Genomic DNA, 72,089 nt, shown 5'->3' on the forward strand with positions numbered 1-72,089 from the left:
ACAAAGCTACTGTTCGCGGCCAATTTATGTCGAAGGCCTCAGCCATACGTAAGAAAGCAGCACAAGAAATTTCCTCACTGGAATCTCAAATTACTGCGCTTCTAGCCCAGCACAAAATTGCCCCGCACGACTCCCTACTCTCCCAGATAAATAACCTCAGAGGTCAGTTGAACACCCTTTTATCGCAGAGAGCGGCAGCTATACTACAGAAGCTTAGTCAAAAATGTTATGATAAAGCGGATAAAATAGATAGCCTTTTAGCTAATAAGTTACGAAGTAAGCGAGCTATGGGATTGATAGATAAACTACATTCTTCTACGTTAGACGCTCTCACTTATGACCCTAAATTGATGGTGGAGGAATTTCGGAACTATTATAGCTCCTTATATAATCTCCCTACCCCCCCTCTTCCCTCCGATGGTCCGGAGGGAGCATGTTCATATTTGTTGGGTGCCCCCTTGCCGGGTTTGACAGAGCAACAGATTTCTCTTCTTAATGCGGATATATCGCTGGAAGAGACGGTTGCCGCTATCAAATCTATGCGGTCGTCAGCTGCTCCTGGTCCAGATGGCTTTACCGCTCAGTATTACAAGACATTCCATACGGAATTAGCTCCATATCTTACCTCGCTCTTTAATAGTGTTTTAGAAGGAGCATAATTTGCGCCAGCGACTGTACAAGCTGACATTATTGTGATTCCGAAACCAGAAAGGGATTCAACACATTGTTCCAACTATCGCCCGATTTCTTTGCTGAACGTAGATCTTAAGATATATGCTAAAGTCTTAGCCAACCGCTTAGCTCCCCTACTTACACAACTGATACACCCGGACCATGTGGGTTTCATTTCTGGCCGCCAGGCCTCCGATAATACCAGGAGAGCCATAGATTTGATCCACTCTATCCATAAACAGAAATTACCCTCGCTGGTGCTAGCATTAGATGCCGAGAAGGCTTTTGACAGAATTTCTAGGCCCTTTGCTTTCTCAGTGCTCCGGAGGATGGGTTTCTCTGGCAAATTCCTAGAAGTTGTCTCGGCGCTTTACAGATCCCCTACTGCCACGGTTTCTGTTAATCGCCTCACCTCTTCCGCATTCAATATCACTAACGGCACCAGACAAGGATGCCCGCTTTCCCCCTTGCTATTCGCCCTGGTTATGGAACCGCTGGCAGCACGGATCCGAGCTAATATAGATATAGCTGGAGTGCGGGTGGGCCTTACTGAACATAAAATTGCGTTATACGCAGACGATGTTCTAATATCTCTGGGATCCCCATCTCAGTCGTTACAGCCACTCCTCTCTGAGATAGACCTCTATTCTAAACACTCAGGTTATAAACTTAATACGAGTAAGACTGAAGTATTGAACTTTTATATCCCCGGCCCGATTAAACTATCTTTAGAAAACTCCTTTCCATTTCAATGGCACAAGCGAAAGATTAAATACCTAGGTATTTTTCTAACGCATAGCCATCATCAACTTTACCAAGCTAATTTCCCTAGGCTTCTAGATCGAATCAAATCGGACTTGTCTTCTTGGTCTAGCCTCTTTATCTCCTGGATAGGTAGGGTAAACTCGGTGAAGATGAACGTGCTCCCTCGGATACTATACCTATTCCAGACCCTCCCGATATTTATCCCTCCATCTGTTTTTAAATTCTTGCAATTCCATACGTCACCATTCATATGGGCGAATAAGCGTCCCCGTGTCCGACTGAAACTTTTACAACGCCCCACCTTTAGTGGCGGCCTAGGCATCCCAGATTTGAGAAGATATTATCTTGCTACACAGCTCTCACACTGTGTACAATGGTGCAACCCCGAATCTAAAAGGGTCTGGGTGGCTATAGAAACCGCTGAGGTGGGTCTCTCTACTCTCTCTTCTCTTCTCTGGATTTCGAAATCCTGCCGCCCCAGGACTATAGCATCCCATCCCGTGGTCTCCCGCTCACTAACGATTTGGGACTTTGCTAATAGGAAATATGGCTTAGCCCCAACCCCATCCCCTATCATCCCAATATTACACAACCCTACATTCCCTCCTGGCACAAATAAATCATTGTTTGCTCCTTGGCGAGATAGAGGTATTCTATATCTGAATGATATTACCAGGGATACTAGTTTTCCACAGTTTTCTCAGATTCAAGAAACTATTGATATTCCCTCTAGATATTTCTATCAATTTTTACAACTCAGACATTTTCACTCCTCCATGGGCCGCGTCCTCTCTAGTAGACCCCTGACCACGTTTGAGACTATATGTTTCAGACGTCACTCGACCAAGGGCCTAATTTCCCTCTTATATACTACTCTCACTGGGGACGCTCCCTCTCAGCGGGATCCCCATGAGAGAGCATGGGAGACGGACCTAGGCTCGGCTTTGGATGATGAGGAATGGTCTGAGGCCTGGAGCAACGCGGCGTCTAGTTCCATCTGCGTTAGAATTAAAGAGAATGTCTATAAATTATTATATAGATGGTACTATGTACCATCTCGCTTGAGCAAAATGTACCCAGATACGTCGGATAGATGGTGGAGAGGATCTGGCGCAGAGGGCTCTTTCTTACACATCTGGTGTTCATGTCCAAAAATTGTGCATATGTGGAGGGAAGTGATTCACTTTATATCTAGCTTGCTGCAGATCTCTATTCCTTCTGACCCCAAATACATTCTTCTCCCCTTAAACCCACCAACACTAACCAAATTTCAAAATAAATTGTTACGTCATATAGTATCCGCAACAACATGTCAACTAGCTGCAGATTGGAAAAACCCTGTCCCGCCCTCCATGCAATCTATAATTGCCCGTATTTGGTACGTTTATCGCATGGACTATATGACTAGCATCATAAACTGCTCTCCTACGACATTCGAGAAAATTTGGAGCCCATGGCTGGCTACCCAGCATGCCCCTTCACCCTTTACTCTGTGATACCCTGCACCATATTTGATGAGACCCTCCCGGGGATTCTACTCTATTCTTTTCTGTCCATTTTTCTTCTTTTTTCTTTTCTTCCCTGTCTTTTTTCTCTCTGACCTTCTTCTACTCTTACTTCTTAATGTTTGTCAGGTAGCTGCGCTACTGACTGGCCCCCTTTTTCTAATTTACACTACCCGCTCTCTGGGTTAAAAATGGGTCACTGTTCTTTTTTTTTTTTTCAATCATCTGTATAACCACCAAATGTTACGTTATACCTTCAATGTACCTTGTTGAAACCATTACCTGTTGGTATCTGATTGTATTTGTGATCCCATGAATAAAAATTATTAAAAAGAAAAAAAAAAGACTTCCCAGGCAATGTTAGGCAGCACATTGGTGTTATGATTCAATGTGTGCAAAGCACAAAAACTGTTCTCCAGAAACAGATGGAGGAGCACAAAGAGTTTATTACGCAACTCTGACGTGAATCCTATGTAAATACGGAGCCCTGGAATCCCGGAGAGCCCAAAACAAAGTCCACAATGAACAAACAGGCAAATAGTCCTGGAAGAGAACACAGGCTCCCCAACGGGAGTTCACAGCCACTGGGACAATGCAGGAACAATAACAGAATACACACGCTGTGGAGTGGAGCTGAGCAAGTGTTCAGGATAGCACTGGAAGCTGGTAGCTATGGAGCGGTGCTGAGCAAGTGTTCAGGATAGCACTGGAAGCTGGTAGCTGCGGAGCAGTGCTGAGCAAGTGTTCAGGATAGCACTGGAAGCTGGTAGCTGCGGAGCAGTGCTGAGCAAGTGTTCAGGATAGCACTGGAAGCTGGTAGCTGCGGAGCAGTGATGATCAAGTGTTCAGGATAGCACTGGAAGCTGGTAGCTGTAGAGCAATGCTGAGCAAGTGTTCAGGATAGCACTGGAAGCTGGTAGCTGTGGCGCAGTGCTGAGCAAGTGTTCAGGATAGCACTGGAAGCTGGTAGCTGCGGAGCGGTGCTGAGCAAGTGTTCAGGATAGCACTGGAAGCTGGTAGCTGTGGAGCAGTGTTGAGCAAGTGTTCAGTATAGCACTGGAAGCTGGTAGCTGTGGAGCGGTGCTGAGCAAGTGTTCAGGATAGCACTGGAAGCTGGTAGCTGTGGAGCAATGCTGAGCAAGTGTTCAGGATAGCACTGGAAGCTGGTAGCTGTGGAGCGGTGCTGAGCAAGTGTTCAGGATAGCACTGGAAGCTGGTAGCTGTGGAGCAGTGTTGAGCAAGTGTTCAGTATAGCACTGGAAGCTGGTAGCTGTGGAGCGGTGCTGAGCAAGTGTTCAGGATAGCACTGGAAGCTGGTAGCTGTGGAGCAATGCTGAGCAAGTGTTCAGTATAGCACTGGAAGCTGGTAGCTGTGGAGCAGTGCTGAGCAAGTGTTCAGGATTGCACTGAAAGCTGGTAGCTGTAGAGCAAAGCTGAGCAGGTACGCAGGATAGCTCTGGAAGCTGGAACGGAACCATAGGCAGAAACAGACACATGAATAACAATATTTCAATCAATAACAAATTTGAAATGGTCAAATGTCATTTGCTCCCATCCATTACCAGATTCTCGTTCCAACCAGCCAGATTGGAAGATAAATCTTTAGGTATATGGGCACCTTTAAACTGTTTTAACTGCCATCCAGATGTATTCCCCTGAAGAAGTCCTTTGTGATGAAACGCGGTGGGTTTATTTCTCTGATTATACATCTGCATTGTATCATGAGTAAACATCACCTAAGGAATTTGATGTGCTGAATTCAAACTGGATGAAAACATTCTCATTATTTGTGAACTGAAATGACAGATGCTGTGTAATTGTATGAAAATCTTTATCATTGCATGTTTTATTCGTTTTACTGTGAATACATTTTATATATAAGAATGGCTTAAACTGGGAATTTATATATTAGTGCCCTCCCATCTTGTATTATAAATATATATATATTGTAACAGGAGTCTTGCTAGAATGTACTCTGCTACAAAAATTGCACCAGCGGCCGACTCCAGGCTTGTGCAAAAACAACAAATACCTTTTATTCAGGTAGCTCAAATACAAAGATATACATAAAACAAAGATCACTGTCTTCAGTATAAACTACCAGGGAGGTTAGGCCCTGCCTCACTCCCTCTTACTTAATAAGGAACCCTTCAGGCCCCGGCATCCTGACACTAGTACCCCAGTCTTCCGGATCTCACTGTCCCTAGCAGACCTATCACCTGGACACTAACTGCCATCAGGAGCCCTGACTAATGGGAGAGACTCTTTAAACCCAGCAGCTAGGTGCTGGCTGATGAAGCAGCTTCTTGGGCTAAGAAGCCTATAAGACCTGGTCTGGGCCCAATGGATGGGAACCCGGTCCATCCACACTTCCCACCTACCCCCAGGACACTGTGAGTAGCTACCACCAGCCACTCTATCAGTGGCCAAAGCCACTATTAATTCCCTATGGTTGTTTCCAGGTCGCAAAGTACCTCTCCAGCCACAATATATATGCAGAGCCGGCCCTAACCAATATGATGCCCTAGGCAAGATTTTGGCTGGTGCCCCCTAGCACCACCGCTAGTTCTGCAGGAGATGCCTGGCATCAGTCAGCTGGCAGCTCTGCTAACGTCGGGCGCCTTTTGTTTATGAAAATGCATCTTATTTGCATTACTATGTGGCTAGGATGCACAAGCAGCTTCTGCTGATTAAAATTATATGCAGCATGCCTATATTCTGTGTGCGACTGCGGCTGTATCTGCATACGAAATGCTACATTACAGTGATTTCCAGGAATACACTGCAACGTAGCATTTCGTATGCAGATACAGCTGCAATCACAAACAGAATATAGGCATGCCGCATATCATTTTAATCAGCAGAAGCTGCTGGTGCCCCTAAGTATACCAAACGCCCTAGGCATTTGTCTAGTTTGCCTATGCCTAAGGTCGGCTCTGTATATATGTGTATATATGTATATATATATATATACATACACACACACACACACACACACACACACACACACACGTGACTAATCTATTAATGACAGGCTGAGGAGCATGCACTCTGTCACACTTGTACGTCAGTGTCTGGCAGAACACAGGTCCTTTTGTGCCTTAATATGTTTATACAAGAAACCAGAATAACCAGGCTGATATAATGGCAGGCAGAGAACTACAGGACACGGGTACACTGTTTGTGCAGACGATGATGAACCTAGATAAATGTATACACACATGAGACGTGCAGAGATCTGGAGAGAACACCCAGTAACACAGGCACCACATGAGATATTGGGTCTGATTCTACGTATGGGGTCACATTCGTAATGTGGATATTTTGGTAACGGAACGCTAATGCTGCTCTATCTTCACATCTACCTACCGAGCAGCCCCCCTGCTTTCAGCTTGCAGGTGCAGCTGTCTCCTGTCGCCATATATACCTACCCAATGCGGTGTGCAAGAGGTCCACCTGAGATAGGCGTCCCCTAGGCATAAGGACAACTCAGAGGTAGGACCCAACACAGGCTACACACCCACGATACTCCTAATTACACTCCCACTGTGCGTCTGCCGACACCCATAGGCAATTAGGGGTATATTTACCAAGGGTCGGTTTGTGTTTCTAGTGATTTTGAGGTAATTTGTAATTTTGCAGGCGAGTCTTGGTCATGTCACTGAAAGCGGTTGCGTGGGGAGGCGCTCAGTCTCTCTAAAGACGCGCCAGGCGGTATTTCAATGTCTACGGATGCTGACAGGGGGCGTCTTTGCCCTTGCACATTTAGGCGCACAGATGTACCACAGGGAAGAGCTTCGTAGCTGCTGTAGCATAAAGTAGTAAGTGAAAATAACGAAGTAGTAGTAAGTAAATGACAAAGGACATCCACGGCTACGAATGAATCTGGCCCTAAAGGCATTAGTAGTTCCCATAGTGCTAGAATAAAAGCTGAATACGGAGGGACCAAATATGAGGCTGGCAGACATACTATACTAGTCAAGTTAACAAGCGAGTACAGGTCCATTAACAATCCAGGGTCATGTGCAGGAAGCGGGGAAGTGGAAAATCCACGTAACAATCTGAGGTCAGGGCAGGCAGCGGGCAAGTGGAAAATCCACGTAACAATCTGTGGTCAGGGCAGGCAGGTGGAAAATCCACGTAACAATCTGTGGTCAGGGCAGGCAGTGGGCAAGTGGAAAATCCACGTAACAATCTGTGGTCAGGGCAGGCAAGAGTAAGTGGGGAATGCAGGAGTAAAAGACAGGGCAGACTAAATTATCACCAGCACAGGTGAGCCAGGGGTAAATCTCTGTAAAGGCCGGAGTACCAGTAAGAAGAGAGCAGACAACTACATAGCTCCCCAGGAAGGAGATGCAATCTGCAGCAGACTTTGCAGAGAATGGGGAGCGACACCGGCTTGGTCACTAAGCAACAGGCACTAAGAGCCTGGAAAGTAGCAGCACCGCACATATGTATTTCATGTATTGCCTAGACCTGTGTCCAAACACCCCTTTGCTGGTGCTCTCCCCTGCTATAGGGCAGTAGTTCTCACCCTGGCCTTTGGATTTTCCAAGAGAACATGTTGGTGTATACTGAAAACATGGCGTGCTCGGTGCTGGTGAGGTTGGACAACAGCGTCAAGGCCCAGCTCTGCAATAATCTGTGGTCTTCAGTACTGAGTACTGAGCCTGATTGAGGGATGGGCGCAGTGTTGATTTTGTACGCCGTGGAGCGATTTCTGCAGTGTAAAACAGTTGCACCGCACTGTTCACTGGCTCCTAGCGAACGGATAGGTTGCAGCATGTTCTGGAATAATGGCTCTTGCCACAACACGGCTGCCGCCATCAGCCATATATAGTATATACGTATACTCATGCGGCCTTTCCGCATTGCCTCTGAAGCTGACCTCGAGGTGACACAAGAACCCGTATCTGACGCCTGTGGTTATCAATAGTCTCTAACACTCAGCAGCATGTGCTGTATTCTTGCTGCCTTGTTATTATCTGAGCAGCAGATGCTGCAATTCTTGGAAATCTCCTCTGTAATGAGTAATTGACTTCTGAGTGACTGTACTCATCACTTACAGAGAAGTCGCGTTGCGTGTTGCGGTTCTGGGGGCTCGTAGAGTGGGCCGCCCTCCTCGCTGGGGATGTGACAGCGCTAGTTTATGGCTACACTGGCTTATCGTGGGGTAGGGTTTGCTGTACACGGATAATAAGGAAGCAGAAACAGATTGCATGGCACTGTAACCTGTTCGGTGCCGAAATGCCATCTGACACTCCTTAGCAATGTCAGTAACCTTGGAAACAGTGATTGCAGAACATGGTTTGTTTCCATGGTTACAGATGTTGCTAAGGAGTTTTGGATGTTTATGTGTCTGCCAAAAGGCAGCACCAAAAATATCTGAGACTTTAAGTGCTGATTTCAGGGAACGAGTCCTGCTCCTGGTCATATTGACTTTAATTAGGCAAAATCATTTAATTGCATTTTTGTGCGCAGTTCGTACAAGCGTAAAACTCAGCTGAAATTAATGTAGGGCGTGGTCCTAAACAGTCAGGGCCAGTGCGTGGCTTCCTGGCACCGGTAACACACCAGTAAGCTTGTCCAGCGCCCGATAGAATGAGCACTTAGGAGTATATAGAAGTGAAGATGTTGCCCTTAGCAACCAACCAGATTTTACTTATCATTTATCTAGCACCTTTCAGAAGATATTAGCAAGAATCTGATTGGTTGCTATGCAGTGGCATATTTATAATGGGTACAGTATGTGCTGTGCACACGGGGCCCACATAGCACAACCTGCACCCATTTTTTCCAACACTTACCCTTCGGAGTCCCGCGTCGGCTGCAGCAGCGCTGTAGGAATCACCTGGAAAATGAATACGTTTATTATTTTTGCATGCAGGATAAATACTGGCTGCTTGTGCGTGTAGCCCACACATACTGCACAGCGTTATTGTTACACTGCAAGTGGTTAAACTGTTTTGCAACAGATCACGGGGCAGTCACATTGGCCTGTAAATGCAATTAATGAAGATTACTGTAGCAACGAAAGGCGCTCAGTGGCTGCTGGCTATGATTGGCTGGTAGGCTGCACAGCGTCGTGCGAGATCCGGCAGCCATAACCTGGGGCTGTTTTCCCGCAATCTCCTCCAAATGACAAATATGCAAATACGTCAACGTATACACTGAGAAAGATGTACGAATATAAACATCTAAGCCAATGTTCCCTGATGAAGCAGGTGCTCAGTGAAACGCGTCACAGACCAGACAGTGAGAACATTTTTATGTGGATTTTATGTTTTCTATGTTTTTTATTATTTTTTTTAATCATTGACTCACCATCCAGTTTTTTTATTGCCTTTATTGTAATCTGTTGGCTTGGCATTTGTTTTTTAGCCATCACTTGCAATGTTTTTTTTAGAAATCTATATTGTTGTTTCCAATTAATGTCATTGAAGCACTACAAACTCCAGGACGCATTTTTTTTTTTTTTAGCATGTTGTAACACGGAGGATGCACTTCTTATTATCTGATTCTATTTCTTCATTTAAAAAATAAAAATTTAGTAATTTACAAACCGCTGTATGGACATTTTCCTTTTACTGTATACAGTATATAGCTTAGGTTAATATTGGTTTGGATAATTATTTTTACAAAGGTTTCTTAATGTATACTTTGACAGCACTAGTCGTCCTTGTCTTGCATTTAATTTCATGAAACTAGCACCATCTAGTGGTAACTACCTGGAACTGCAAAAAATAGTTTGTTACTGCAAACTAAGGGGGTCATTCCGAGTTGATCGTAGCTGTGCTAAATTTAGCACAGCTATGATCATCTTCCCTGACATGCGGGGGGACGCCCTGCACAGGGCTAGCCCGCCTCGCATGTCAGTGCCGCCCCCCCGCAGAAGTGCAAAGGCATCGCACAGCGGCGATGCCTTTGCACTTCAAATGTAGCTCCCGACCAGCGCAGCTTTAGCGTGCTGGCCGGGAGCTACTCATCGCTCCCCGGCCCGCAGCGGCTGCGTGTGATGTCACGCAGCCGCTGCGGACCGCCTCCCGTTCGGTCCGGCCACGCCTGCGTTGGCTAGACTGCGCCTACGAAACGGCGGCCAAACACCGCCGTTTCACCCCCTCCCGCCCAGCGATTGCCTCTGCCTGTCAATCAGGCAGAGGCGAACGCTGCCCTGCTATGGCCTTCGGCGCCGGCGCAGTAGAGACCCGTTTGCTCGGCTGCGATAAACAGCAGCGAGCTAACGGCTCAGAATGACCCCATAAATTCAGCAAACAAGGGGCCTATTTATCAGTGTTTGAGATAAACGTTAATAAATATTCCTACCCCTCAAGCCCGACGCCTTGGTGTCACTTTGACTCTGACCTTTCCTTTGTTCCCCATGTTCAATCTGTTCCCAAATCCTGCTACATCCAGTGGTGTAGCCAGGATTGAAGTCAGGGGAAGCAGAGAATAAAAAAGGGAACCACACAGGAGGCATGCGTAGCTCCGAACTATCCGACGCATGAAAGTGAGAGCCCTACACAGCGAACATGCGCGCTCACCCAAAAAGGGAGCGTGGCCTCATCAAAAGGGGGTGTCACATGAATGCTGCGATTGCAAGCCATGCCCCGTTATCGTCACTGTGGGGGCATGCCCAGCGCTCTGTGAGCTGCTGGCATGCCCCTGTCTCTCCGTCTCCCCTGAATAGACGCTGTGCGCATGCGCATCTATTCACACTGCTTTGCTAAACAGGGCAGCTAATGACAGGAGGCCTCCCAACTGCCCCCCACCGCGGGACACTGCAGCCCTTTTGCGGGACAACCCCAAGAAAACGGGACTGTCCCGCGAAAATCGAGACAGGAGGTATGTGTCTAACATGCCATGCGGTGTGACTGCATCATAGTGGGCTTACCATGCCGTACAGATCAATGTAACTGGCACCCGCAGCTGACACACCTTTCACTGGACCTGCTTTACCCATAAACCCCTCTGGATACATCACTCACACCACACATTACATTCTCACACATGTAGGGTCCCACTCACAGTATTCTGTCACACATACAGGGTCACGCTCACAGCATTCTGTCACACATACAGGGTCACGCTCACAGCATTCTGTCACACATACAGGGTCACACTCACAGCATTCTGTCACACATGTAGGGTCCCGCTCACAGCATTCTGTCACACCTGTAGGGTCACGCTCACAGCATTCTGTCACACATACAGGGTCACGCTCACAGCATTCTGTCACACATACAGGGTCACGCTCACAGCATTCTGTCACACATACAGGGTCACGCTCACAGCATTCTGTCACACATACAGGGTCACGCTCACAGCATTCTGTCACACATACAGGGTCACGCTCACAGCATTCTGTCACACATACAGGGTCACGCTCACAGCATTCTGTCACACATATAGGGTCACGCTCACAGCATTCTGTCACACATGTAGAGTCACGCTCACAGCACTCTGTCACACATGTAGAGTCACGCTCACAGCATTCTGTCACACATACAGGGTCACATTCACAGCATTCTGTCACACATACAGGGTCATATTCACAGCATTCTGTCACACATACAGGGTCACGCTCACAGCATTCTGTCACACATACAGGGTCACGCTCACAGCATTCTGTCACACATACAGGGTCATATTCACAGCATTCTGTCACACATACAGGGTCACGCTCACAGCATTCTGTCACACATACAGGGTCACGCTCACAGCATTCTGTCTCACATACAGGGTCACACTCCTAGCATTCTGTCACACATACAGGGTCACGCTCACAGCATTCTGTCACACATACAGGGTCACGCTCACAGCATTCTGTCACACATACAGGGTCACGCTCACAGCATTCTGTCACACATACAGGGTCACGCTCACAGCATTCTGTCACACATACAGGGTCACGCTCACAGCATTCTGTCACACATGTAGGGTCACGCTCACAGCACTCTGTCACACATGTAGAGTCACGCTCACAGCATTCTGTCACACATACAGGGTCACACTCCCAGCATTCTGTCACACATACAGGGTCACACTCCCAGCATTCTGTCACACATACAGGGTCATATTCACAGCATTCTGTCACACATGTAGGGTCACACTCACAGCATTCTGTCACACATGTAGGGTCACACTCACAGCATTCTGTCACACATGTAGGGTCACGCTCACAGCATTCTGTCACACATGTACAGCCAGTGAGTGACTGTAGTTACAGCTGTGCGCTCAGTGTCCAGCCAGTGAGTGTGACTGTAGTTACAGCTGTACGCTCAGTGTACAGCCAGTGAGTGTGACTGTAGTTACAGCTGTGCGCTCAGTGTACAGCCAGTGTGACTGTAGTTACAGCTGTGCGCTCAGTGTACAGCCAGTGAGTGACTGTAGTTACAGCTGTGCGCTCAGTGTACAGCCAGTGAGTGACTGTAGTTACAGCTGTGCGCTCAGTGTACAGCCAGTGAGTGTGACTGTAGTTACAGCTGTGCGCTCAGTGTACAGCCAGTGAGTGACTGTAGTTACAGCTGTGCGCTCAGTGTACAGCCAGGGAGTGTGACTGTAGTTACAGCTGTGCGCTCAGTGTACAGCCAGTGAGTGTGACTGTAGTTACAGCTGTGCGCTCAGTGTACAGCGTGAGTGTGACTGTAGTTACAGCTGTGCGCTCAGTGTACAGCCAGTGAGTGACTGTAGTTACAGCTGTGCGCTCAGTGTACAGCCAGTGAGTGACTGTAGTTACAGCTGTGCGCTCAGTGTACAGCCAGTGAGTGTGACTGTAGTTACAGCTGTGCGCTCAGTGTACAGCCAGTGAGTGTGACTGTAGTTACAGCTGTGCGCTCAGTGTACAGCCAGTGAGTGACTGTAGTTACAGCTGTGCGCTCAGTGTACAGCCAGTGAGTGACTGTAGTTACAGCCTTGTGCTCAGTGTACAGCCAGTGAGTGTGACTGTAGTTACAGCTGTGCGCTCAGTGTACAGCCAGTGAGTGTGACTGTAGTTACAGCTGTGCGCTCAGTGTACAGCCAGTGAGTGTGACTGTAGTTACAGCTGTGCGCTCAGTGTACAGCCAGTGAGTGTGACTGTAGTTACAGCTGTGCGCTCAGTGTACAGCGTGAGTGTGACTGTAGTTACAGCTGTGCGCTCAGTGTACAGCCAGTGAGTGACTGTAGTTACAGCTGTGCGCTCAGTGTACAGCCAGTGAGTGTGACTGTAGTTACAGCTGTGCGCTCAGTGTACAGCCAGTGAGTGTGACTGTAGTTACAGCTGTGCGCTCAGTGTACAGCCAGTGAGTGACTGTAGTTACAGCTGTGCGCTCAGTGTACAGCCAGTGAGTGACTGTAGTTACAGCTGTGTGATCAGTGTACAGCCAGTGTGACTGTAGTTACAGCTGTGCGCTCAGTGTACAGCGTGAGTGTGACTGTAGTTACAGCTGTGCGCTCAGTGTACAGCCAGTGAGTGACTGTAGTTACAGCTGTGCGCTCAGTGTACAGCCAGTGAGTGACTGTAGTTACAGCTGTGCGCTCAGTGTACAGCCAGTGAGTGTGACTGTAGTTACAGCTGTGCGCTCAGTGTACAGCCAGTGAGTGTGACTGTAGTTACAGCTGTGCGCTCAGTGTACAGCCAGTGAGTGACTGTAGTTACAGCTGTGCGCTCAGTGTACAGCCAGTGAGTGACTGTAGTTACAGCTGTGTGATCAGTGTACAGCCAGTGTGACTGTAGTTACAGCTGTGCGCTCAGTGTACAGCCAGTGAGTGTGACTGTAGTTACAGCTGTGTGATCAGTGTACAGCCAGTGAGCGTGACTGTACTTACAGCCTTGTGCTCAGTGTACAGCCAGTGAATGTAGTTACGTTGTAGTCATGTTCCTCATAGATTACAGCAGTCAGTGAATGAGAACAGTTACACCTGAAAACTCCTGTCACAGTCAGTGAATTAGGCTGTAGCTCCTGTATGTACCACCAGTGAGTGTGACTATAGTTACATTGTCTGTATATATAAGAGAGGTCTTCTGGATACACAGATGTGGAACCTTACACGGGTTGGCTATTTTTAATTTTTTTATTTCTACTTTAAAATTATTATTGTCAGAATTTATTTCTGAGGAGCAGAAGGGGTCCAAAGCATGGTGCAATATTATTACGCTTTTTAGGGATTAACAGTAATTTAATCTATTAAAATATAATTTATTGGAATAAAGATTCTATATTACCTTTTTTTTTTTTTTTTCTTAAATCTTAATTTCTATATATGCACGGTCTAATGCAGTGGTTCTCAAACTCGGTCCTCAGGACCCCACACAGTGCATGTTTTGCAGGTAACCCAGCAGGTGCACAGGTGTATTAATTACTCACTAACCCATTTTAAAAGGTCCACAGGTGGAGCTAATTATTTCACTTGTGATTCTGTGAGGAGACCTGCAAAACATGCACTGTGTGGGGTCCTGAGGACCGAGTTTGAGAACCTGTGGTCTAATGCATATATGCTGATTTGCCAGTCACCGAAACCTGCGCATCTTTTAAGAGCAAATTTGCATCATTCGGAAAGTGTCTTTTGCACACACCTCCGGCATTCCATTAAGTATTTGTCCCCTATACTCTAGTGACTAACCATAACCCCGCAGCCTATCCCTATCCTCTTTCCCCTCCGCAGCCTAACGTCGACATTTCACCTGTCCACATTCTGAGAAGTCAACACATTGGGCCTAATTCAGACCTGATCGTTAGCAGGCGATTTTTGCACTGCTGCCATCAGATAGTCGCCGCCTACAGGGGGAGTGTATTTCCGCTGTGCAAGCGTGCGAACGCATGTGTAGCAGAGCTGTACGAACAGATCTTGTGTAGTCTCTGCACAGCCCAGGACTTACTCAGCCGCTGCGATCACATCAGCCTGTCCGGGACCAGAATTGATGTCACACACCCGCCCTGCAAACGCTTGGACACGCCTGCGTTTTTCCAAACACTTCCAGAAAACGGTCAGTTGCCACCCACAAACGCCTTCCTCCTGTCAGTCTCCTTGCGATCGGCCGTGCGAATGGATTCTTCGCACAAACCCATGGCAGAGCAACGGCCCACTTTGCACCCGTGCGACACGCCTGCGCATTGCGGTGCATACGCAATCCAGACCTGATCGCAGGCTGTACAAGAACGCAGCCTAGTGATCAGGTCTGAATTAGGCCCATTGCTTGTTGACCTTTTAACAATGACCAAGGACCCCCAGTTTCAATCATTAGGATATGTAACTTCATTTAACCATGTAGCTGCGAAACATCTCAAGAAACCTTTATATAAGGGTTGTATACACAATTGTTTCTACCTGCAGAGGATATACACTTTATGAAGCTCGGAGGTAGGTTAGTTAATGGCCCAAAACTATTGGCAGCTACGATTCAGAATACTCAGACCAGAGGGAACTTTTATCTCTCTCCAAACCCAGATAAGTCGGACTCCGTTGTCCTGTCCGTTTCCTCCATATATAGCTGATCTGCTCTCACTATGGGGAGTCATTCAGACCTGATCGCACGCAGGCATTTTTTTGCAGTGCTGCGATCAGGTAATAACAAAGGCTTGTGCAGAGAGCTGCACAATGTATCTGCACAGCTCAGGACTTACTCAGCCGCTGCGACGATCCTGGCCGGAGCCGACGTCAGGACCCCTCCCTGGAAACGGCCGGACACGCCTGCGTTTTCCTGGACACTCCCAGAAAACGGCCTCTTCCTGTCAATCTTCTTGTGTTTCCCGATGCGAACGCTTTCTTTGTTCAATCCGTCGCTGCCCAGCGACGACCGGCGCGCCTGCGCATTGCGGACCATACGCATGCACTGTTCAGACCCGATCGCACCACTGCTAAAAAAAAGCTAGCGTGCGATCTGGTCTGAACGACCCCCTATATGCGTAGTAGTATTTGTTATTAACTCTGGAACCAGCAACATGTGAAGTGGAATCTTACCGTCTAGGACACTGGTTCCAAACTTCAGTCCTCGGGTATCCAGCGAAATAGACGGATTCAACTGTTCATGATTAAAGAAATCCAGAAAACACGACCTGTTTGGGAGTTCGTGCGGACTAGAATTGGGAACCGCTGGTCTAGAGTGCAGAGTCCTGCCCTGATACGGACCCTGGCTGTACCGCTACGCCTCCTGTACACTGCAGTCTTCCATAGGCATCTGACAATTCAGGGGGTCTTCAAGGTTACATCCTGCTGGGGGTGGAGATATAAATTGGGAAAAAGCCCAAATTGTTTTTTTGCCATTCAAGATAGCAATCACATGACGAGACCCCCCCCCCCCGATAGGAGGTGAATGTAACCTACAGCTTCAGGCACGGCAATAATTTAAAAAAAAAAAAGTTAATAGTTACTAAAACTAATTTATTTTACAAATATTGTCTCATTTGATGAAAGGTAACCCACCTGTTTTATCTCTTTATATTTTACATAAAATATACAGTCATTTTATTGGCACTCTTATCCAGTGGATGTACATACATTATATACACATTGCAATTAAAATACAAATCAAAAGCATTGAGAAGCAGCAGAAAACGGTCACAAATAATAAGATTTTACTCACCGGTAAATCTATTTCTCGTAGTCCGTAGTGGATGCTGGGAACTCCGTAAGGACCATGGGGAATAGACGGGCTCCGCAGGAGACTGGGCACTCTAAAAGAAAGATTAGGTACTATCTGGTGTGCACTGGCTCCTCCCACTATGACCCTCCTCCAGACCTCAGTTAGGATACTGTGCCCGGAAGAGCTGACACAATAAGGAAAGGATTTTGAATCCCGGGTAAGACTCATACCAGCCACACCAATCACACCGTATAACTCGTGATACTATACCCAGTTAACAGTATGAAATATAACTGAGCCTCTCAACAGATGGCTCAACAATAACCCTTAGTTAGGCAATAACTATATACAAGTATTGCAGACAATCCGCACTTGGGATGGGCGCCCAGCATCCACTACGGACTACGAGAAATAGATTTACCGGTGAGTAAAATCTTATTTTCTCTGACGTCCTAGTGGATGCTGGGAACTCCGTAAGGACCATGGGGATTATACCAAAGCTCCCAAACGGGCGGGAGAGTGCGGATGACTCTGCAGCACCGAATGAGAGAACTCAAGGTCCTCCTCAGCCAGGGTATCAAATTTGTAGAATTTAGCAAACGTGTTTGCCCCTGACCAAGTTGCAGCTCGGCAAAGTTGTAAAGCCGAGACCCCTCGGGCAGCCGCCCAAGATGAGCCCACTTTCCTCGTGGAATGGGCTTCTACTGATTTAGGATGCGGCAATCCAGCCGCAGAATGCGCCAGCTGAATTGTGCTACAAATTCAGCGAGCAATAGTCTGCTTAGAAGCAGGAGCACCTATTTTGTTGGGTGCATACAGGATAAAAAGCGAGTCATTTTTCCTGACTCCAGCCGTCCTGGAAATATAATTTTTTAAAGCCCTGACTACGTCCAGTAACTTGGAATCTTCCAAGTCCCTAGTAGCCGCAGGCACTACAATAGGTTGGTTCAAGTGAAAAGCTGATACCACCTTAGGGAGAAGCTGGGGACGAGTCCTCAATTCTGCTCTATCCATATGGAAAATCAGATAAGGGCTTTTACATGACAAAGCCGCCAATTCTGACACACGCCTGGCCGAAGCCAAGGCCAATAACATGACCACTTTCCAAGTGAGATATTTCAAATCCACAGTTAAGTGGCTCAAACCAATGTGATTTTAGGAAACTCAACACCACGTTGAGATCCCAAGGTGCCACAGGAGGCACAAAAGGGGGCTGAATATGTAGCACTCCCTTTACAAATGTCTGAACTTCAGGCAGTGAAGCCAGTTCTTTCTGGAAGAAAATCGACAGAGCCGAAATCTGGACCTTAATGGAACCCAATTTTAGGCCCATAGTCACTCCCGACTGTAGGAAGTGCAGAAAACGACCCAGCTGAAATTCCTCTGTTGGGGCCTTCCTGGCCTCACACCACGCAACATATTTTCGCCAAATAATAAGATTTTACTTACCGATAAATCTATTTCTCGTAGTCCGTAGTGGATGCTGGGGACTCCGTCAGGACCATGGGGAATAGCGGGCTCCGCAGGAGACAGGGCACATCTAAAAAGCCTTTTAGGTCACATGGTGTGTACTGGCTCCTCCCCCTATGACCCTCCTCCAAGCCTCAGTTAGGTACTGTGCCCGGACGAGCGTACACAATAAGGAAGGATCTTGAATCCCGGGTAAGACTCATACCAGCCACACCAATCACACCGTACAACTTGTGATCTGAACCCAGTTAACAGTATGATAACAAAACGAAGTAGCCTCTAAAAAGATGGCTCACAACAATAGTAATAACCCGATTTTTGTAACAATAACTATGTACAAACATTGCAGACAATCCGCACTTGGGATGGGCGCCCAGCATCCACTACGGACTACGAGAAATAAGATTTTACTTACCGATAAATCTATTTTCTCTAACGTCCTAGTGGATGCTGGGGACTCCGTCAGGACCATGGGGATTATACCAAAGCTCCCAAACAGGCGGGAGAGTGCGGATGACTCTGCAGCACCGAATGAGAGAACTCCCGGTCCTCCTTAGCCAGAGTATCAAATTTGTAAAATTTTACAAACGTGTTCTCCCCTGACCACGTAGCTGCTCGGCAAAGTTGTAATGCCGAGACCCCTCGGGCAGCCGCCCAGGATGAGCCCACCTTCCTTGTGGAGTGGGCCTTTACAGATTTAGGCTGTGGCAGGCCTGCCACAGAATGTGCAAGTTGGATTGTGCTACATATCCAACGTGCAATCGTCTGTTTAGACGCAGGAGCACCCATCTTGTTGGGTGCATACAATATAAACAACGAGTCAGATTTTCTGACTCCAGCTGTCCTTGAAATATATATTTTCAATGCTCTGACAACGTCCAGTAACTTGGAGTCCTCCAAGTCGCTAGTCGCCGCAGGCACTACAATAGGCTGGTTCAAGTGAAAAGCCGAAACCACCTTAGGGAGAAAATGAGGACGTGTCCGCAATTCTGTCCTGTCCGAATGGAAAATCAGATATGGGCTTTTGTACGACAAAGCCGCCAATTCTGAAACTCTCCTGGCTGAAGCCAGGGCCAATAGCATGGTTACCTTCCATGTAAGGTATTTTAAATCTACCGATTTTAAAGGCTCAAACCAATGAGATTTGAGAAAATTTAGAACCACGTTCAAATCCCACGGTGCCACTGGAGGCACTATTGGGGGTTGTATATGTAGTACACCTTTTACAAAAGTCTGTACTTCAGGCACTGACGCCAATTCTTTCTGGAAGAAAATTGATAAGGCCGAAATTTGAACTTTAATGGACCCCAATTTTAGGCCCATAGACAATCCTGCTTGCAGGAAATGTAAGAATCGACCCAATTGAAATTCTTCCGTTGGAGCCTTCTTGGCCTCACACCACGCAACATATTTTCTCCAAATACGGTGATAATGTTGTGCGGTCACATCTTTCCTGGCTTTAATTAAAGTCGGAATAACTTCCTCAGGAATGCCCTTTTCTTTTAGAATCCGGCGTTCAACCGCCATGCCGTCAAACGCAGTCGCGGTAAGTCTTGGAACATACAAGGTCCCTGTTGAAGCAGGTCCCTTCTTAGAGGTAGAGGCCACGGATCCTCCGTGAGCATCTCTTGAAGTTCTGGATACCAAGTTCTTCTTGGCCAGTCCGGAGCTACCAGTATTGTTCTTACTCCTCTTTTCCGTATAATTCTCAGTACCTTTGGTATGAGAGGCAGAGGAGGGAACACATATACTGACTGGTACACCCATGGTGTTACCAGAGCGTCCACAGCTATTGCCTGTGGGTCTCTTGACCTGGCGCAATACCTGTCCAACTTTTTGTTGAGGCGAGACGCCATCATGTCCACCTTTGGTTTTTCCCAACGGTTCACCATCATGTTGAAAACTTCTGGATGAAGTCCCCACTCTCCCGGGTGAAGGTCGTGTCTGCTGAGGAAGTCTGCTTCCCAGTTGTCCACTCCCGGGATGAACACTGCTGACAGTGCTACGACATGATTCTCCGCCCAGCGCAGAATCCGTGCAGTTTCCGTCATTGCACTTCTGCTTCTCGTGCCGCCTTGTCGGTTGACGTGGGCGACTGCCGTGATGTTGTCGGACTGGATCAGCACCGGCTGATCCTGAAGCAGAGGTCTTGCTTGGCTTAGGGCATTGTATATCGCTCTTAGCTCCAGTATATTTATGTGAAGAGACTTTTCCAGGTTTGACCACACACCCTGGAAGTTTCTTCCCTTTGTGACTGCTCCCCAACCTCGTAGGCTGGCATCCGTAGTCACCAGGACCCAGTCCTGTATGGAATCTGCCGAAAGGAATCGCTTCGTACGAAGCCACCATTTTTCCCAGGACTCTCGTGCATTGATGTACTGACACAGTTCCTGGTTTTAGGAGGTTCCTGACAAGTTCGGATAGCTCCTTTGCCTTCTCCTCTGGGAGAAATACCTTTTTCTGAACCGTGTCCAGAATCATGCCCAAAAACAACAGATGTGTTGTCGGAGTCAATTGAGATTTTGGAAGATTTAGAATCCACCCATGTTGCCGAAGCACTACTTGTGATAGTGCCACACTGGCTTCCAGCTGTTCTCTGGACTTTGCCCTTATTAGGAGATCGTCCAAGTACGGGATAATTAATACGCCTTTTCTTCGTAGAAGAACCATCATTTCGGTCATTACCTTGGTAAAGACCCGAGGAGCCGTGGACAAACCAAACGGCAGCGTTTGAAACTGATAATGACAGTCTTGTATCACGAACCTGAGATACCCTTGGTGTGAAGGGTAAATTGGGACATGTAGATAAGCATCTTTTATGTCCAAGGACACCATGAAGTCCCCCTCTTCCAGGTTTGCTATCACTGCTCTGAGTGACTCCATCTTGAACTTGAATTTCTGTATATACAGGTTCAAGGATTTCAGATTTAGAATAGGTCTTACCGAACCGTCCGGTTTCGGTACCACAAATAGTGTGGAATAATACCCCTTTCCCTGTTGTAGGAGGGGTACCTTGACTATCACCTGCTGAGAATACAGCTTGTGAATGGCTTCCAAAACCAACGTCCTTTCTGAGGGAGACGTTGGTAAAGCAGACTTTAGGAACCGGCGAGGAGGAGACCTTTCGAACTCCAGCATGTACCCCTGAGATATTATCTGCAGGACCCACGGGTCTACTTGTGAGTGATCCCATTGATTGCTGAAATTTTTGAGCCGACCCCCCACCGTTCCTAAGTCCACTTGTACAGCCCCAGCGTCATGCTGATGGCTTTGTAGAAACCGGGGCGGGCTTCTGTTCCTGGGTAGGGGCTGCTTGCTGCCCTTTCTTACCCTTTCCTCTGCCTCGCGGCAGATAAGACTGTCCTTTTGGTCGCTTTTTATAGGAGCGAAAGGACTGCGGCTGAAAAGACGGTGTCTTTTTCTGTTGGGAAGGAGTCTGAGGTAAAAAAGTGGATTTGCCGGCAGTTGCCGTGGCCACCAAGTCCGAAAGACCGACCCCAAACAATTCCTCTCCCTTGTATGGCAATACTTCCATATGCCTCTTGGAATCCGCATCACCTGACCACTGTCGCGTCCATAAACTTCTTCTGGCAGATATGGACATTGCGCTTACTCTTGATGCTAGAGTACAAACATCTCTCTGAGCATCTCGCATATAAAGAAAAGCATCCTTTAATTGCTCTAGAGTCAATAAAATACTGTCCCTATCCAGGGTATCAATATTTTCAGTCAGAGAATCCAACCACACTACCCCAGCACTGCACATCCAGGCTGAGGCTATTGCCGGTCGCAGTATAACACCAGTATGCGTGTATATACTCTTCAGTGTAGTTTCCAGCCTCCTATCTGCTGGATCCTTGAGGGCGGCCGTATCAGGAGACGGCAACGCCACTTGCTTTGATAAACGTGTGAGCGCCTTATCCACCCTAGGGGGTGTTTCCCAGCGCGCCCTAACCTCTGGTGGGAAAGGGTATAATGCCAATAACTTCTTTGAAATTGGCAATTTTCTATCGGGGGTAACCCACGCTTCATCACACACATCATTCAATTCCTCTGATTCTGGGAAAAATACAGGCAGTTTTTTAACCCCCCACATAATACCCCTTTTTGAGGTACCAGTAGTATCAGAGAGCTGCAAAGCCTCCTTCATTGCCGTGATCATATAACGTGTGGCCCTATTGGAAAATACGTTTACTTCCTCACCGTCGACACTAGATTCATCTGTGTCGGTACCCGTGTCGACTGACTGAGGTAAGGGACGTTTTACAGCCCCTGACGGTGTCTGAGATGCCTGAACCGGTACTAACTGGTTTGCCGGGCGTCTCATTTCGTCAACTGACTTTTGTAATGTGCTGACATTATCACGTAATTCCATAACCAAAGCCATCCATTCCGGTGTCGACTCCCTAGGGGGTGACATTACCATCATCGGCAATTGCTCTGCCTCCACACCAACTTCGTCCTCATACATGTCGACACACACGTACCGACACACACAGCAGCCACACAGTGAATGCTCTATTGAAGACAGGACCCTCCTAGCCCTTTGGGGAGACAGAGGGAGAGTTTGCCAGCACACACCAAAAGCGCTATACTGTATATAACAACCCTAGAAGGTGTTGTTTCTATATATGCGCTCTCAATATATAATTATATCGCCAATTTATGCCCCCCCTCTCTTTGTTACCCTGTTTCTGTAGTGCAGTGCAGGGGAGAGTCGTGGGAGCCTTCCTCACCAGCGGAGCCGTGCAGGAAAATGGCGCCGAGTGCTGAGGAGAATAAGCTCCGCCCCTTTTTCGGCGGCTTTTCTCCCGTTTTTTTTAATAAACTGGCCTGGGTTAAATACATACATATAGCCTTAATGGCTATATGTGATGTATTTATTTGCCTCTAAGGTACTCTATATTGCTGCCCAGGGCGCCCCCAGCAGCGCCCTGCACCCTCCGTGACCGAGATCCGTGAGCCGTGTAGCAACAATGGCGCACAGCTGCAGTGCTGTGCGCTACCTCTATGAAGACTGAAGTCTTCTGCCGCCTGTTTCCGGACCTCCGTTCTGCCGTTCTTCAGCGTCTGTAAGGGGGATCGGCGGCGCGGCTCCGGGACGAACCCCAGGCTGACCTGTGTTCCGACTCCCTCTGGAGCTCAGTGTCCAGTAGCCTAAGACTTCAATCCTCCTGCAGGCAGGTGAGTTGCAAGTCTCTCCCCTAAGTCCCTCGTTGCAGTGCTCCTGTCGCCAGCAGGAGACACTGATTAGAAACCTAAAAAAAAACTTTTCTAACTAGCTCTTTAAGAGAGCCACCTAGATTGCACCCTCTCGGACGGGCACAAAAACCTAACTGAGGCTTGGAGGAGGGTCATAGGGGGAGGAGCCAGTACACACCATGTGACCTAAAAGGCTTTTTAGATGTGCCCTGTCTCCTGCGGAGCCCGCTATTCCCCATGGTCCTGACGGAGTCCCCAGCATCCACTAGGATGTTAGAGAAACGATGATAATGGTTTGCGGTTACTTCTTACCTGGCTTTTATCAGCGTAGGAATGACTTCCTCCGGAATGCCCTTTTCCTTTAGGATCCGGAATTCAACCGCCATGCCGTCCAACGCAGCCGTGGTAAGTCTTGGAACAGACAGGGCCACTGCTGTAGCAGATCCTGTCTGAGCGGTAGAGGCCATGGGTCCTCTGATATCATTTCTTGAAGTTCTGGGTACCAAGCTCTTCTTGGCCAATCCGGAACCACGAGTATCGTTCTTACTCCTCGTTTTCTTATTATTCTCAGTACCTTTGGTATGAGAGGCAGAGGAGGGAATACATAAACCGACTGGTACACCCACGGTGTCACTAGAGCGTCCACAGCTATTGCCTGAGGGTCCCTTGACCTGGCGCAATATCTAGTTTTTTGTTTAGGCGGGACGCCATCATGTCCACCTGTGGCCTTTCCCAACGGTTTACCAACAGTTGGAAGACTTCTGGATGAAGTCCCCACTCTCCCGTGTGTAGGTCGTGTCTGCTGAGGAAGTCTGCTTCCCAGTTGTCCACTCCCGGAATGAACACTGCTGACAGTGCTAAGACGTGATTTTCCGCCCATCGGAGAATCCTTGTGGCTTCTGCCATCGCCATCCTGCTTCTTGTGCCGCCCTGTCGGTTTACATGGGCGACTGCCGTGATGTTGTCTGATTGGATCAGTACCGGCTGGTTTTGAAGCAGAGGCCTTGCCAGACTTAGGGCATTGTAAATGGCCCTCAGTTCCAGAATATTTATGTGTAGGGACGACTCCTGACTTGACCAAAGTCCTTGGAAATTTCTTCCCTGTGTGACTGCCCCCCAGCCTCGAAGGCTGGCATCCGTGGTTACCAGGACCCAGTCCTGTATGCCGAATCTGCGGCCCTCTTGAAAATGAGCACTCTGCAGCCACCACAGTAGAGATACCCTGGTCCTTGGAGACAGGGTTATCAGCCGATGCATCTGAAGATGCGATCCCGACCACTTGTCCAAGAGGTCCCACTGAAAGGTTCTTGCATGGAACCTGCCAAATGGAATTGCTTCGCAAGAAGCTACCATTTTTCCCAGGACTCGTGTGCAGTGATGCACCGATACCTGTTTTGGTTTCAGGAGGTCTCTGACTAGAGATGACAGCTCCTTGGCTTTCTCCTGCGGGAGAAACACTTTTTTCTGTTCTGTGTCCAGAACCCTCCCCAGGAACAGTAGGCGTGTGGTAGGAACCAGCTGTGACTTTGGAATGTTTAGAATCCATCCGTGCTGTTGTAGCACTTCCCGAGATAGTGCTACTCCGACCAACAACTGCTCCTTGGACCTCGCCTTTATAAGGAGATCGTCCAAGTACGGGATAATTAAAACTCCCTTTTTTCGAAGGAGTATCATCATTTCTGCCATTACCTTGGTAAAGACCCTCGGTGCCGTGGACAGTCCAAACGGCAGTGTTTGGAATTGGTAATGGCAATCCTGTACCACAAATCTGAGGTACTCCTGGTGAGGATGGTAAATGGGGACATGTAGGTAAACATCCTTGATGTCCAGGGGTACCATGTAATCCCCCTCCTCCAGGCTTGCAATAACCGCCCTGAGCGATTCCATCTTGAACTTGAATTTTTTTATGTATGTGTTCAAGGATTTCAAATTTAAAATGGGTCTCACCGAACCGTCCGGTTTCGGTACCACAAACAGTGTGGAATAGTAACCCCGTCCTTGTTGAAGTAGGGGCACCTTAACTATCACCTGCTGGGAATACAGCTTGTGAATTGCCTCTAGCACAGCCTCCCTGCCTGAGGGAGTTGTTGGCAAGGCAGATTTGAGGAAACGGCGGGGGGAGACGCCTCGAATTCCAGCTTGTACCCCTGAGATACTACTTGAAGGATCCAGGGATCCACCTGTGAGCGAGCCCACTGATCGCTGAAATTTTTGAGGCGGCCCCCCACCGTACCTGGCTCCGCCTGTGGAGCCCCCGCGTCATGCGGTGGACTCAGAGGAAGCGGGGGAAGAATTTTGATTCTGGGAACTGGCTGACTGGGGCAGCTTTTTCCCTCTTCCCTCGTCTCTGTGCAGAAAGGAAGCGCCTTTGACCCGCTTGCTTTTCTGAAGCCGAAAGGACTGTACCTGATAATACAGTGCTTTCTTAGGCTGTGAGGAATCCTGAGGTAAAAATTTTTCTTCCCAGCTGTTGCTGTGGATACGAGGTCCCAGAGACCATCTCCAAACAATTCCTCACCCTTATAAGGCTCTATGTGCCTTTTAAAGTCAGCATCACCTGTCCAGTGTCGGGTCTCTAATACCCTCCTGACAGAATGGACATTACATTAATTCTGGATGCCAGCCGGCAAAATATCCCTCTGTGCATCCCTCATATATAAGACGACGTCTTTAATATGCTCTTATGTTCGCAAAATAGTATCCCTGTTTGACAGGGTCACCGACCACGCTGCAGCAGCATTATCTGCAGGTCTCAGTCTAGTACCCGAGTGTGTAAATACAGACTTCAGGATAGCCTCCTGCTTTTTATCAGCAGGTACCTTCAAAGTGGCCGTATCCTAAGACGGCAGTGCCACCTTTTTTGACAAACGTGTGAGCGCCTTATCCACCCTAGGGGATATCTCCCAGCGTAACTTATCCTCTGGCGGGAAAGGGTACGCCATCAGTAACTTTTTAGAAATTACCAGTTTCTTATCGGGGGAAACCACGCTTTTTCACACTTCATTCACTCATTTGATGGGGGAACAAAACACTGCCTGCTTTTTCTCCCCAAACATAAAACCCTTTTTAGTGGTACTTGGGTTAATGTCAGAAATGTGTAACACATTTTTTTATTGCCGGGATCATGTAACGGATGTTCCTAGTGGATTGTGTATATGTCTCAACCTCGTCGACACTGGAGTCAGACTCCGTGTCGACATCTGTGTCTGCCATCTGAGGGAGCGGGCGTTTTTGAGCCCCTGATGGCCTTTGAGACTCCTGGGCAGGCGCGGGCTGAGAAGCCGGCTGTCCCACAGCTGTTACGTCATCCAGCCTTTTATGTAAGGAGTTGACACTGTCGGTTTATACCTTCCACCTATCCATCCACTCTGGTGTCGGCCCCACAGGGGGCGACATCACATTTATCGGCATCTGCTCTGCCACCACATAAGCCTCCTCATCAAACGTGTCGACACAGCCGTACCGACACACCGCACACACACAGGGAATGCTCTGACTGAGGACAGGACCCCACAAAGCCCTTTGGGGAGACAGAGAGAGAGTATGCCAGCACACACCAGAGCGCTATATAATGTAGGGATCAACACTATATTGTGAATTTTTCCCAATAGCTGCTTGTATATACAATATTGCGCCTAAATTTAGTGCCCCCCTCTCTTTTTAACCCTTTGAGCCTGAAAACTACAGGGGAGAGCCTGGGGAGCTGTCTTCCAGCTGCACTGTGAAGAGAAAATGGCGCCAGTGTGCTGAGGGAGATAGCTCCGCCCCTTTTTCGCGGACTTTTCTCCCGCTTTTTTATGGATTCTGGCAGGGGTATTTATCACATATATAGCCTCTGGGGCTATATATTGTGATTATTTTGCCAGCCAAGGTGTTTTTATTGCTGCTCAGGGCGCCCCCCCCCCCAGCGCCCTGCACCCATCAGTGACCAGAGTGTGAGGTGTACATGAGGAGCAATGGCGCACAGCTGCAGTGCTGTGCGCTACCTTGGTGAAGACTGAAGTCTTCTGCCGCCGATTTTCCGGACCATCTTCGTGCTTCTGGCTCTGTAAGGGGGACGGCGGCGCGGCTCCGGGAACGAACACCAAGGACGGGTCCTGCGGTCGATCCCTCTGGAGCTAATGGTGTCCAGTAGCCTAAGAAGCCCAAGCTAGCTGCAAGCAGGTAGGTTCGCTTCTTCTCCCCTTAGTCCCTCGATGCAGTGAGCCTGTTGCCAGCAGGTCTCACTGTAAAATAAAAAACCTAAAATAAACTTTCTTTCTAGGAGCTCAGGAGAGCCCCTAGTGTGCATCCAGCTCGGCCGGGCACAGAAATCTAACTGAGGTCTGGAGGAGGGTCATAGTGGGAGGAGCCAGTGCACACCAGATAGTACCTAATCTTTCTTTTAGAGTGCCCAGTCTCCTGCGGAGCCAGTCTATTCCCCATGGTCCTTACGGAGTTCCCAGCATCCACTAGGACGTCAGAGAAAAGGTTTTGTAGAATGTAACGGAAGCAACACAGGCACAGCACAATCAGCACTTCAACCCGACCGTCCTGCACACTGCCGCTTCCCTAGAATGTCAGCCTCTGTATAACTGCAAGTCTGGGGCGTATTGGAATTTCGCTGATGCCAAATCATAATGTCGGGTCCAGACATGACCCATAAAACTAGCCCCAGATCTTCTGGTCCTAACAATAAAGGCTCCGTCTATGGTTTTAAAAAGCGAAAACAAATAAAACTTGCTCGACAATAAAATTACACATTTTTATACAGTCTTCCATTGAATTCCTGTGACTATCAGCGCGTTTCACTGCATTCAATTATTTTTCAATCAGAACTGACAATCGGATTATGAAAGAATATTTTCACTACCGCATGTACGCGCAGTCTAATGATTAATCCCAGGGGAATATAAACACAGCAGACTTTATACCTGAGTTTCAATGTTCCGTTTTTTTCCCCTCGGTGATGTTATCAAGCTGGGGTAATTTACAGGTGGAGCCTCAGTCATCTAGCCTTCTCTGCTGCACCTAGATGCACCAAGGTTTATTAGGATAAGCCTTTCATCTATTGTTCTCAGCTACAATACAATACAGAGAGAACAATACAGCAGGGGATTAAGTCATTACAGCAGGGGATTAAGTCTGACTGCTCTGGCTCAATTAATCCTATTTAAGTGATAAATGAGCAGGGCTCCATCTGTATTTTATGTGATAACCCATCAGTGCTGATGCACTCCGGCCCTATAGGTCAGTACTCCACAGATTACATAGAGCCAAGTGTCTTCTCTCCAGCTGCATCAATTACTGTATCTCTCCTTCACTAAAACATACCTTGCAATTATAGAGGTTACAATGAATCACGTTGGAATTACGTCTGTTATCTCTTACACTGCAGAGTAAATGATGGCGCAGAGACAGGTTAATCTACATCGATAACAGTTCCTGAAATTACATGTCATAAGGTGCTGGGCTGTAAGAGCATTTTAATGTTTCACTTCACTTTGCGTTGGGATCTTATTTGCTCTTTTTATCGTCCTTTGTTTTCAGATTTGTTCTCTCGTCCTCGAGCTTTTTGCATAAATCGTGAGGCCCGTTTCCTTCCAAGGCGGATGGGTTCTTGTAGGACCCTCCTATTTTATCCCAGAGAGTGAAATACTGGCCGTAATTGTAGTCAAAATACAGGTGGTGGTCCGTGTGATGCGCAGCTCCGTTAATGATATTCTCGAGATACTTAGGAACGCGGTAATCGCCATCATGAATGGATACAGTCCAGATATTGACGAAGATGTACAGTCCCAGATAGGTGATCTTGTGCAAGGGGAAAATAAAGGGATAGATGTGATAGGGCAAGCTCTGTACAAAGCCATCTAGGGGGTGAAACGCGTGGCTGGCGAAGGGCGTGGTCACTTTCCAGGTGTGATGAGGCTTGTGGACAGTCTGCAAAACATGGGAGACATATAAACTGCAAGACAGAATATACAATACACTAGATGTAGGCATCTTGTGGCTCTTTAGCTGCTGTAGAACTACAAGTCCCAGCATGACCTACGCAGAAGTCTGCAAGGAAAATCTAGATTTTGATGCTACCATCTTTCCTCTGACGAGTTGAATGGTGACTTCTCTACACCAGCCTCCTGGAGCCTCTCTGCCTCCTTCTACACCACTGGCCACCCTCTCCTCCTCTACCCTTCATTGCATGGTCCTCTGTGGCACAGTTCTCTCCTGGTTAATTCCTACCTCCTCATCTCCTAGGTAGTGTCCCCAGGACTTCATCCTCCACCCTATACTCGTTACTCCAGACTAGTCAACTCCTTTGGTCGTCACGATCTAATAATTTCCTGCCTTGACTACTGCAACCTCCTCCCGTCGGCCCTCCCCCTCCTCTCCCCACAACAATCTATGCTCAAGGCTGATTTTCCTCTTCTGTCCCCTCTTCCTAACCCTAATCTCTAATCTTGCACCCAATTTAATACAGAAACCACTTCTAACGCCTTAGTATGGCCTCCGCCACTTCTTCCCCCCTAAATTTCCAACCTCATCTCACTCCCCGCACCCTACCGCCCTCTCTGCCAATCACAGATCCTCAAGTGATAACCACGCCCCCTGTGCTGTTCCCCACCAATAGAATCTCCTCCAACACACCCAGACTTTCCAACAGCCGTTTAGTTTAAACACTCCTTTAAAAACCGCCAGTCTATGAATCCCAGTCTACCAATCTCCCAGCTAATTCACCACCTCACTGCCCTACCAACATGCTTATATGCCCCCCTAGTCTCCGCCCTGCCCGGCCCATTACATTGGAAGCGCTTTCTGCTCTAGTTGTGTTGCCTGCTCCCACCTCCTGAACCTGTGTCCCTTGCACGTCCTACTCTACACTTGTTTGTTATATATTTGTGTATTATGCTTAACTGTATTGTGTTCCTAGAGATTGGACTTTCTTTTGTAAGCATTTTTAATGGTTTACTATTTACATGGGTGTTGTATATTTTGTTGACATTCATTAATATCAACATGGTCGTACTGTCGACATGCGGCATGTCTGCAATGACCACATCAGCATTCGTCACGTTGACACTGATGAAATGTGGACAGGGCTAGAATGTCAACTAATGGGTCTATGTACTGAGCCTCGGAGAGAGAGGATAAAGTACCAGCCAATCAGCTCCTGTCATTTTTCACACACAGCCTGTAGTGTGACAGTTAGTAGTTGATTGGCGGGTACTTTATCTCTCTCCAAGGCTTAGTACATAGACCCCTAAATGACCCTGGTGGTTCACTTACCTGGTCCGGCGGTGATGTTATGATGACTTCTGGTGGATCCTGCGGCGCTTTCGGCGGTATGCAGCGCTAAACTCTTACCCTCCCCCTAGTGCCTAACCCTAACCTTCCCTCCCGTAACCTAACCCTCCCCCTAATGCCTAACCTCCCGAAACATAACCCTCCCCCTAGTGCCTAATCATAACCTCCCCTCCCGAACCTAACCCTCCCCGTAGTGCCTAACCTTCCCTCCCGTAACTTAACCTGTCCCCTAGTGCCTTACCTCCCCTCCTGTAACCTAACCCTAACCTCCCCTCCTGTAACCTAATACTCCCCCTAGTGCCTAACCTCCCCTCCTGTAATCTAACCCTCCCCCTAGTGTCTAACCTCCCCTCAAGGAACCTAACCCTCCCCCTAGTGTCTAACCTCCCCTCCTGTAATCTAACCCTCCCCCTAATGCCTAACCTCCCCTCCTGTAATCTAACCCTCCCCCTAGTGCCTAACCTCCCCTCAAGGAACCTAACCCTCCCCCAAGTGCCTAACCTCCCCTCAAGGAACCTAACCCTCCCCCAAGTGCCTAACCTCCCCTCAAGGAACCTAACCCTCCCCCTAGTGCCTAACCTCCCCTCAAGGAACCTAACCCTCCCCCTAGTGCCTAACCTCCCCTCAAGGAACCTAACCCTCCCCCTAGTGCCTAACCCTAACCTCCCCTCCTGTAACCCAATACTCCCCCTAGTGCCTAACCCTAACCTCCCTCCTGTAACCTAATACTCCCCCTAGTGCCTAACCTTCCCTCCCATTACCTAACCCTCCCCCTAGTGCCTAACCCTAACCTTCCCTCCCATAACCTAACTCTCCCCCTAGTGCCTAACCCTAACCTTCTCTCCCATAACCTAACCCTCCCCTAGTGCCTAACGCTAAACTTAACCTCCCATAACCTAACTGTAACCCCCCCTTGTGCCTAACCCTAAAGCGCCCTACACACTGGGCGACGGTGGCGGGCGATATGAACGATATAGCTCAGAAATAAACGATATATCGCCCCCGCGGTCGTTCATTGTTGGTTTCCCGTCGTTTTTCAATGCAAAACAATTTGGACAATAACGATCATCATTCAGATCGTTCAAATTGCTGCCTTTGCCCAGTGTGTAGGGCGCTTAACCTCCCCATACGAACCCTAACCCCCCGCAGTTTCTTTCCCCCCATTTCCGTAACCTAACCCTCCCCCTAATACCTAAGCCTAACCGCCCCTCACGAAACCTGACCCCCCCCCCTAGTGCCTAACCTCCCCTCAAGGAACCTAACCCTCCCCCTAGTGCCTAACCTCCCCTCAAGGAACCTAACCCTCCCCTAGTGCCTAACCCTAACCTCCCCTCCTGTAACCTAATACTCCCCCTAGTGCCTAACCTTCCCTCCCATAACCTAACTCTCCCCCTAGTGCCTAACCGTAACCTTCTCTCCCGTAACCTAACCCTCCCCTAGTGCCTAACGCTAAACTTAACCTCCCATAACCTAACTGTAACCCCCCCTTGTGCCTAACCCTAAAGCGCCCTACACACTGGGCGACGGTGGCGGGCGATATGAACGATATAGCTCAGAAATGAACTATATATCGCCCCCGCAGTCGTTCATTGTTGGTTTCCCGTCGTTTTTCAATGCAAAACAATTTGGACAATAACGATCATCATTCAGATCGTTCAAATTGCTGCCTTTGCCCAGTGTGTAGGGCGCTTAACCTCCCCATACGAAACCTAACCCCCCTCAGTTTCTTTCCCCCCATTTCCGTAACCTAACCCTCCCCCTAATACCCAAGCCTAACCTCCCGAAACCTAACCCTTCCCCTAGTACCTTACCTCCCCTCCTGTAACCTAACCCTTCCCCTAGTACCTTACCTCCCCTCCTGTAACCTAACCCTTCCCCTAGTACCATACCTCCCCTCCTGTAACCTAACCCTTCCCCTAGTACCTTACCTCCCCTCCTGTAACCTAACCCTTCCCCTAGTACCATACCTCCCCTCCTGTAACCTAACCCTTCCCCTAGTACCTTACCTCCCCTCCTGTAACCCAACCCTTCCCCTAGTGCCTAATCCTCCCCCTGGTGCTAACACTAGCCCTCCCCCTAGTATCTTACCTCCCCTCCTGTAACCTAACCATAACCCATTACCGATGGAGCAGCTCTGTTTTATTGAGGTCAGTAACTCTATCCTGTAGGAGCGTGAGATGATCACTGTGGGAACGCAAGGTGCAGTCACAATAGGTCTCTGTATTATGAATAGGCTTCTTGCAGAGTGCTGGGTAGTCAGGGACAGCCGGGCTCTGGCTGTACAACACTGCCATTAATATGCACTATAGAAACACAGCACCTACTGTAGGCTTAAGGCTGATGGTTTATGTACAGCGCTGATGTTGGCTGTTAGCGCAGGCAGTGCCCCCTAAGCCACAGCCTGACATACTGCGCCATTTGGGGCAGTGACGAGAAGCCATATTGCGGGAGTGCTGCTCTCCCGATGCAGATGTGCAGTCCTCAGCAGCGTGAATCCCCAGGCCATCCCCGGTTACTCAGCTGTTCACAGAACGCCTCCTGCGGCATTTTAGCACAGCAGCTGCATCCAATGCCTCACTGCCTCCACCCGTCTCAGGCCCTCAGTTATGAATTATACATGGGCAGGGGTAGTGCGGTTTCGTTTGGTATGTTTGTCGCTTAGCGAAATAATGGTTCATTTAAAAGCGATTATTTAAAATATTAACTTAAAAAAGGATTAAGTAGGAGGGAAATGAAAATCTATATGCTGAAGCCTGTAACCACTAAACTGTAATATACACGCTCCATACTGTACCTTGTAAATCAGTTTATGATGCAGGAATCGATGGATCCAGTATATACACATATCCGTGAAGAAGAGGAACGAGAACATACTGAAAACTACCCCCAACCAGCCTACAAAATAACAGACAATTAGTAACTCTCCAGTAATCAGCAGAAATACATGTTTCAAGGGCATAGAGTACAGATTGCAGAGCTTCCGTACATACAGAACATCTCCAGCAAATAATACATGGGGGTGACAGTGTCTTCATAAGCTATACTCAGCAGTGATAAGCATTGTATAGACATAAATGACCTTTAACGGTTTTTGCAAGAAAAAAACGAGATCCGTTGTATAAGAACCAATGATCTGTCGTCGGCATCAACGGAACCCAGAGACGACGATAGTCGTGGGTTCAAGAATTGCCGCGTTAGTGACCCCCCCAGCAGCGCCTGAACTAAGAGCGTCCAGCCAGGGCCACATGATCCCGATTACAACAGTTGGGCAATAAAATATGGCAAATAATACAACAGATCACTCTTTTTTTTTTTTAAATGTTCTAATTCTCCATTCTTTAGAGTTTTACAAAAATGGAATAATAATGCAAAGGAAAAAGCAATCTTGTAGCTATACTGTAACACAGCCCCACAGTTCTTACTGCATTTGGAAAATGCACCATAATAGGTTTCGCAAATGTGGCACAGACCAACTGCAGATATACTGTATACTTCTTCCAACATCACCAATAAGTAAGCGGCCAGACACGCACCACAACACACTATAATTATAACGTATAATGTAACCCTGCATGAGGGAAGGGGGACATCACACATTGTGCCAGAGAGTGTTCTCCGAATGAGACTGACACTACAGTGGCGCTGCACGGCCTACGCTTCAGGAGCCAGTGATGGAAGACGGACCAACAAGAATGTAGGAGAGGGTGAGAGGGGTAAGAGGTGAGAGGTGTGGTGTAATGATGGTACAGCCGGAATGAGTTACCGTAGGGGGAGCTGTCAATGTTGTCATAGAGCCGGCTGTATCCCCGGACTTCGGCAAAGAATAGGGCGACTGTTGGAATGCTTATCCACGGCATGGACTTCACCGAGAAGACAATCTCTCGCCGGACTTGGTTCTAGAAAATAAGAATTTACTTACCGATAATTCTATTTCTTGGAGTCCGTAGTGGATGCTGGGGTTCCTGAAAGGACCATGGGGAATAGCGGCTCCGCAGGAGACAGGGCACAAAAAGTAAAGCTTTAGGATCAGGTGGTGTGCACTGGCTCCTCCCCCTATGACCCTCCTCCAAGCCTCAGTTAGGATACTGTGCCCGGACGAGCGTACACAATAAGGAAGGATTTTGAATCCCGGGTAAGACTCATACCAGCCACACCAATCACACTGTACAACCTGTGATCTGAACCCAGTTAACAGTATGATAACAGCGGAGCCTCTGAAAAGATGGCTCACAACAATAATAACCCGATTTTTGTAACTATGTACAAGTAATGCAGATAATCCGCACTTGGGATGGGCGCCCAGCATCCACTACGGACTCCGAGAAATAGAATTATCGGTAAGTAAATTCTTATTTTCTCTATCGTCCTAGTGGATGCTGGGGTTCCTGAAAGGACCATGGGGATTATACCAAAGCTCCCAAACGGGCGGGAGAGTGCGGATGACTCTGCAGCACCGAATGAGAGAACTCCAGGTCCTCCTTAGCCAGGGTATCAAATTTGTAGGATTTTACAAACGTGTTTGCCCCTGACTAAATAGCCGCTCGGCAAAGTTGTAAAGCCGAGACCCCTCGGGCAGCCGCCCAAGATGAGCCCACCTTCCTTGTGGAATGGGCATTTACATATTTTGGCTGTGGCAGGCCTGCCACAGAATGTGCAAGCTGAATTGTACTACACATCCAACTAGCAATAGTCTGCTTAGAAGCAAGAGCACCCAGTTTGTTGGGTGCATACAGGATAACAGCAAGTCAGTTTTCCTGACTCCAGCCGTCCTGGAACCTATACTTTCAGGGCCCTGACAACATCCAGCAACTTGGAGTCCTCCAAGTCCCTAGTAGGCGCAAGGCACCACAATAAGCTGGTTCAGGTGAAACACTGACACCACCTTAGGGAGAGAACTGGGGACGAGTCCGCAGCTCTGCCCTGTCCGAATGGACAAACAGATATGGGCTTTTTTGAGAAAAAAACCCACCAATTTGACACTCGCCTGGCCCAGGCCAGGGCCAAGAGCATGGTCACTTTTCATGTGAGATGCTTCAAATCCACAGATTTGACTGGTTTTAAACCAATGTGATTTGAGGAATCCCAGAACTACGTTAAGATCCCACAGTGCCACTGGAGGCACAAAAGGGGGTTGTATATGCAATACTCCCTTGACAAACTTCTGGACTTCAGGAACTGAAGCCAATTCTTTCTGGAAGAAAATCGACAGGGCCGAAATTTGAACCTTAATGGGCCCCAATTTGAGGCCCATAGACACTCCTGTTTGCAGGAAATGCAGGAATCGACCGAGTTGAAATTTCTTCGTGGGGCCTTCCTGGCCTCACACCACGCAACATATTTTCGCCACATGTGGTGATAATGTTGTGCGGTCACCTCCTTCCTGGCTTTGACCAGGGTAGGAATGACCTCTTCCGGAATGCCTTTTTCCCTTAGGATCCGGCGTTCCACCGCCATGCCGTCAAACGCAGCTGCGGTAAGTCTTGGAACAGACATGGTACTTGCTGAAGCAAGTCCCTCTGTGAGCATCTCTTGAAGTTCCGGGTACCAAGTCCTTCTTGGCCAATCCGGAGCCATGAGTATAGTTCTTACTCCTCTACGTCTTATAATTCTCAGTACCTTAGGTATGAGAAGCAGAGGAGGGAACACATACACCGACTGGTACACCCACGGTGTTACCAGAACGTCCACAGCTATTGCCTGAGGGTCTCTTGACCTGGCGCAATACCTGTCCCGTTTTTTGTTCAGACGGGACGCCATCATGTCCACCTTTGGTATTTCCCAACGGTTCACAATCGTGTGGAAAAACTTCCCGATGAAGTTTCCACTCTCCCGGGTGGAGGTCGTGCCTGCTGAGGAAGTCTGCTTCCCAGTTTCCACTCCCGGAATGAAACACTGCTGACAGTGCTATCACATGATTTTCCGCCCAGCGAAAAGTCCTTGCAGTTTTTGCCATTGCCCTCCTGCTTCTTGTGCCGCCCTGTCTGTTTACGTGGGCGACTGCCGTGATGTTTTTCCCACTGGATCAATACCGGCTGACCTTGAAGCAGAGGTCTTGCTAAGCTTAGAGCATTATAAATTTACCCTTAGCTCCAGTATATTTATGTGGAGAAAAGTCTCCAGACTTGATCACACTCCCTGGAAATTTTTTCCTTGTGTGACTGCTCCCCAGCCTCTCGGGCTGGCCTCCGTGGTCACCAGCATCCAATCCTGAATGCCGAATCTGCGGCCCTCTAGAAGATGAGCACTCTGTAACCACCACAGGAGAGACACCCTTGTCCTTGGATATAGGGTTATCCGCTGATGCATCTGAAGATGCGATCCGGACCATTTGTCCAGCAGATCCCACTGAAAAGTTCTTGCGTGAAATCTGCCGAATGGAATTGCTTCGTAGGAAGCCACCATTTTTACCAGGACCCTTGTGCAATGATGCACTGACACTTTTCCTGGTTTTAGGAGGTTCTTGACTAGCTCGGATAACTCCCTGGCTTTCTCTTCCGGGAGAAACACCTTTTTCTGGACTGTGTCCAGAATCATCCCTAGGCACAGCAGACGTGTCGTCAGGATCAGCTGCGATTTTGGAATATTTAGAATCCATCCGTGCTGTTGTAGCAGTATCCGAGATAGTGCTACTCCGACCTCCAACTGTTCCCTGGACTTTGCCCTTATCAGGAGATCGTCCAAGTAAGGGGTAATTAAGACGCCTTTTCTTCGAAGAAGAATCATCATTTCGGCCATTACCTTGGTAAAGACCCGGGGTGCCGTGGACAATCCAAACGGCAGCGTCTGAAACTGACAGTGACAGTTCTATACCACGAACCTGAGGTACCCTTAGTGAGAAGAGCAAATTTGGGACATGGAGGTAAGCATCCCTGATGTCCCGGGACACTATATAGTCCCCTTCTTCCTGGTTCGTTATCACTGCTCTGAGTGACTCCATCTTGATTTGAACCTTTGTAAGTGTTCAAATTTTTTTAGATTTAGAATAGGTCTCACCTAGCCTTCTGGCTTCAGTACCACAATATAGTGTGGAATAATACCCCTTTCCTTGTTGTAGGAGGGGTAATTTGATTATCACCTGCTGGGAATACAGCTTGTGAATTTTTTTCCATACTGCCTCCTTGTCGGAGGGATACCTTGGTAAAGCAGACTTCAGGAGCCTGCGAGGGGGAAACGTTTCGACATTCCAATCTGTACCCCTGGGATACTACTTGTAGGATCCAGGGGTCCTGTACGGTCCCAGCGTCATGCTGAGAGCTTGGCAGAAGCGGTGGAAGGCTTCTGTTCCTGGGAATGGGCTGCCTGCTGCAGTCTTCTTCCCTTTCCTCTATCCCTGGGCAAATATGACTCTTATAGGGACGAAAGGACTGAGGCTGAAAAGACGGTGTCTTTTTCTGCAGAGATGTGACTTAGGGTAAAAACGGTGGATTTTCCAGCAGTTGCCGTGGCCACCAGGTCCGATGGACCGACCCCAAATAACTCCTCTTCCTTTATACGGCAATACACCTTTGTGCCGTTTGGAATCTGCATCACCTGACCACTGTCGTGTCCATAAACATCTTCTGGCAGATATGGACATCGCACTTACTCTTGATGCCAGAGTGCAAATATCCCTCTGTGCATCTCGCATATATAGAAATGCATCCTTTAAATGCTCTATAGTCAATAAAATACTGTCCCTGTCAAGGGTATCAATATTTTTAGTCAGGGAATCCGACCAAGCCACCCCAGCTCTGCACATCCAGGCTGAGGCGATCGCTGGTCGCAGTATAACACCAGTATGTGTGTATATACTTTTATATGATATTTTCCAGCCTCCTGTCAGCTGGCTCCTTGAGGACGGCCCTATCTATAGACGGTACCGCCACTTGTTTTGATAAGCGTGTGAGCGCCTTATCCACCCTAAGGGGTGTTTCCCAACGCGCCCTAACTTCTGGCGGGAAAGGGTATACCGCCAATAATTTTCTATCGGGGGGAACCCACGCATCATCACACACTTCATTTAATTTATCTGATTCAGGAAAAACTACAGGTAGTTTTTTCACATCCCACATAATACCCTCTTTTGTGGTACTTGTAGTATCAGAAATATGTAACACCTCCTTCATTGCCCTTAACGTGTGGCCCTAATAAGGAATACGTTTGTTTATTCACCGTCGACACTGGATTCAGTGTCCGTGTCTGTGTCGACCGACTAAGGTAAACGGGCGTTTTAAAACCCCTGACGGTGTTTTTGAGACGTCTGGACCGGTACTAATTGTTTGTCGGCCGTCTCATGTCGTCAACCGACCTTGCAGCGTGTTGACATTATCACGTAATTCCCTAAATAAGCCATCCATTCCGGTGTCGACTCCCTAGAGAGTGACATCACCATTACAGGCAATTGCTCCGCCTCCTCACCAACATCGTCCTCATACATGTCGACACACACGTACCGACACACAGCACACACACAGGGAATGCTCTGATAGAGGACAGGACCCACTAGCCCTTTGGAGAGACAGAGGGAGAGTTTGCCAGCACACACCAAAAAACGCTATAATTATATAGGGACAACCTTATATAAGTGTTTTCCCTTATAGCATCTTCTTATATATTTCTAACGCCAAATTAGTGCCCCCCCCTCTCTGTTTTAACCCTGTTTCTGTAGTGCAGTGCAGGGGAGAGCCTGGGAGCCTTCCCTCCAGCCTTTCTGTGAGGGAAAATGGCGCTGTGTGCTGAGGAGATAGGCCCCGCCCCTTTTTCGGCGGGCTCGTCTCCCGCTCTTCAACGGATTCTGGCAGGGGTTAAATATCTCCATATAGCCCCCGGAGGCTATATGTGAGGTATTTTTTGCCAAAAAATAGGTTTACATTGCCTCCCAGGGCGCCCCCCTCCCAGCGCCCTGCACCCTCAGTGACTGCCGTGTGAAGTGTGCTGAGAGCAATGGCGCACAGCTGCAGTGCTGTGCGCTACCTTAAGAAGACTGAGGAGTCTTCTGCCGCCGATTCTGGACCTTCTTCTCTTTTCAGCATCTGCAAGGGGGCCGGCGGCGAGGCTCCGGTGACCATCCAGGCTGTATCTGTGATCGTCCCTCTGGAGCTAATGTCCAGTAGCCAAAGAAGCCAATCCATCCTGCACGCAGGTGAGTTCACTTCTTCTCCCCTAAGTCCCTCGTTGCAGTGATCCTGTTGCCAGCAGGACTCACTGTAAAATAAAAAACCTAAGCTAAACTTTTCTAAGCAGCTCTTTAGGAGAGCCACCTAGATTGCACCCTTCTCGGCCGGGCACAAAAATCTAACTGAGGCTTGGAGGAGGGTCATAGGGGGAGGAGCCAGTGCACACCACCTGATCCTAAAGCTTTACTTTTTGTGCCCTGTCTCCTGCGGAGCCGCTATTCCCCATGGTCCTTTCAGGAACCCCAGCATCCACTAGGACGATAGAGAAAAAGGAGTTAACAAATGAGTTTATACATGTAACAGTCTCACTGGTGTGCCAAGTGCAAATCATGTCCTAGTGATGTAGACTTTACTGTCAACCCACCGGGGGAGGTCTCCCCACAGCGTCCAGGAATACGGTCCTCACAACTGGTCCCCTCATACTGGCATGGCAGCAGGAGATACCGTTACAGAACTTACAGGCCATATCAACTTTAAATCATAGGTCCCTCACCAGTCTCACCTGCACCCACATACCCCTCTAAGACAGAGGAGGAACCAGAAGAGATTGGACCTCCTCAGAGCACAGACTGGCAGAAAAGGCCACAATGGATTGTGGCGTGAACTTAAGAGATATAAATATACAGAATATATTTTATTAAAGTGATGGGCACTCAGAGGGCTCGTGACATCACACGATTCCCATTATGTCAGACACAACCATCTGCCAGGCTGACCCAGTGAGTTAGGTGCCCAGAACTTCATTTCCTCACCTCCAGGAACTGCGGGTGCTTCATCAAAGAGTGGTCAAACACAAAATAGTAACTGAGACCCCCAAAGAGGAAGTAAATGACGAGAGCCCCCAGATTGGTGATCACGAAGAGGCCGATGAGCTGGCGGAAGGGATCATCCTCACTCCAGGAACTTGAGTAGACGTAGGGGGTGAAAAAGTAATGGTCTGCTGCATTCAGTACCAAATCCATTGTACTACCTGGAAGGGAATAGCATAAATCACACACTGGATAACACCTCTCTGCCTCCGCCCACACCTCATCTCCGCCTATTCCTCCGCCCACACCTCATCTCATCTCCGCCTATTCCTCCTCCCACCCCTCATCTCCGCCTCCGGCCCACAACTCATCTCCGCCAATGGGGGACCCACATAGAGGAACTCTGTGATGGGCAGAGGGCCCCAGCTTAGGAGCAGGGTGTTTGCAGGGTCTCTAGGAGCCCCTAACTGCTAAATGGCAGCGATAAATAGCGCCAGAATCTTTTATCGCATATAACCTGCACATATCGCACATAACCTGTCCTTTCACCCGAGTACGTGTCCAGGTACCTGTACTTTACCTGTCCTATCCCCGGACTGTGTCCCCCCCCATTACCTGTCCTATCCCTGGACTGTGCCCCCCCTCCCCCCATTACCTGCCCTATCCCCGGACTGTGTCCCCCCTCCCCCATTACCTGCCCTATCCCCGGACTGTGTCCCCCCTCCCCCCATTACCTGCCCTATCCCCGGACTGTGTCCCCCCTCCCCCCATTACCTGCCCTATCCCCGGACTGTGTCCCCCCCCCCCCCTCCCCTGCCCTATCCCCGGACTGTGTCCCCCCCCCCCCTCCCCCATTACCTGCCCTATCCCCGGACTGTGTCCCCCCTCCCCCCATTACCTGTCCTATCCCCGGACTGTGTCCCCCCTCCCCCCCATTACCGGTCCTATCCCCGGACTGTGTCCCCCCTCCCCCCATTACCTGCCCTATCCCCGGACTGTGTCCCCCCCCCCTCCCCCATTACCTGGCCTATCCCCGGACTGTGTCCCCCCTCCCCCCATTACCTGTCCTATCCCCGGACTGTATCCCCCCTCCCCCCATTACCGGTCCTATCCCCGGACTGTGTCCTCCCTCCCCCCATTACCTGTCCTATCCCCGGACTGTGTCCCCCCTCCCCCCATTACCTGCCCTATCCCCGGACTGTGTCCCCCCTCCCCCCATTACCTGTCTTATCCCCGGACTGTGTCACCCCTCCCTTCATTACCGGTCCTATCCCCGGACTGTGTTCCCCCCATTACCTGTCTTATCCCCGGACTGTGTCCGCCCCTCCCCCCATTACCGGTCCTATCCCCGGACTGTGTCCCCCCCCTCCCCCATTACCTGCCCTATCCCCGGACTGTGTCCCCCCTCCCCCCATTACCGGTCCTATCCCCGGACTGTGTCCCCCCCCTCCCCCATTACCTGCCCTATCCCCGGACTGTGTCCCCCCTCCCCCCATTACCTGCCCTATCCCCGGACTGTGTCCCCCCTCCCCCCATTACCGGTCCTATCCCCGGACTGTGTCCCCCCTCCCCCCATTACCGGTCCTATCCCCGGACTGTGTCCCCCCTCCCCCCATTACCGGTCCTATCCCCGGACTGTGTCCCCCCTCCCCCCATTACCTGCCCTATCCCCGGACTGTGTCCCCCCTCCCCCCATTACCTGCCCTATCCCCGGACTGTGTCCCACTCCCCCCATTACCTGCCCTATCCCCGGAATGTACCCCCCTCCCCCCATTACCTGTCCTATCCCCGGACTGTGTTCCCCCCATTACCGGTCCTATCCCCGGACTGTGTCCGCCCCTCCCCCCATTACCGGTCCTATCCCCGGACTGTGTCCCCCCTCCCCCCATTACCTGCTCTATCCCCGGACTGTGTCCCCCCTCCCCCCATTACCTGCCCTATCCCCGGACTGTGTCCCCCCTTCCCCCATTACCTGTCCTATCCCCGGACTGTGTCCCCCCTTCCCCCATTACCTGTCCTATCCCCGGACTGTGTCCCCCCTCCCCCATTACCTGCCCTATCCCCGGACTGTATCCCCCCTCCCCCCATTACCTGTCCTATCCCCGGACTGAGTCCCCCCTCCCCCATTACCTGCCCTATCCCCGGACTGTGTCCCCCCTCCCCCCATTACCTGCCCTATCCCTGGACTGTGTCCCCCCTCCCCCCATTACCTGCCCTATCCCCGGACTGTGTCCCCCCTCCCCCCATTACCTGCCCTATCCCCGGACTGTGTCCCCCCTTCCCCCATTACCTGTCCTATCCCCGGACTGTGTCCCCCCATTACCTGTCCTATCCCCGGACTGTGTTCCCCCCATTACCGGTCCTATCCCCGGACTGTGCCCCCCCTCCCCCATTACCTGCCCTATCCCCGGACTGTGTCCCCCCTCCCCCCATTACCTGTCCTATCCCCGGACTGTGTTCCCCACATTACCTGTCCCTTCCCCGGTGTACACGTCCCCCGCTACCTGTCCTTTACCTGGTCTGTGTGTACCGTTACCCATTTGTTCCAGAGACTGTGCCCCCCCACCCCCGTTACCTTTCCGCTCCCGGCCTGTGCCCCCGTTACCTGTCCGCTCCCCGGCCTGTGCCCCCGTTACCTGTCCGCCCCCCGGCCTGTGCCCCCGTTACCTGTCCGCTCCCAGCCTGTGCCCCCGGTTACCTGTCCGCTCCACGCCTGTGCCCCCGTTACCTGTCCGCCCCCCGGCCTGTGCCCCGGTTACCTGTCCGCCCCCCGGCCTGTGTCCCCCAGTTACCTGTCCGCTCCCGGCCTGTGTCCCCCGGTTACCTGTCCACCCCCTGGCCTGTGCCCCGTTACCTGTCCGCTCCCGGCCTGTGTCCCCCGTTACCTGTCCTCTCCCAGCCTGTGCCCCCGGTTACCTGTCCTCTCCCAGCCTGTGCCCCGTTACCTGTCTGCCCCCCGGCCTGTGCCTCCGTTACCGGTCCGCCCCATGGTTACCTGTCCGCTCCCGGTCTGTGCCCCCGTTATCTGTCCGCTCCCGGCCTGTGTCCCCAGTTACCTGTCCGGCCCCCCGTTACCTGTCCTCTCCCGGCGCTCTGTATCTCTCTCCGCGATGTCCCGGTAGGTGCGAGTGACAGAGGGCGGGGCCCGGCGCTGCTGTGAACGCGATGGGGGCGGGGATAGATGGACTGATGTGACGTCACGCTCCGTACCACTGGCGAGACCAGCAATAGGCTATGTCATGTGTCTGCAGGTAAATCGCTGATTGGCAGAACTCCCGTCTCCTGTCACCCTGGGACCCGCCCCTTTTTTTTTAAAGCTCAGACGCCAAAGACGAAAGAGAGGTGGGCAGGGGGCGTGGCCGGCAGGGCTCGTCTCACTTGAGTAAGAGGAAGTGTCGCTAGGGGCGGGGCTGGTTACCAGGCTTGGGCGCAGTGAGAGAGAAAGGGGCGTAACTATGTATATGACTGACAGGATGGGATATCGGAGGCAAACATCGATGGCACAAGGCGATGTAAAAACATCGGTAGTATGAGAAGTGTATATGAGATGTTAGCAGCCTGGCAGCGTGCAGGACGGATTCTGAGCAAAGGCTCAGTGCACAAGGAGATCCATGCAATTCCGATAGGTGTTCCTGGGTGGTGTCTTCCGCCGGGGGCATGCTGGTTTCAGGGCGTATTGTTGGGGGAACGTCGCGGTGTCGGTGTGTTTTTTTGGTGGGCGTACCGGCATCAGGGCGTTTCGTCTGAGGCGTACCGGCATCAGGGCGTTTCGTCGGGGGCGTACCGGCATAAGGCTGTTCTGTTGGGGGCGTACCGGCGTCAGGGCGTTTCGTCAGGGGCATACCGTCGTCAGGGCGTTTTGTCGGGGCTGTACCGGCGTCAGGGTATTTTGTCGGGCGTACCGGCGTCAGGGCGTTTCGTCAGGGGTGTTCCAGCGTCAGGGCATTTTGTCGGGGCCGTATCGGCGGCAGGGCGTTTCGTTGGGGGTGTACCGGCGTAACGGCGGCAGGGTGTTTCGTCAGGGGCGTATCAGTGTCAGGGCGTATCGTCGGGGCCGTACCGGCGGCAGGGTGTTTCGTTTGGGGCGTATCAGCGTCAGGGCGTTTCGTCAGGGCCGTACCAGTGCCGAAACGCCCTGACACTGGTACGGCGGGGACATGCTGGTTTCAGGGTGTATCGTTCGTAATGGAGCGTGCCGGGATCTGTGCATTTCGTCGGGATGTGCCAGCATCAGGGCATATTGTTGTACGCGTGCCAGCGTCAGGGCATTTTGGCGTGGGCGTGTCGGCATCCGGCTGTTTCGTCAGGGGCGAGCTGGCGTCAGGGACAAGAGATGCAGTTTCACCAGCACTGGTGCCGTGTACTGTCGGACATTCTGAGCAGTCATAGGGTTGCTGTAATGTCCAGTGGTGCGGCTGATTCCTGCCGGATGGGGTAACTATTTACGCACGCAGTGGATTAGAGCCGCTGCCGGGGGGCGTCTCCGTAGATAGCCCAAATCTGCAGTAGCGGCTGCGACTGTATTAGCGCCCAACTCTGAACCAGCACCATAGTCACAGATGCCACTAAGCATAAAGGGCCTAATTCAGACCTGATCACTGCTTCTGTCTTCAGCACCACACCCCTCCCTGCATATAAGTGGCACTGCGGATGTGTATAAGTTGCACTGCGGATGCATATAAGTCGCACTGCGGATGTGTATAAGTTGCACTGCGGATGCATATAAGTCGCACTGCGGATGTGTATAAGTTGCACTGTACATGCATATAAGTCGCACTGCGGATGTGTATAAGTTGCACTGTACATGCATATAAGTCGCACTGCGGATGCGTATAAGTTGCACTGTACATGCATATAAGTCACACTGCGGATGTGTATAAGTTGCACTCTACATGCATATAAGTCACACTGCGGATGTGTATAAGTTGCACTCTACATGCATATAAGTCACACTGCGGATGTGTATAAGTTGCACTGTACATGCATATAAGTCACACTGCGGATGTGTATAAGTTGCACTCTACATGCATATAAGTCACACTGCGGATGTGTATAAGTTGCACTGTATATGCATATAAGTCGCACTGCGGATGTGTATAAGTTGCACTGTACATGCATATAAGTCGCACTGTACATGCATATAAGTCGCACTGCGGATGCGTATAAGTTGCACTCTACATGCATATAAGTCGCACTGTACATGCATATAAGTCGCACTGCGTATGCGTATAAGTTGCACTGTACATGCATATAAGTCGCACTGCGGATGCGTATAAGTTGCACTGTACATGCATATAAGTCACACTGCGGATGTGTATAAGTTGCACTCTGCATGCATATAAGTCACACTGCGGATGTGTATAAGTTGCACTGTACATGCATATAAGTCGCACTGCGGATGTGTATAAGTTGCACTGTACATGCATATAAGTCGCACTGCGGATGCGTATAAGTTGCACTCTACATGCATATAAGTCACACTGCGGATGTGTATAAGTTGCACTCTACATGCATATAAGTCACACTGCGGATGTGTATAAGTTGCACTGTACATGCATATAAGTCGCACTGCGTATGCGTATAAGTTGCACTGTACATGCATATAAGTCGCACTGCGGATGCGTATAAGTTGCACTGTACATGCATATAAGTCACACTGCGGATGTGTATAAGTTGCACTGTACATGCATATAAGTCACACTGCGGATGCATATAAGTTGCACTGTACATGCATATAAGTCACACTGCGGATGTGTATAAGTTGCACTACATGCATATAAGTCACACTGCGGATGCATATAAGTTGCACTGTACATGCATATAAGTCACACTGCGGATGTGTATTTGTTGCACTGTACATGCATATAAGTCGCACTGCGGATGTGTATAAGTTGCACTGTACATGCATATAAGTCACACTGCGGATGTGTTTAAGTTGCACTGTACATGCATATAAGTCGCATTGCGGATGCGTATAAGTTGCACTGTACATGCATATAAGTCGCACTGCGAATGCGTATAAGTTGCACTGTACATGCATATAAGTCGCACTGCGGATGCGTATAAGTTGCACTGTACATGCATATAAGTCACACTGCGGATGCGTATAAGTTGCACTGTACATGCATATGAGTCGCACTGCGGATGCGTATAAGTTGCACTGTACATGCATATAAGTCGCACTGCGGATGTGTATAAGTTGCACTGTACATGCATATAAGTCGCACTGCGGATGCGTATAAGTTGCACTGTACATGCATATAAGTCACACTGCGGATGCGTATAAGTTGCACTCTACATGCATATAAGTCACACTGCGGATGTGTATAAGTTGCACTCTACATGCATATAAGTCACACTGCGGATGTGTATAAGTTGCACTGTACATGCATATAAGTCACACTGCGGATGTGTATAAGTTGCACTCTACATGCATATAAGTCACACTGCGGATGTGTATAAGTTGCACTGTACATGCATATAAGTCGCACTGCGGATGTGTATAAGTTGCACTGTACATGCATATGTCGCACTGTACATGCATATAAGTCGCACTGCGGATGCGTATAAGTTGCACTCTACATGCATATAAGTCGCACTGTACATGCATATAAGTCGCACTGCGGATGCGTATAAGTTGCACTGTACATGCATATAAGTCGCACTGCGGATGCGTATAAGTTGCACTGTACATGCATATAAGTCACACTGCGGATGTGTATAAGTTGCACTCTACATGCATATAAGTCACACTGCGGATGTGTATAAGTTGCACTGTACATGCATATAAGTCGCACTGCGGATGTGTATAAGTTGCACTGTACATGCATATAAGTCGCACTGCGGATGCGTATAAGTTGCACTGTACATGCATATAAGTCACACTGCGGATGTGTATAAGTTGCACTCTACATGCATATAAGTCACACTGCGGATGTGTATAAGTTGCACTGTACATGCATATAAGTCGCACTGCGGATGCGTATAAGTTGCACTGTACATGCATATAAGTCGCACTGCGGATGCGTATAAGTTGCACTGTACATGCATATAAGTCACACTGCGGATGTGTATAAGTTGCACTGTACATGCATATAAGTCACACTGCGGATGCATATAAGTTGCACTGTACATGCATATAAGTCACACTGCGGATGTGTATAAGTTGCACTACATGCATATAAGTCACACTGCGGATGCATATAAGTTGCACTGTACATGCATATAAGTCACACTGCGGATGTGTATTTGTTGCACTGTACATGCATATAAGTCGCACTGCGGATGTGTATAAGTCACACTGCGGATGTGTATAAGTTGCACTGTACATGCATATAAGTCGCATTGCGGATGCGTATAAGTTGCACTGTACATGCATATAAGTCGCACTGCGAATGCGTATAAGTTGCACTGTACATGCATATAAGTCGCACTGCGGATGCGTATAAGTCGCACTGTACATGCATATAAGTCACACTGCGGATGCGTATAAGTTGCACTGTACATGCATATGAGTCGCACTGCGGATGCGTATAAGTTGCACTGTACATGCATATAAGTCGCACTGCGGATGCGTATAAGTTGCACTGTACATGCATATAAGTCGCACTGCGGATGCGTATAAGTTGCACTGTACATGCATATAAGTCACACTGCGGATGCGTATAAGTTGCACTGTACATGCATATAAGTCACACTGCGGATGTGTATAAGTTGCACTGTACATGCATATAAGTCACACTGCGGATGTGTATAAGTTGCACTGTACATGCATATAAGTCGCACTGTTGATACGTTTAAGTCGCACTGTACATAGGCCCTCATTCCGAGTTGTTCGCTCGCTAGCTGCTTTTAGCAGCTTTACACACGCTAAGCCGCCGCCCTCTGGGAGTGAATCTTAGCTTTGCAGAATTGCGAACGAAAGAATCGCAGAATTGCGAAAATAAATTTATTTGCAGTTTCTGAGTAGCTCGAGACTTACTCTGCCACTGCGATCAGTTCAGTCAGTTTCGTTCCTGGTTTGACGTCACAAACACACCCAGCGTTCGTCCAGACACTCCCCCGTTTCTTCAGACACTCCCGCGTTTTTCCCAGAAACGGCAGCGTTTTTTCTCACACACCCATAAAACGGCCAGTTTCCGCCCAGAAACTTCCACTTCCTGTCAATCACACTCCTATCACCAGAACGATGAAATTTCTTCGTTAGGCCGTGAGTAAAATACCAAACTTTTTTGCAAATTTACTTGGCGCAGGCGCACTGCGAACATTGCGCATGCACAGTTTGCGACTAATCGCTCCGTTGCGAAAAAATCTTACGAGCGAACAACTCGGAATGAGGGCACATAGGTATAAGTCGCACTGCACATAGGAATAAGTCGCACTTTGGATATGTATAAGTCGCACTGTGGATATGTATAAGTCACAGTGTGGATACGTATAAGTCGCAGTGCGGATATGTATAAGTCGCACTTTGAATATGTATAAGTCGCAGTGTGGATACGTGTAAGTCGCACTGCACATAGGTATAAATCGCACTGGATATGTATAAGTCGCAGTGTGGATATGTATAAGTCGCAGTGTGGATACGTGTAAGTCGCAGTGTGGATACATATAAGTCGCAGTGTGGATATGTATAAGTCGCAGTGTGGATATGTATAAGTCGCAGTGCGGATATGTATAAGTCGCACTGCACATAGGTATAAGTCGCACTGTGGATACGTATAAGTCGCACTTTGGATATGTATAAGTCGCAGTGTGGATACGTGTAAGTCGCACTGCACATAGGTATAAATCGCACTGGATATGTATAAGTCGCACTGTGGATATGTATAAGTCGCAGTGTGGATACGTGTAAGTCGCAGTGTGGATACATATAAGTCGCAGTGTGGATATGTATAAGTCGCAGTGTGGATATGTATAAGTCGCAGTGCGGATATGTATAAGTCGCACTGCACATAGGTATAAGTCACACTGTGGATACGTATAAGTCGCACTTTGGATATGTATAAGTCGCAGTGTGGATATTTATAAGTCACAGTGTGGATATGTATAAGTCGCAGTGTGGATATGTATAAGTCGCACTGCACATAGGTATAAGTCACACTGTGGATACGTATAAGTCGCACTTTGGATATGTATAAGTCGCAGTGTGGATATGTATAAGTTCGCAACGAGCGAACAACTCGGAATGACGACCATAGGTATAAGTCACACTGCACATAGGTATAAGTCGCACTGTGGCTATGTATAAGTCGCACTGTGGATATGTTTAAGTCACCCTGCACATAGGGGGTAATTCAGACCTGATCGCCGTCAGACACCCGCCCTGCAAATGCTTGGACATGCCTGCATTTTCCCAAACACTACCTGAAAACGGTCAGTTGCCACCCACAAATGCCCACTTCCTGTCAATCTCCTTGCGATCGCCCATCGCAGTGTGGATATGTATAAGTTGCAGTGTGGATACGTATAAGTCGCACTGCACATAGGTATAAGTTGCAGTGTGGATGCGTATAATTCGCAGTGTGGATACGTATAAGTCGCAGTGTGGATACGTATAAGTCGCAGTGTGGATATGTATAAGTCGCAGTGTGTATATGTATAAGTTGCAGTGTGAATACGTATAAGTCGCACTGCACATAGGTATAAGTCGCAGTGTGGGTATGTATAAGTCGCATTGCACATAGGTATAAGTCGCAGTGTGGATATGTATAAGTCGCATTGCACATATGTATAAGTCGCAGTATGGATGCGTATAAGTTGCAGTGTGGATGCATATAAGTCGCACTGTGGATACGTATAAGTCGCAGTGTGGATATGTAGAAGTCGCAGTGTGGATACGTATAAGTCGCAGTGTGGATAAGTACAAGTCGCAGTGTGGATACGTATAAGTTGCACTGCACATAGGTACATAGGTATAAGTTGCAGTGTGGATGCGTATAAGTCGCACTGTGGATACATATAAGTCGCAGTGTGGATACGTATAAGTCGCAGTGTGGATATGTATAAGTCGCAGTGTGGATATGTATAAGTTGCAGTGTGGATACGTATAAGTCGCACTGCACATAGGTATAAATTGCAGTGTGGATACGTATAAGTCGCAGTGTGGATATGTATAAGTTGCAGTGTGAATACGTATAAGTCACACTGCACATAGGTTTAAATCGCACTGCACATAGGTATAAGTCGCAGTGTGGATACGTATTAGTCGCATTGCACATAGGTATAAGTTGCAGTATGGATGCGTATAAGTTGCAGTGTGTATGCGTATAAGTTGCAGTGTGTATGCGTATAAGTCGCACTGTGGATACGTATAAGTCGCAGTGTGGATATGTATAAGTCGCACTGTGGATACATATAAGTCGCAGTGTGGATATGTATAAGTCGCACTGTGGATACATATAAGTCGCAGTGTGGATATGTATAAGTCGCAGTGTGGATGCGTATAAGTCGCACTGTGGATACGTATAAGTCGCAGTGTGGATATGTATAAGTCGCACTGTGGATACATATAAGTCGCAGTGTGGATATGTATAAGTCGCACTGTGGATACATATAAGTCGCAGTGTGGATATGTATAAGTCGCAGTGTGGATGCGTATAAGTCGCAGTGTGGATATGTACAAGTCGCAGTGTGGATATGTATAAGTTGCAGTGTGGATGCGTATAAGTCGCAGTGTGGATATGTATAAGTCGCACTGTGGATACATATAAGTTGCAGTGTGGATTTGTATAAGTCGCAGTGTGGATGCGTATAACTCGCAGTGTGGATCTGTATAACTCGAAGTGTGGATACATATAAGTCGCAGTGTGGATACGTATAGTATAAGTCGCACTGCACATAGGTATAAGTCGCTGTGTGGATATGTATAAGTCTCAGTGGGGATACGTATTGTTGCTGTGTGGATGCGTATAAGTCGCAGTGTGGATATGTATAAGTCGCACTGTGGATACATATAAGTCGCAGTGTGGATATGTATAAGTCGCACTGTGGATACATATAAGTCGCAGTGTGGATTTGTATAAGTCGCAGTGTGGATGCATATAACTCGCAGTGTGGATCTGTATAACTCGAAGTGTGGATATGTATAAGTCGCAGTGTGGATATGCATAAGTCGCAGTGTGGATGCATATAACTCGCAGTGTGGATCTGTATAACTCGCAGTGTGGATATGTATAAGTCGCAGTGTGGATATGTATAAGTCGCAGTGTGGATATGTATAAGTCGCAGTGTGGATACATATAAGTCGCAGTGTGGATATGTATAAGTCGCAGTGTGGATACATATAAGTCGCAGTGTGGATCTGTATAACTCGAAGTGTGGATACATATAAGTCGCAGTGTGGATATGTATAAGTCGCAGTGTGGATGCATATAACTCGCAGTGTGGATCTGTATAACCCGCAGTGTGGATATGTATAAGTCGCAGTGTGGATACATATAGTATAAGTCGCACTGCACATAGGTATAAGTCGCTGTGTGGATATGTATAAGTCGCAGTGTGGATATGTATAAGTCGCACTGTGGATACGTATAAGTCGCAGTGTGGATACATATAAGTCGCAGTGTGGATATGTATAAGTCGCAGTGTGGATATGTATAAGTCGCAGTGTGGATGCGTATAACTCGCAGTGTGGATCTGTATAACTCGAAGTGTGGATACATATAAGTCGCAGTGTGGATACGTATAGTATAAGTCGCACTGCACATAGGTATAAGTCGCTGTGTGGATATGTATAAGTCTCAGTGTGGATACGTATTGTTGCTGTGTGGATGCGTATAAGTCGCAGTGTGGATATGTATAAGTCGCAGTGTGGATACATATAAGTCGCAGTGTGGATATGTATAAGTCGCACTGTGGATACATATAAGTCGCAGTGTGGATATGTATAAGTCGCACTGTGGATACATATAAGTCGCAGTGTGGATATGTATAAGTCGCACTGTGGATACATATAAGTCGCAGTGTGGATATGTATAAGTCGCACTGTGGATACATATAAGTCGCAGTGTGGATATGTATAAGTCGCAGTGTGGATGCGTATAACTCGCAGTGTGGATCTGTATAACTCGCAGTGTGGATATGTATAAGTCGCAGTGTGGATATGTATAAGTCGCAGTGTGGATATGTATAAGTCGCAGTGTGGATACATATAAGTCGCAGTGTGGATATGTATAAGTCGCAGTGTGGATGCGTATAACTCGCAGTGTGGATCTGTATAACTCGCAGTGTGGATATGTATAAGTCGCAGTGTGGATATGTATAAGTCGCACTGCACATAGGTATAACTCGCAGTGTGGATTTGTATAAGTCGCAGTGTGGATGCGTATAACTCGCAGTGTGGATCTGTATAAGTCGCACTGTGGATACATATAAGTCGCAGTGTGGATATGTATAAGTCTCAGTGGGGATACGTATTGTTGCTGTGTGGATGCGTATAAGTCGCAGTGTGGATGCGTATAAATCGCACTACACATGTGCGCGATGGTCCTGCAATCACGGTCATAGAGAGTATTTATTTTGCAAAGTGATTGACAGGGAATGTTTGTAGGCGGCAACGAAGGAGTAGCTACTCAAAGACTCGGGCGTGTGGTGACCGTTTCGGGGGTGTCACAGGTCATGACTTCCGACGCCCATTCTGCGCAGCCACAGGGTCACAGAGAAGGTCGGTTATCAGCCGGTGTGCCTCCGATGTCTGCGTCTTAGTGCACATACACATACAGACACATACAGTGGGCGCCCCAGTACATATCCCGGCGGCTGTGACACCTGCATACTTACACACAGCGCTGCGTACTGAATCGCACCTGCGGCGGCGCGTGCCCCCACCTCTGATCATACCCAGAGTCCGTTCACAGTTCCTTTACACTGATACGTTTCCTCCCTGATAGTGACCAATGGCCAAGTTCCTAATGTGCTGTGTCCCACGTGTGACTTGACGGCCACTGCGGAGTCGCTGTCGCTGCATGTCCCCCCGTTGTTACACCAGACAAGCCTCGCTGCCCGAGCAAATACAGGGGGCAATTCAGATCTGATGGTAAATGTGGTAAATATAGCACATCTACGATCACTTTCTTAGACACGCGGGGGGACGCCCAGCATAGGGCTAGTCCGCCCCACATGTCAGGGCCTGCCCGCCCCCTCCCTCCCAGCAATCAGGCAGAGGCGATCGCAGCCCTGAGATGCTGTTAGCATCTCACTGGGCTCCTGGGGTGTGCATGAGGACTCCACATAGAGCTTCAGACTGCGATCGCTGCCGCTTTATAGTTTATCACCACTAGATGTCAGTATGGTCACAGTGAATGTTATGCTCTGCACTCTTTTATACTGGTACTGTTGTTATGAGATCTGTAGCTGTACTTGGTGGGGATCATTCCGACCTGATCGCACGCTAGCTATTTTTTGCAGCGCTGCGATCAGGTCAAAACTTGGCAAAACTGCGCATGTGTATGCACTGCAATGCACAGGTGCGTCGTACGGGTACAAAGTGGATCGTTGCTGCGTGATGGGTTTTATGAAGAATCCATTCGCACAGCCGATCGCAAGGAGATTGACAGGAAGAGGGCTTTGTGGGTGGCAACTGACCGTTTTCTGGGAGTGGTAGGAAAAACGCAGGCGTATCCAAGCGTTTGCAGGGCGGGTGTCTGACGTCAATTCCGGTCCCTGACAGGCTGAAGTGATCGCAAGGGCTGAGTAAGTTCAGACCTACTCAAGAACTGCACAAAACATTTTTGCACCGCTCGGCTGCACATGCGATCGCACACTTGCAAAGTGAAAATACACTCCCCCATGGGCGTCGACTATCTGATCGCAGCGCTGGAAAAAATAGCTAGCGAGCGATCAACTCGGAATGACCCCCTTGGTGCAGTGAGAGGCCATTAATACATCGCAGGCCTGCTACTACTGTCTGCAATATAACCCCATGACATACATAATGTCAGGCTGTAAAGAATCTTGTTAATGAAACATTTTTCCTATTAAGAACCTAGCAATCTGGCGGACCATTATGCAATAGGTATCATCTATCCTTGTGTATTATTACCAGTTATTTATATAGCGCACACATATTCCGCAGCGCTTTACAGAGAATATTTGCCCATTGACATCAGTCCCTGCCCCAGTGGAGCTTACACTCTATATTCTCTATCTCATGTACACACACACATTCACGCTAGGGTTAATTTTGTTGGGAGCCAATTGACCTACCAGTATATATTTGGATTGTGGGAGGAAACCGGAGTACCCGGAAGAAACCCACGCAAGCACGGGGAGAATATACAAACTCCACACAGTTAGGGCCATGGTGAGAATTAAACCCATGACCTCAACGCTGTGCGGCAGTAATGCTGACCACTACACTAACTGTGCTGTGCCGTATCAATCATAGGTGTGCGCAGCACGTTTTATTAGGGGGTGCACTGTTGGAGGGGTGTGTCTAGCACCGCCTTTTGGGCGTGTCTAGCACCATCTATTGACGGTCAACGTAATATAAAATATCCACCCTTGTACCAATCCTAATAATGCAGATGCACTGTCAGATGTTGTGGTGTGCACCAAACAAACACCCCTGATGGCACTCACTGCAATTACACTACTCCTCCTCAGCCTGGTCTGGCTCCCCCTCTCTTTCCCCTGCAAGCTGCAGTCACTCACTGACACTGAGTCACAGACTAGTTACTGCTGCTGCTGGAAAAACGCGTTACGTGTCAATGCTGCTGCCGACCGCCTGACAGTATTGAATTTGTCTTCCTAAGAGGAACGCTGGCTGCATGCTGCTCCTCATCAGTGGCTGACGTTGGCATAGAATAGGAGAGAGGTGGGCGTGTGACGGGTGGGCGTGCGAGCAGCATGATGTTATCACGTCACATCACGCTGTTTTTGTACATTGAGGTGGAGGCGGGAGTATGAAAGCCGGTGGCAGTGGCATCCTTGATTAACCCAGGCGTCCAGTCAGTAATGCAGTCCTGACAGGGTGCATTAATCAGCCTGCTCGGCGATCGCTGCATCAGGCATGTGAGATCGGATTGCCGGACATTAGGGGGTGTCTGTGCGCACCAGGCACCCCCCCTGTGCACACCTATGGTATCAATGCCTATTTCCCTATAGATTGTAAGCTTGCGAGCAGGGCCATCCAACCTCTGCCGGTCTGTTTTTCCCCAGTTTTGTTCTATTACTGTTGTTCTAATTGTAAAGCGCAACGGAATATGCTGCGCTATATAAGAAACTGCTAATAATAATAATAATAATAATAATAATAATAATATTTTTGTTTCTTTAAGCTGCTATTGCTGATATATGGTTTGGCAGTTTCCACAGTGCGATTTGACTACCGTGGCAACCACAGTCACATAATGTAGTGAACAGAGCAAATCTGGAAATTCTGATCAAGCACAGAAGGACAGTAAAGGAAAAATATAATTTTAAAATGACTCCCCGTCGCTCCCTGACACCATACCTCACCCACTGAAATACCCCTCACCCAACACAACTTTGACACCATACCTCCCCCACTGAAATACTTCTCACCCATCACCATTCCCTCACACCATACCTCACCCACTGAAATACCCATCACCCAACACCACTCTCTGACACCATACCTCACCCACTGAAATACTCCTCACCCACCACTCCCTGACACCATATGTCACCCACTGAAATACCCCTCACCCAATAGCACTCCCTGACACCATACCTCACCCACTTAAATACCCCTCACCCAGCACAACTTTGACACCATACCTCACCCACTGAAATACTCCTCACCCACCACTCCCTGACACCATACGTCACCCACTGAAATACCCCTCACCCAACAGCAGTCCCTGACACCATACCTCACCCACTGAAATACCGCTCACCCAACACCACTCCCTGACACAATACCTCACCCACTGAAATAACCCTCACCCAACACCACTCCCTGACACAATACCTCACCCACTGAAATAACCCTCACCTAACACCACTCTCTGACACCATATCACACCCACTGAAATACCCATCACCCAACACCACTCTCTGACCCCATACCTCACCCACTGAAATGCTCCTCACCCACCACCACTCTATGATACCATACCTTACCCACTAAAATACTCCTCACCCACCATCATTCCCTGGCATTATACCTCACGCACTGAAATACCCCTCACTCAACACCACTCTCTGACACCATACCTCACCCACTGAGATACTCCTCACCCACCACCATTCCCAGCATCATACCTCACCCACTGAAATTCTCATCACCTACCACCACTCCCTGACACCATATCTCACTCACTAAAATAACCCTCACCTGCCACCCCTCCCTGACACCATACCTCACCCACTGAAATACTCCTCACCCACCAGCATTCCCTGGCATCATACTTCACCCACTGAAATATTCCTCACCTACCACCACTCCTGACACCATACCTCACCCACTAAAATAACCCTCACTCACCACCACTCTCTGACATGATACCACCCCCACTGAAATACTCCTCAACCACCACCACTCTCTGACACCATACCTCACCCCCTGAAATACCCCTCACCCAACACCACTCTCTGACACCATACCTCACCCCCTGAAATACCCCTCACCCAACACCACTCTCTGACACCATACCTCACCCCCTGAAATACCCCTCACCCAACACCACTCTCTGACACCATACCTCACCCACTGAAATGCTCCTCACCCACCACCACTCTCTGATACCATAACTTACCCACTGAAAAACTCCTCACCCACCACCCTTCCCTGGCATCATACCTTACCCACTGAAATACCCCTCACTCAACACCACTCCCTGACACCATACCTCACCCACTGAAATACTCCTCACCCACCACCATTCCCTGGCATCATACTTCACCCACTGAAATACTCCTCACCTACCACCACTCCCTGACACCATACCTCACCCACTAAAATAACCCTCACCCACCACCACTCTCTGACATGATACCTCACCCACTGAAATACTCCTCAACCACCACCACTCTCTGACACCATACCTCACCCACTGAAATACCCCTCACCCAACACCACTCTCTGACACCATACCTCACCCCCTGAAATACCCCTCACTTAACACCACTCTCTGACACCATACCTCACCCCCTGAAATACTTCTCAACCACCACCACTCTCTGACACCATACCTCACTCCCTGAAATACCCCTCACCCAACATCACTTTCTGACACCATACCTCATCCCCTGAAACACCCCTCACCCAACACCGCTCTCTGACGATACCTCTCCCCCTGAAATACTCCTCACCCAACACCACTCTCTAACACCATACCACACACCCTGAAATACCCCTCACCCAACACCACTCCGTGACCCCATACCTCACCCCCTGAAATACCCCTCACCCAACACCACTCCCTGACCCCATACCTCACCCCCTGAAATACCCCTCACCCAACACCACTCCCTGACCCCATACCTCAACCACTGAAATGCTCCTCACCCACCACCACACCCTGGCATCATACCTCACCCCCTGAAATACTCCTCACCCAACACCACTCTCTTGACAGCATACCTCACCCCCTGAAATACCCCTCACCCAACACCACTCCCTGACACCATACCTCACCCCCTGAAATACCTCTCACCCAACACCACTCCCTGACCCCATGCCTCAACCACTGAAATGCTCCTCACCCACCACCACTCCCTGGCATCATACCTCACCCACTGAAATACCCTTTCTAAAATCAGATGGAAAAAAAATCAACACCAAAAGCAAATTGTATAAAAATTTTATTTCTTAAATTGTCCTACGTCTCAGTGGTACCTAATGGTATTCATTCTCCTCCCACCGGCTGTAATTCTCTGAGGCTTTCTTCAGCTCTAAGCTGTTGCTGTATCACCCCATAGGCCTGGGAGATGGAAGTAGGTGGCTCTAAAAAGGCTATTCCTAAAAAAACAAAAATAATAATAGTGGACCAAGACGCTGTTAAAGTACATTTTCAATCCCACATTTCAATGTCTGACATGACGGTTTACGTTTCTACCAGTTTTGCGCACTGGGGGTCATTCAGATGTGGTCGGAGTTGCTGCGTCCATAGCAAAGTACAGATTATTGGTACTGTGAACATGTGCAGGACCCTTTCTGCGCATGCGCGAATGGGTCCTGCGACAACGGACAGGAAGGCATCAGTCTGTCAGTGATCGATGTTCTAATGCTATTTGGGGGTGGCGACGACCTACGTTTCTCCAAATTGAGGCTTGTCACTGGCATTGCGGGGAAGAGAAGAGGGCAGGATCTCTGGCAGAAGGCGGAGATATCTTGGCCTCTAGGTAACATGTGGCACATGGGTCACACAGCCGGCGGATGGTGTGGAGATGGTCCGATACTGCGTCTTAGTGATGCGTCCTGCTGCATTACCATATTAGTGCTATCGCTGCTACTTCTATGTAAGCAGCAGCGATAGCAACTTCAACCACATCTGAATGACCCCCATTGTTTGGGAGTGACTTATGTCCATTCTTCCTTGCAGATTTGTACACACACATATATACACCCACAAACACACAATTCAAAATCAATAGTGGAATTTGGTCCACACATCTTAATTTGTACCGTAAATTGTATGCAGAATTTTTTTGCATTTTTGGGGGTTAGTGGGGATAGTTTTGGCATCTGGGACCACCAATTGTTGAAACGCGTTCCCTCGCGGGCTCACTTCTCTCTCCACTCTTTGGGCACAATGTATTGCTCTGCTTCATTCCCCACAAGGTTACTGAAGGTTAGGATTTGTGACATGGATAGCCAAGCGAGGAAAAAGGAAAAAATAGGAAAAACCCCCAAAAAACATGTGTTGACCATATGTGTGTCGACCATTGTCATGTCAACCATATGAACCTGTTGACCTCTTGAACCTGTTGACCTTTTCCAGTGTTGACCTTCCATATGTTGACCTTTTGTTCATGTCAACCTTTTGTCCATATCAACCCTGGTTTGGGATCTTGTCCTCTGTAAAAAAGAAAAAAAAAACATACAAATTGTTGGAGTAGTCCATGCCCATCAGTATACTTGGGGCCCTAGGCAGGAGCCTAGGTTTCATAATGGATGATCCATCTGTAGTCATAGTGTATATGATACTCAAAAATACAGAAAGCTGTTAAGACGCTTCCAATGGTGACCTCCAATCTCTGGTACCTAACACCTACTGTGTCTGCTATAGATATTCTGCACAGGAATATGCTGGCACAAGAGAAATAAAGAGTAGTAATACTAATTCCTTCTTTTGTACGTGGAGATACGAGCAGAATACCCTCTATTGTCAGACGTTCCGCTTGTGCACTACAGAGTCAGACCAACAAGGCAGCGTCCATGACAGTGTAGGATCATTCAGTGACTGTAAACAACAAGGGCGTCTCAGAGGGGCTTATTCTATGCCCCCACAGTTCAGTAGGGGTTGCACAGATCACGCAGTCCTAATAATGCCTGTCCATAATTCTTACAAAGGTGTTTCCTACTGATCATGGCAATGGTTCTTCTTGTTCATGGATCTTCTGGATGTGGGCTAGAAGCTGGGTACTACCTGACCATCATACAACATGCATGGGTTGTGCTAATAGATACAGGAGGTCATTTACAAAGCAAAACTTCTGCTGAGATGCATAGGCTTACAGAAGGGGGACCTTTACCTATGGAGGAGCAGTGGTGGGAGTTGGGTGGTGAAGGTCCTCATTTTTCAGATCAGCCCAGAAACAAGGTTGGATTTTGCAAAGGTAGGTGACTGTGATTAGGGAAGGGGTGGAGTGGGAGCATTTTTAGAGACGTTCTTATTGGTAGACCCTATAGTCGGTATAGGTGGCAGCTGTGCGTGTTGGAGGACAGTCCATCCCATAGATAACTTAACCAGGTCTTTGGTTTGTTAACCAGGTATAACATGTCTGAAAATTACTTCAGTTTGCACCAGCTCGGGCAGTCTTTGTTCATATCTTACACCTTTCATAGCACCTGTTTAGCCCGTCCATGTTGCACCTTGGCAAAAATTTGCAATTCTAGACCGTTCTAATGTGCCCTCACTCTCAATAATGGAAGCCATAAACGAGGCTTATCCAAGTGGTGCTGTATGTGAAAAGTGGAAAGGTTTGTCCAATTTAAGGTTAGGTACCAATGGTGGCTCCAAACAGGGGAGACACACCAACTGCCACCGCAAACGCTGCCACACATCACCAGCTGGGACTACCTGGTAGTTGGTGTGGCTCCCCCTTGGACTGTTCTGCAGCCCTACCTCTGGAGTCGCCACTGGTAGGTACTAAAGTGTACGGAGGTTGGAGTTTGAAGTGACATTTATTGGTTGCTCTGGAGAGTAGGCAGACACCTTGAGTGAGCTAAGTGGACCGGCCAGCGCTCTGGTATAATACCATGATGTTTTGCTTCACAAGTAAATGAGACTCGGATAACAGCATCATCTTTTATTTTCTTTATATCGGTCAGGATCCATGCCCCACCCACTTGTGTCACATGGTCCATGGTCGTAGATGGGAACTGGAGATTACCATCTCGCCACCTATGTCTCCAACCTCATCTCTATCCATATTGCTCCAAAAGCTGCCAGCCTCCATGATCTCTCCCACAGTGCCCACACCCCACCCACATCCTGACTTTCTACCCGGATGTCCAGATTTAAAGATTCCCTAAGATCACACTTATTTACTAAAGCCTAACAGTTTGCTCTTAACTCCTCTCTCACTCCCTTGACATCCCCATCTAATCTCGTTCCCAGTTCACCCTTCAACTATTTACCCTCTTCCTGAAGAGTGACAGCTCTTGGGCTGGACCCTCTTGTCCCTGCGCTTGCACTATAGTCACCACCAGTGCTCCTTGTCTTTTGTCTCCATCTCCCCTCAGCGATTCTGACGCTCGCCCATACGATGGGTACAGGACCTCTGAGAGCTGTTGTGCCTTCCCGTGCCACTCACTACTGCCAAGCTACAGTGATTTCCCCTACCCTCTACACTGTGCATTGTATTTATGTGTTCACTGTATTTCTTTTTGTGTCTTCTTGTACTGCACATAATAAATGATAATAATAGCTACTTCATACTATAATGTCAGGTGGATGCAGGAATTAACATCACAGTGATTTACAGCAGCTGACATGGCGGGGGTCATCGCGCCCCCCGCAGTTGAGTATACTGTAATGAAACCTCCCCTCCCCCAGTGGTCCTGTAAATCACTTTAATTCCTGCGGGTTTGGTATATTTTGTCAACATTTATCATGTGGACACATATGAACTGGTGGCATGGTTAGAATGTTGAAAAAACAGTCTTGGTGGTCTAGTGGTGAATTACCAGGTACGGTGAGTATGTTGGCTCCAGTGGTGTCTTCAAGGTCCGGAGATGACTTGCAGTGCTAAATACAACTAATCCTAACCCCTAACCCTTCCCCTTGTACCTAACCCTAATCTCCCTTTCCCATAGCCCAGTGGTTCTCAAACTGTGTGCCGTGGTATTCTGGGGTGCCTCGGGACACTTGCAGGGGAGCCATGGATTGGTGGTCCACAGTGGAGTGCGGTGAGGTCATCGGCTGGTGAGGCACTGCAGCCATAATCCACAAAGTCCGGCGATAAACCTTACCGCCACGGTCCCTGATGTCCGCTAACGCCCCTCCTACCCGCTACCACCACCGCTAATGGCCTACAAAATTGCTGCCATCAACCGCCCCGTCCCCCGCTGCTAATTCGCATCTCAGTTCGATGCCGCCGCCAATGCCCACAGCCTGCCTGCTGACGAAACTTGTGATGAACACTGCGGGTGGCTAATATGTTGTACATTTTTATAAAATCTAAACTAAATATTAGTGTTTGGCACTGTGGAAGGAGTGTGAGGAGAACATGAATACAATGCTGTTGTCCAGGGCTTTCATTAACTTAATAGCGCCACGGGTTCAGCACTGTTAAGTTAATGGAAATCCTGGACAACAAAATAGCGACTGTCAGTGTCTAAACACTTATCTGCTGCCTGATGATCACTGCTAGCCGATGCCATATCACTCCTGACTCCCACACCAGCTTCACACAGCAGTGGCACCAGTAATGGTATAGGTATATGTTTCATTTGCCGGCTGTCGGGATCCCTGCGGTCAGTATACCGACGCCGAAATCCCGACAGCTGGCAATGCCAACAGCCGGAAACCTGGTGTTACAGGACTATTCCCACTCGTGGGTATCCACAACACCCATAGATTGGGAATAAAACCTGTGGTGAGAGCAGCACTTGCTCTGCTGTTGGCATACTGGCAGCCGGGATGCCGCTGTCGGTATATTGACAGCCGGCATCCCGGCCGACGGTTAATCATACTGAATCCCCCAGTAATGCACGTTTCTCACAGTTGGTTTCTGATCCTATGCATTACATTGTTTAGTATAGGATCAGATGTGTATACTTTTGTATGTGTATGTACTATAGTTGGACTTAAGTGGGCAGTGTGGAGGACAGGGCAATGGTTGCACCGTGTGAACAGCTGAGAGTGCTTGCATTCCCCTCTTCCTCTCCCCCCTCCTGCTGCTATCCACACAAGCTAACAGCAGCCCTTGCACCTGTGATCTGTGTCCTGCGCAGGCGAGCCCCTGGTCCTTGGCCGAGTGCAGAAGCGGTGGTAGAGAGGAGGGCACCAGCGGCGGTAGAGAGGAGGGCACCAGCGGCAGTAGGGAAGAGGGCACCAGCGGCGGTAGAGAGGAGGGCACCAGCGGCAGTAGGGAGGAGGGAACCTGCGGCGGTAGGGAGGAGGGCACCAGCGGCGGTAGGGAGAAGGGCACCAGCCGCGGTAAAGAGGTGCCAGCGGCAGTAGAGAGAACGGCTCCAACGGGCACCAGCGGCAGTAGAGAGGAGGGCTCCGGGACTCGCAGCTCCCCTCCCGCTCTGCTGATTCCGGGCTGACAGGGGCAGCCAGCAGCCTCCCGCTCCACCGCTGCTGATCCTAACAGGAAAGTAGGTGCCCACTGCCCAATCACATCAGTCATAGCGACAGGGGCGTGCATTCATATGGGCTGAAAGCACGCCCCTGTCAAAGAGGTACTCACGCTAGTGCCGCTTCAGCTCCTTTTTTTAATGGGCTTTTACTGACCAATTCTTGACCCCGCCTCCCCGCTTCCAGCCTTTTCACATTGACAGCGGGAGCAACACATTTAAAACTCTTATTTTACACAGTAAAAATTATTAAAATAATATAAAGCCTAAAGAATATACTTATGACACAGAATATGTGTCATAAAAGTATCTTCTCTGTATTATTTTAATGATTATGACAGGGGAGGCACTTCCTCCTCTGCCTCCCCTGACTGCACCTCCCTGCTGGTACAGGAGCAATTCAAATGATTTATGGTCAATGTAATAGGCAAAACCAGTGCTGGTGTCTGTCAGCCATAAAATATGTGGACAAACAGAAGCAAATTCTATCCCTCACCACATAAATTAACCTAAGGATGACATCTAAACACAATTTACTTCATTTAATATTTCTTTCTAAATTTCTCAATCATAAACTTTTGGCCTAGGGATGCTGTGAATTTTTTTTTTATACTCTACAGTGCCGTAATTAAAAAAAAGTTTGGGAACCACTGCCATAGCCTAACACTAACCATTCCCTCTAGTGCCTAACCCTATTCTCCCCTCTCATAGCCTAACCCTAACCCTCCCCCTGGTCCCTAATCCTAACCCTCCCCTCCTCTCATAGCCTAACCCTAGCCCTCCCCCTCAGTGCCCAACTCTAAACTAGGAGCCTGGGGGGAGGGTTTAGCTAGAAACTACGGGTCATGCAGTGAGAATAGTGGGGACGGCGGTAGTAAACGAAATGGGGGAGAAGTTGGGGGGAGGGTAAGAGCAGGCGGTAAGGTTACTAACATGGGTACTAAAAGGGATTTTACCAAAGCACTAACCAATGACGATTACAGGTCATCCTTGCCACATAAGGTGAAAGATGTCCCTAACGCAAGGGAAAATACTTATCTTAGTTGTATGTATGTAAACGCCAGAAGCATTACTGGTATAAAGGGTGAACTAGAAATACTTGCAGCAAGCAAACAGTATGATATTATAGGCATTACTGAAACTTGGTGGGATGAATCTCATGATTGGACAGTCAATCTAGAGGGCTATACACTGTTTAGGAGAGACAGACTAAATAAAAAGGGTGGAGGGGTGTGTCTGTACGTAAAGCCGTTTTTAAAACCTAATATATGGGAAGATCGTCAGGAGGGGACTGTAGACACTGTTGAGACATTATGGGTAGAAATTGCATGCGGGGAAAAAGGAATAAAAAAGTTAGTATTGGGTGTATGCTATAGGCCGCCTGGTATCAACGCATCTGATGATGAATTGTTACTAAAGCAAATTGAAAAAGCAGCAGGAGTAGGAGACATAGTAGTGATGGGAGATTTTAACTATCCAGAGATAAACTGGAAAAACGATTCATGTGATACTGCTAGGGGCAGTATGTTTTTAAACACACTAAATGATAACTACCTAGTCCAACTAATTGAGGAACCAACTAGGTACAATGCAATCTTAGACCTGGTATTAACAAACAATCAGGATTTGGTATCGGGTATTATAGTAGGGGAAACCATAGGAAACAGCGACCACAATATGGTCACATTCAATATCAGTTTCTACAAACAGCCCTATACTGGCTCAACTAGGACTTTAAACTTTAGCAAAGCCAACTTTGAAATGATGAGGGTATTTTTCAGGGATATTGAATGGGAAGGTTTGTTTTTAGGAAAAAATACTACGGAGAAATGGGAGGTACTAAAATTCCTGCTAGCTAAAAATACACTCAAATATATTCCTATGAGTAGCAAAAAAGGGAATAAAAATCATAAACCTGATAAAGCTAAATATTTATCGTATATAATACCCTTTATGAGGTCTAAGAACACTGTACGCTATTTATGTATGAAGTACCGTAAGGGTACGCTAGTTGCGTAACAATCGCTTTGCCGTGATCGAGACGCTCAAGCGTCACGTTCACTCATGGCCAAGAGATCACAGGCAGGCACGTTATTGTCTGTTAACTAACGTAATTATTCGCTATAGCGTAGCGAACGCTCGGGACCACGAGGAGATCACCAGCGGCGCTGACGCTCAGTATATTAAACCTTTGTATCTAATCCATAAACAGTGTATTGTGCAGTAAAACTTTAGTGTAATGTTAGAGAGTAAATGCAACACAGTATAACCTTATTACCTTAAAAGCTGTTTGAGCGTCACCGACGCTCTGAGAATACTTAATACTATAAGAAACACACAGATACCGTGCTCAGGGTCCAACGCCTAAAATATATTATGAATGCTATACTTGCAAAAGAGTTAAACACAATACAAGTCATACACTACAATATAACATAGACTACCTAACCAGATAACTACACAGGAAATACAATACAATACGATTTAAGGGAAAATGAGTGAGAAAGAGAAGGAGAGAGAGAGAGAGAAATTGAGAGAGATTGGCCCACAATAACAAGAGAGAAACAGTATGATTACGGAGAAAAACTTACGCACAAGGGGAAACGATCGCATGCGCCTCGATATCCAGCTCCCGATTATCAGCAATGAGAACCGTTGAAGAGAGTGAACTGGATATGGTCGGCCTGCCTATTTATGCCCCACACACAATACAATTCAATGGTCCCTACAATCTCATTGTTCATTGGACACAGGAATTCGGCTTCGCATTATAACAAAAGGTCATAGGTTGATTCATACAGGTGGGCTGTGACTATTTCCAACAGCTCAGGTGGGTGGGAAACTGGGTTTCCCGCCGCATGGGTAATAAAGTGCAAATAAAGTAAATGTTCATAAACTTCTTATGTCCATAACTATTCGCACGAGCGATTGATCTGCTTCAAACCAACACCGGAATATTTCTAATTAAATATTCTTCCGATGGATACTAAACACCACTGTATTACTCCTGTCTGACCCTTCGTATCAAACAAAGAGGGATTCCTCTGTTCATGAACATTCTATATTAACCAAACTTGCAGAATCTATCAAAGGGACCATGATCTACAAAATACATTATATAGTGAAAATATGTAATGATTGAGTCGCACGCTACGATCGCATAAACTCTACCGTAAATACGCATACCATGCGCCTGCGGGTGCCCGCGACTGTGAGTATGCGCACGTACGGGAGAGCGTACGCATGCGCAGCACGGACCTGTGTGAGGTGCAAATATGGTAGTGTGCATAGAGATATTTTTCTGACTTTGACAAACCGATGTGGCTTAACAAAAAGATTAAGGAACTTATGGGCAAGAAAAGGAGAGCATTTAAAAAATACAAATCTGACGGGGATGCAGAGTCATTTCAGCAATATAAGGAATGTAACAAAAATTGCAAAAAGGAAATAAGAGCGGCTAAAGTAGAAACTGAAAAACTAGTAGCAAAGGAAAGCAAAGCGAATCCCAAAAAATTCTTTAAATACATTAATAGCAAGAGATTAAAAAAGGAGAGTATAGGCCCTTTGAAAGACAAGTTGGGAGTCTTAAGCAAAAATGATAATGACATAGCGGACACACTAAATGAGTTTTTTTCAACAGTATTCACTAGAGAGGACCCAATTCAGGGACTGACACACAATCTCAATAATGACAATATCACACTGATAGGTACTTATTTAAGCGAGGAAGTAGTCTGTGACCGATTAAAACATTTAAAGATTAATAAATCACCAGGGCCCGATGGTATTCATCCAAGGGTTCTAATGGAGCTTCACTCTGAACTGGCAAAACCACTATCTTTGATCTTTGAGGATTCAGTTATATCAGGTATGGTTCCCAAAGACTGGCGTATAGCGGAAGTAGTGCCTATATTCAAAAAGGGAAGTAAAGCTGAACCAGGTAATTATAGACCAGTTAGTCTTACATCTATAGTGGGGAAAGTATTGGAAGGTATTCTAAGAGATAGTATTCAGAAGTTCCTTGAAACCAATAAGGTCATTAAAAGGAATCAACATGGGTTTATGAAGGACAGATCCTGTCAAACCAACTTACTTGGCTTTTATGAAACAGTAAGCGCAAACCTAGATCAGGGTAAAGACGTGGATGTAATCTTTTTAGACTTTGCCAAAGCGTTCGATACTGTACCACACATGAGACTTATATACAAGCTACAAGAATCAGGGCTAGGAAGCACAATATGCACTTGGGTCAAAAACTGGTTAGATAATAGGAAGCAGCGCGTTGTGGTTAATGGATCTTTTTCAACTTGGACTGAAGTGCTAAGTGGTGTGCCGCAAGGCTCAGTATTAGGACCGCTATTGTTCAATATTTTCATTAACGACCTAACAGAAGGTCTAGAGAGCATGGTGTCAATTTTTGCAGATGATACCAAATTGTGTAAGGCTATAAATACAGAGGAGGATGCCGAGTCTCTTCAGAACGACTTAGTTAAATTAGAAGCATGGGCAGCCAAATGGAGAATGCGCTTCAACACAGACAAGTGTAAGGTAATGCACTGTGGTAACAAGAACAAAAATTACACCTACCTACTAAATGGGGTAAAATTAGGGGATTCTGTACTGGAAAAGGACTTAGGTGTCCTCATAGATAGCAAGCTAAGAAGTAGTATCCAAAGTAGGACTGCAGCAAAGAAGGCTAATAAGATATTAGCATGCATAAAACGGGGTATTGATGCTAGGGACGAGAGTATTATACTCCCGTTATATAAATCACTAGTGAGGCCACACCTTGAATACTGTGTACAGTTCTGGGCACCGTACTACAAAAAGGATATCCTGGAGCTTGAAAAGGTACAGAGGAGGGCGACCAAACTAATTAAGGGCATGGAGACGATGGAATACAAGGAAAGGCTTGAAAGACTAGGCATGTTTACATTGGAAAAGCGGAGACTAAGAGGGGATATGATCAACATCTACAAATATATAAGGGGACAATACACAGAGCTTGCGCGGGACCTGTTTTTGGTTAGATCAACACAGAGGACTCGTGGACACTCGCTCAGGTTAGAGGAGAGGAGATTCCGCACAATACGGCGTAAAGGCTTTTTCACGGTAAGGACAATACGTGTTTGGAATTCCCTGCCCGAGGGAGTTGTAATGGCGGAATCTGTCAACACCTTTAAGAATGGGTTAGATAAATTCCTATTGGAAAAGGATATCCAGGGGTATGGTGCATAGTCATGCATTATAGTTACTATAAATAGGGATAAAATGCAATGGCTGACAGCAGCATCAGTCAGAAATTTTAGTCAAATCATCATGCATAGGAGACCACAAATAGGTTGAACTCGATGGACAATTGTCTTTTTTCAACCTCAGATACTATGTTACTATGTTACTATGTAATCTCTGGTTCCTGTAGCCTAATCCTAATCTTCCCCTTCCCCCATAGCCTAACTATTGCCCTACCCCATAGTTCATAACCCTAATCTCCCCTTCCCATAGCCTAATCATAACCACCCCCTAGTGCCTAATCCTTACCCCTTTCCCTAGTGCCTAATCCTAACCTTCCCCTCTCGTAGCCTGACCCTAACCCTCTGCCTGGTGCCTAACCCTACCCCTAGTGCATAACCCTAACCCGCCCCCCCCCTTAGTGCCTAACCCTAATCTCCACTTCCCATAGCCTAATCCTAACTCTCCCATAGTGCCTAATCCTAACCCTCCCCTTTCCTTAGCCTAACTCTAACCCTCCCCCTAGTGGCTAACCCTAGCCCTCCCCTTCACGCAGCCTAACCCTCCCCTACCGTAGCCTAACCCTAACCCTCCCTGTTCCTTACTCTAACTGTAACCCTCCCCCTAGTGGCTAACCCTAGCCCTCCCCTTCACGCAGCCTAACCCTCCCCTACCGTAGCCTAACTCTAACCCTCCCTGTTCCTTACTCTAACTGTAACCCTCCCCCTAGTGGCTAACCCTAGCCCTCCTCTTCACGCAGCCTAACCCTCCCCTAGTGGCTAACCCTAACCTTCCCTTCCCGTAGCCTAACCCTCCACCTAGTGGCAAACCTTACCTTCCCATCGCCTAACCCTCCCTTAGTGCCTAATCCTAACCCTCCTCTCCCATAGCCTAACCGTAGCCCTCCACTGATGGCCCATGCAGAATGACGACATTTCAGATGTTGATATTGTGTTCAGATTGACCCTGCACGTGCCTTTTAAAAAGTATGTCAAGGAGATTGTGAAAGTAACAGCTATAAGTGTGGACGGGTACTGCGACATCTGAGAGGCATGTCATAAAAACAACTTAAATGTAAATGAGCCCCAATGCAGTTAGTAACATCTACTTGTTGATGAAGACACTGATACTTTCAGGGATTGCTCGTGTATTGTGTTTTACAAGGTTCCATATAAGTGGCCATGAGAAACCTTATTTGAAAATGCATGTAGCCATAGGGATCATTGTGCCTGATAACCAATGTAGGGAAATGGCAGTGGTGATCCCTATTTGAATTCATATATCTCTGATTTCATGCTTTGCCCAAGTATGTAACAGTTACATAATGGGGTAAGGTGCAATCAGGGAGATTGCTAGACTCTTCAGGGAGTTAGGGAGATTGCTACTCTTTCAGGGAGTCTCCCCAACAATCAGGGAGAGTTGGACGAGTATGGTTCAGTGTCGACATTTCAACAGTGTCAACATCATAACTGCACCCGGTACCCATACCTAGTATTAGGGACCCCCAGTGACGGAGAAGCCTTGTCGATCGGCCTGGGGGCTTAACCCTATATCTGCAGATATACGCAACTAAGATCCCCGTATTATCTGATTATTATGTAGTATTATTACTCACTCAGTGTGCATTAGGGAACACAAATTGTTTTTCTTGCACAGAATTACCCCTCCCTTTTAGCACCTGACTGATATTACATCTGATTGAGCAGCTTTCCAATATTTGTGCATTGTATTTAGAGAGGCATGGATGGGTCAGCATTAGGAGGTATTGCTGACTCCAGAGTGCCATTGGAGAAGTTAGGGGTGTCTCCAGGTAAGCTGGCTCTCAGATGCTGTAGGAGCCATTATTATGTGGCCTTACACTGGGCATTTAGACCCAGACATATATGTAATTATTTATGGGGTGGGTGTGGGGTGCGGTGGCCCCTGTGTCGGTATGGCTGGGCGGCTTCAGGTCGGCACACCCTAACACTTTATTAACACTCATGATTTTCCCTATCACTTTGTATATATTTTTGTATTTTAATCACACTTCACTTATATAGCACTTCTGTGCTTCTTATTAACCCCTATTAATTCTCACCTGTGTGCTGACCTGGGGTAGCCGGCCTGTGCCGGCATGATGGGGTCCTGCACCCCGGACCCATACCTAGTATTAGGGACCCCCAGTGACGGAGAAGCCTAGTCGATCGGCCTGGGGGCTTAACCCTATATCTGCAGATATACGCAACTAAGATCTCCGTATTATCTGATTATTATGTAGTATTATTACTCACTCAGTGTGCATTAGAGAACACAAATTATTTTTTCTTACACAGAATTACCTCTCCCTTTTAGCACCTGACTGATATTACATCTGATTGAGCAGCTTTCCAATATATGTGCATTCAACATCATAACTCTCAACATTGTGATATCAACATTATCTATGACTGCAACCTGATTCTTGTATGTGAAACGCTAACACTGAATGCTCCACAAGAGAGACACATCGACCCATGCTCCTTCTGGAAGTATTCCAAAAAGTAATATATGACCTTCAGTCTAAACAAAACAAGTATATTATCATTTATTGCTGTTATTACAAATGTGCTCTTCTATGTTTTTTTCACCTCCAACAAACCAATTTTGCAAATGCCACTTTGATGTCTTGGTTCCGTAAAGAGTATATTAAAGGATTTAAAGACGGGGTAATAACCGAATACATTAAGGAGAGAATCTTTAGGGCAACCACAGACCGTCCCGAAGCCGGAACCAGATATATAGCAATGAGTGATAGATAAAATATGCAAACGACGGTCAGATGAGAACTACAGGTAGAGAAGGCCTTCTGTCTTCCTGTACCAGTGGGGATCTTAGCAATCACAACAGAGATGCAGATATAGCTGACAATGATGCATATAAATGGTAAGAGAGTCACCGGTGCCGTCAATATGAGGTCAACCATCTGCACAAGGTGAGTGTCGGAGCAGGAAAGTTGGAGGATGGGCACAAAATCACAGAAGAAATGGTCAATGACATTCGGGCCACAGAAATACAGATTAGACATCAGAACAGCGATGGTCAGCGTGATTGCAAAGCTCAATGCCCAAGACCCAGCGACCAGGTGATATTTAAGCTTCATGCCCATTACTGACGTATAAGACAATGGATTACAGATGGCCAAGTACCGGTCGTAAGACATGACGGTGAGCAGAAGACATTCGGTGCCGGTGGAAGCACCAAAGAGTTGGAACTGGGTGATGCAGTCGATGAATGGCATGGCTTTTCCGTCCTCCAGAATAATATGGAGCAAATTGGGCACAATGTCTGAGGTAAGCAGCATGTCGGAGAGGGACAGGTGGCAGATGAAGAAGTACATGGGCGACCGGAGGAGATGACTGGTGGATACTAGAGCAATAATCATTACGTTTCCAATCATGCACGTGATATAGATCAAGAAACACAGTAGGAAGAGAAGGAGTCGGAAGCCATGTAGGCTTCCGAAGCCAAGGAGAAAGAACTCGGTGACAACAGTCTGGTTCTTCTTGTTCATGACTGAACTCAGATGTTCACATCTGAGGT

The 72,089-nt window shown here is 48.1% G+C and overlaps 2 protein-coding genes across 3 annotated transcripts; both read right to left on the reverse strand.

Annotated features, from left to right (window-relative positions):
• Positions 1 to 28,623: 28,623 nt before the first annotated feature.
• SC5D (sterol-C5-desaturase) lies at positions 28,624 to 43,550 on the reverse strand. 2 transcript variants are annotated; one of them, XM_063943719.1, is made up of 5 exons: positions 43,436 to 43,550; positions 40,364 to 40,581; positions 34,220 to 34,352; positions 33,251 to 33,351; positions 28,624 to 29,094 (listed from the first exon to the last, which is right to left on the reverse strand). In XM_063943719.1, the coding sequence occupies exons 2-5, from the start codon at positions 40,571 to 40,573 to the stop codon at positions 28,672 to 28,674; spliced, it is 867 nt and encodes a 288-aa protein (XP_063799789.1). In that variant the 5' UTR covers positions 40,574 to 40,581; positions 43,436 to 43,550; the 3' UTR covers positions 28,624 to 28,671. The 2 variants fall into 2 exon arrangements, with proteins under 2 accessions (XP_063799789.1, XP_063799788.1); XM_063943718.1 differs by having other exon boundaries at positions 43,356 to 43,441.
• Positions 43,551 to 71,133: 27,583 nt separating this feature from the next.
• LOC134965393 (olfactory receptor 5G3-like) lies at positions 71,134 to 72,060 on the reverse strand. Its single transcript, XM_063941855.1, has one exon. The coding sequence runs from the start codon at positions 72,058 to 72,060 to the stop codon at positions 71,134 to 71,136; it is 927 nt and encodes a 308-aa protein (XP_063797925.1).
• Positions 72,061 to 72,089: the final 29 nt, after the last annotated feature.

Source organism: Pseudophryne corroboree, chromosome 10 (assembly GCF_028390025.1).
Source record: "Pseudophryne corroboree isolate aPseCor3 chromosome 10, aPseCor3.hap2, whole genome shotgun sequence".
Classification (NCBI taxonomy): domain Eukaryota; kingdom Metazoa; phylum Chordata; class Amphibia; order Anura; family Myobatrachidae; genus Pseudophryne; species Pseudophryne corroboree.

Coding starts and splice junctions, on each gene's coding strand:
- SC5D (XM_063943719.1), bottom strand. CDS start 40,573: ATGGATTTGGTACTGAATGCAGCAGACCATTACTTTTTCACCCCCTAC. Junction 34,353..40,363: donor AGCACCCGCAGTTCCTGGAG/GTGAGGAAATGA, acceptor CTTATTTTCTAG/AACCAAGTCCGGCGAGAGAT. Junction 29,095..33,250: donor ATCATAAACTGATTTACAAG/GTACAGTATGGA, acceptor CATGTTTTGCAG/ACTGTCCACAAGCCTCATCA.
- LOC134965393 (XM_063941855.1), bottom strand. CDS start 72,060: ATGAACAAGAAGAACCAGACTGTTGTCACCGAGTTCTTTCTCCTTGGC.